Source organism: Taudactylus pleione, unplaced genomic scaffold (assembly GCF_031769625.1).
Source record: "Taudactylus pleione unplaced genomic scaffold, aTauple2 ptg000513l, whole genome shotgun sequence".
In the NCBI taxonomy this organism is placed as follows: domain Eukaryota; kingdom Metazoa; phylum Chordata; class Amphibia; order Anura; family Myobatrachidae; genus Taudactylus; species Taudactylus pleione.
The window spans coordinates 277,062-349,150 of record NW_028284915.1 but is presented as its reverse complement, the minus strand read 5'-3'; positions in this window follow the sequence as shown (position 1 = coordinate 349,150).

Here is a 72,089-nt window from a genome sequence, read left to right as displayed (position 1 = left end):
GTAATAACCTATTGGTATGTTGAGGTGTTTAATGTGGCAGCTTACATACTTCCTAGCGCTTTGTACAATATAATTTACCTTACTTTAAAGAACATGATCAAATAGTGGACTTATGGAAGGTTAAACAATGTAATTGTTTCAGACAATGAATGAGACTCGTTAAAATACAACAAAATTTTAATTTCAAAACAATAATTTTCCACAAAAAAACAAGGAATACAAAAAATTTGCGCCGAAGGGCCGCCGCCATGTGGTCAACGACCACTAACATGGCAATCATGTGGCCACGCAAGGCGGCCAAACCTTCCTGGATACAATGCATCCGCCTCTGAAACAAAGAGAAAAAAAAAAAACCTTACATTAGAAGTTTAAAAAACCAATTCCTCCAAAAAAAATAGTGTAAACAAAGATCCAGTTGTGCTGAAAAAAACAAAGTACTGGCAAATGCAAAGATGGCAGAAATACTAAATTACAAATGAACACACAAAAAGGCAACCACAAACAATAAGAAGTACCCTTGTAGGGGAAAAAAATAACTACCCAAGTATGAGTGTTTGGACATGTGTGATATGTATCATTGGTAAAAAACCAATACATTGTCTATCAAAATAAAAAGGTCAACACGACAAATTTTCAAATTTATAACAGGGAAACCTACCGGTCATCGGGAATTGGGGGTTTGTAGGCCCTACATCCTCCTCTTCCTTGGAGGTGGGACAGTGATGTAGGCGGATTCTGCGTTCAGCCCCTAAATGAGTAGAGAAAAATGTTTTTAATATTTTTTGGGGTGGGGGGGTTGGGCCACAAATTAACAACTACACAAATGTTAGAACATTTTAAAATTTGAAAACATGCACACGCAGGCCTGTCCAAAAAATAACAACAGGGCTAGACTGAAAACATGCACACGCAGGCCTGTCCAAAAAATAACAACAGGGCTAGACTGAAAACATGCACACACAGGCCTGTCCAAAAAATAACAACAGGGCTAGACTGAAAACATGCACACGCAGATAGGGCCGCAAAAAAAGAATGAAAAACAAACAAACAAATACTTACTTTCAGCTATCCGCTGTCTAAAACAGGCCAGCAAGCGTGGCGTGCGGCGGCGCAGATCCGACCACCTGCACTCGAGCTGCCCGATCTGTCGGCGTGAGCCAAAGGAGCGCAGGCGGCGGCGAACCTCCGCATAGGCGGATCGCTTCTGGTGGTTGCTGATGGGGGGAGGCTGGCTGGTGATCCGACGGTCCATCACCTCCGTTAGGACCAGATGCTCCTGCCTGGTAAACGCGGAGGCTCTCATGATGGCAATGTTTTTTTTTTAAAAAAAAAACAGTTTTAATAAAGGGCAGAGAAAAAATTTGATTGGCTAATGTAGTTGGTAAATTAACAGGAACCATTCTATTGGTTATTGTATGAGTCATGTGTCCTCCAGGCTAAAAAATATAATGTGAGTTATGATAGGCTTGATGCAGTGACATTCGTAAGATAATTTAAATAAAGAAATGAAAAAACTAAAATATGCCTATCACAAACACAGGAAAACAATAGGATCATTGGTTCAAACATGTATTTTTTATAAAGTTAAACATTGTTGAAACCATACGTATTCTGCGTGAAAAATTACACACGGACAAGATTAAAGTTTATTGAAAATGAAAAAAAAAACGGATTGCAAACATGTGAAGAGCAATTAAGCTAATTAATAGATTGATTGGCATGAAACGATTAAAGTATGTATGCAGAATGAACGAGCAGGTAATCGAAATCTGACAGGCCCACTTCCGGTTTGGACTTGTGCGAGCATTCTCTGCAACCAAATTGGGAGATGGACGGTCGCAATTTTGCTCACTCGTTAGCTAGAGGAGGGGTTGGGAGACTTTGGGGCGGAAGATTAGCTACGAGCGAACTTTCGAGCGAGCGCTGGAATTTACATTTTCTCGCTCGTTCGTCGAACGAGCGTACTGCCGCTTACGAGCGGCTCTGAATCAGGCCCTTGGTCTTTTTCTTCAAGTTAAATTTTGTGATGCTTTTTGCATTGCAGATTTCCAAATGCCAGCATGCCATGGCAACAGACCCGGATTTAGACCTCATGGGGTCCTAGGCAAGATACTAGTTTGGGGACCCCTCCCTCAAACAATGCATAGCATTATATGTGAGTTCCTGATTCATGCCCTTACATAATTTTTTTGTTTTCCCTCCTTATATTCAACTTTTTAAAGCTTTAAACATTACGGACATTAAAGCCTGTATTCAATTAGAAACGAAAAGTCTGTTGCCGGACTCCTCGCTGTCATTGCTGGTTTTAGGTGTGAAAAAGTATTGCGCCCGTCCCCACGTATCCCCGTATTCAATTCCAAATCGGCGAAAACGGGACCCAGCGAAACTGAAATAGGTGAAAAGTCCTATTGTTTTTGGGGAAATCAGCCTGACCCCCCCCCAAAAGATGCTCTGACATGGGGGTTCACTATGGGTATCCCCGATTAGCCCTGCTGAAGGTATTTGGGGTCTTTGAATGGTCTCAATAGGCGCGATTTAGCGTCTTTGGGACAGGGTGAAGAATAGCATTTAAGAAATTTTTTTTGGTAAAATAAGTAGTTCCATCAAATCTGGGATACATGAAAATGGGTGCAAGCATATTTTTAAGTTGCTAAAGTCCAGCATTAAAAAGCACCAAAAAAACGCACCTTCAGCAAACACCTGGAATCAAAAATACACCTCCCCCATACTTGCAGACCCCCCCAAAGGCTAGTTTGCTAGTTTTTGAATTTGTACCTCACTTTGATTTTTTACGCCCATTTTTTCAAAGTGCTTTTTTGGGGTGTCCTTTGTGGGATTTTTTGATGGAGTAAGCATCGGGGGGGTCCAAAGGGTGCAGGGTTGGTCCCGCAACATTGCACCCCAAAACCCCAATTCTGCACTTTTTTCCACCGGGTATGCATAGGCTAAACTTTTCGCCCATTGCATTGCCTTATCACGCTGGCAGAAAGACGCTACAATTGAATACGGGGATGAGTTGAAACCGGCGAAAATGACGTCATTGGCGAAAAAGTATCGCCGAAACTGACTTTTCGCTTCTAATTTAATGCGGCCCTATAATGGAAAATGAAATCACAGTGCAAAAATAATATATATATATATATATATATATATATATCTCAATGGGAATGATCCATTCCCTATATAAATATTGACATTGTAAGAACTGTGCATATATCCAGTAGGTGTCACTAGGTCAAGTGTTGACCTGGTGATCCCTATTGGATATATAGTTATTACAATGTCACTAGAAGAGAAAATAAATAAATATATATATAAATATATATATATATAACTATTCCCATTGACATAGATGCATATATATATATATATATATATATATATACACACACACACACACATATATATATATATATATATATATTAAGGGTGTGCACCGGCCACTTTTCGAGTTTTGGTTTTGGATCTGGATCTTTCTTCGTGTTTTGGATCTGGATTGGTTTTACCAAAACCACCCTTCCGTGTTTTGGGTTCTGGGTTTTGTGTTTTGGATCTGTAATTTTTTTTTTTTAAAAAGCATAAAAACAGCTAAAATCACAGAATTTGTGGATTTTTCTGCTCCCATGCTATTATTAACCTCAATAACCTTAATTTCCACTAATTTCCAGTCTATTCTGAACACCTCACAATAGTGTTTTTATGTCCAAAAGGTTGCACCGAGGTAGCTGGATGACTATGCTAAGCGACACGAGTGGGCGGCACAAACACTTGGCCCATCTAGGAGTGACACTGCAGTGGCAGACAGGATGGCAGTTTGAAAAACTAGGCCCCAAACAGTACATAATGCAAATTAAAAAAGAGGTGCAAGATGGAATTGTCCTTGGGCCATCTCACCCTCCCTTATGTTGTATAAACAGGACATGCACAATTTAACAAACCAATTATTTCAGCGCAAGGGTCTGCCACACGACTGTGGCTGAAATTATTGATTCGTTTGGCCCCCACAAAACAAGCTGGAAATTAATCTGTCCCTGCACAAACTGGCTCTATGGAGGCAAGATGTCATCCTCATCCACCGATTCCTCACCCTCTTCAGTGTTGTTTACATCCTCATCCTCACAGAGTATTAATTCGTCCCCGCTGGAATCCACCACCACAGGTCCCTCTGTACGTTCTGGAGGCTCCCTGGAAGAGTTGATAATTAATTTTTATGAACATCATCTTCTCCACATTTTGTGGAAGCAACCTCCTACGCCTTTCGCCAACAAGGTTCCACTAAACACTCTTTCGGAGTACACACTGGAGGGGGGGCAACTCAGGTAAAATAGAGCCAGTTTGTACAGGGGCCTCCAAATTGCCTCTTTTTCCTGCCAGTACAGGTACGGACTGTCTGACATGCCTACTTGGATGCTGTCACCGATGTAATCCTCCACCATTCTGTCAATGGTGACAGTATCATATGCAGTGACAGTAGACATGTCAGAAATTGTTGCCAGGTCCTTCAGTCCGGACCAGATGTTCAAACTTGGTCTTGCCTGCCCTGCATCACCACCAGCGGGTTGCTTAGGATACCTAAGTTGTTTCCTGGCAGCCCCAGTTGCGGGAGAAAATGAAGAAGGAGCTGTTGACGTGTCACATTCCGCTTCATCTGACAGTGTTTTCACCAGCAGGTCTTTGCACCTCTGCAGGCTTGTGTCAGCCGGAAAGAGAGACACCACATAGGCTTTAAACCTAGGATCGAGCACAGTGGCCAAAATGTAGTGGTCTGATTTCTACAGATTGACCACCCTGGAATCCTGGCAAACCGAATGAAGGGCTTCATCCACAAGTCCCACATGCCGAGCGGAATCGCTCCGTCTTAGCTCCTCCTTCACTTTCTTCAGCTGCTTCTGCAAAAGCCTGATGAGGGGAATGACCTGACTCAAGCTGGCAGTGCCTGAACTGACTTCACGTGTGGCAAGTTCGAAGGGCTGGAGAACCTTGCACAACACGGAAATCATTGTCCACTGTGCTTTAGTCAGGTGCAACTGCATACCCCCTCCTTTGCCTATGTCATAGGTGGATGTATAGGCTTGAATGGCCTTTTGCTGCTCCTCCATCCTCTGAAGCATATAGAGGGTTGAGTTCCACTGCGTCACAACCTCTTGCTTCAGGTGATGGTGGGGCAGGTTCAAGAGAGTTTACTGATGCTCCAGTCTTCGGCACGCAGTTGCTGAATGGCGAAAGTGGTTGAAATTTTTCAGGCCACTCAAAGCGTCTCCTGCACGCCCCTGTCGCTTTTCAGAAAATTCTGTACCACCAAATTTATTGTGTGAGCAAAACATGGGATGTGCTGGAATTTGCCCAGATGTAATGCCCGCACAATATTGGTGGCGTTGTCAGATATCACAAATCCCCAGGAGAGTCTAGGTGAGGTAAGCCACTGGGCGATGATTTCCCTCAGTTTCTCTAAGAGGTTGTCGGCGGTGTGCCTCTTACTGAAACCGGTGATACACAGTGTAGCCTGCCTTGGAACGAGCTGGCGTTTCTGAGATGGTGCTACTGGTGACGGTGCTGTTGTTGCTGCGTAAGGTGATAAATCTAACCAGTGGGCTGTCACAGTCATAAAGTCCTTAGTCTGCCCTGTTCCACTTGTCCACATGTCCGTGGTTAAGTGGACATTGGGTACGACCGCATTTTTCAGGACAATGAGGACACTCTTTCTGACGTTTCTGAACAGTCTCGGTATCGCCTGCCTAGTGAAGTGAAATCTAGACGGGATTTGGTACCAGGGACACACTACCTCCATCAATTGTCTAAATCCCACTGCACTAATGGCGGATACCGGACGCACGTCTAACACCACCATAGCAGTCAAGGCCTAGTTATCCATTTTGCTTCAGGATGACTGCTGTCGTACTTCATCCTCCTCGCTAAGGACTGTTGGAGGGTCAATTGTTTAGTAAGAGTAGTGGTTGTGCTACTTCCTCTCTGGGATAATGAATGACTCCCAGCAGCAGCAACAGCAGCAGCGGCAGCAGTAGGCGTAGCAATGCAGGATCCTCCGGAGGAATCCCGGATAGGAGAGTCAGTCATGCCAGTGACATGGGCTGCAGGATTACTTCCGATCCTGACTAAGGAGGAAATTGACGAGGAGGTAGTTGACTGTGTGGTTTGCAGGAGCTTGGATACAACAGGAAAAAGGGATTTAGGTGTCCCTGGACTGCTTACGGTCTTAGCAAAAGTTTCTGATCTTGACAGTAACTTTTTATGAACGCGCTGCAGGTGACGTATAATGGAGGATGTTCCTAGGTGGTTAATGTCCCTACCCCTATTTATTTCACCTTTAAATATGGTACATATGGCAAGACAGTTTTTGTCCGGATTTGGATAGAAATATTGCCAGACCAAAGAGGTGGAATGTTTTGTCTTCTGCCCAGGCATGACCGTGATGGGCTTTTTCATCCCACGGACAACAACTGTCTCCCCCGAAGCCTGATTTAAACAAACCACATCACCATCAGAATCCTCCTCGCTAACTTCCTCCTCAGCGCCAGCTACACCAGTATCCTCATCCTGTTGTACTTCAATAGTGACATCTTCAATTTGCATATTAGCAAGTGGACTGTGGGTGCTCCTTCCAGCACTTGCAGAGGGCGTGCAAATGGTGGAAAGAGCCACCTCTCCCCGTCCAGTGCTGGGAAGGTCAGGCATCGCAACCGCCACCACACTTGGACTCTCCTTGGGGATTTGTGATATCTTCTTAGAATGCACAGTTCTTCGCTGTGCTTTTGCCAGCTTAACTCATTTGATTTTTGTAGCGGGAGGAGGGCTTCCATCGTCATGTGAAGCTGAACCACTAGTCATGAACATAGGGAAAGACCTTAGCCGTTCCTTGCCACTCCGTGTCGTAAATGGCATATTGACAAGTTTACGTTTTTCCTCAGATGATTTAAATGTTTTTTTTTTAAGGTCATTTTCCTGAACTTTGTCATTTGGGATTGTATATGCCCTCTACTATGACATTGGGCATCGGCCTTGGCAGACGATGTTGATGGCATGTTATCGTCTATGTCATGACTAGTGGCAGCAGCTTCAGCACTAGTAGGAAGTGGTTCTTGATCTTTCCATATTTTATTTTTATCGGAGAAAGTTTGGTCCTCCATTTATATTATATTGATATATACGTGCGGCTAAGGCGCACACAAACACAGAAAATAATTTTTTATTTTTGTTGGAGACTAGTGCACTTTGGGGGTTACACCACCCTTTAAGAGATGAGCCAGCCGGCTCTTTACTTATGGGACACAGGCGCATGCTTGGCGCTGCTCCTTTGTTGATGCACGTGCAGCTACAGTGCACACAATTCACAAAGACAGAAAAACTGAAGAATTTTTTATTTTTTATGGAGTGCACTTTGGGGGTTACATCACCCTTTAACAGACAGATGCACGCTTGACGCTGCTGCTTTGAGGATGCACGTACAGTGCACACAATTCACAAACACAGAAAAAAAATGTTTTATTTTCGTTGGAGTGCACTTTGGGGATTACACCACCCTTTAGCAGACAGACGCACGCTTGGCGCTGCTGCTTTGAGGATGCATATACAGTGCACACAATTCACAACCATAGAAGAAAATGTTTTATTTTTGTTGGAGTGCACTTTGGGGGTTACACCACCCTTTAACAGACAGATGCACGCTTGGCGCTGCTGCTTTGAGGATGCACATACAGTGCACACAATTCACAAACACAGAAGAAAATGTTTTATTTTTGTTGGAGTGCACTTTGGGGGTTACACCACCCTTCAAAAAAAACAGATGCACGCTTGGCATTGCTGCTTTGAGGATGCACGTACAGTGCACACAATTAACAAACACAGAAAAAAATGTTTTATTTTTGTTGGAGTGCACTTTGGGGGTTACACCACCCTTTAATGGACAGACGCACGCTTGGCGCTGCTGCTTTGAGGATGCACGTACAGTGCACACAATTCACAAACACAGAAGAAAATGTTTTATTTTTGTTGGAGTGCACTTTGGGGGTTACTCCACCCTTTATCGGACAGACGCACGCTTGGCGCTGCTGCTTTGAGGATGCACGTAGAGTGCACACAATTCACAAACACAGGAAAAAAAATATTTTTTGGAGTGCACTTTGGGGGTTACAGCACCCTTTAACGGATGAGCCAGCAGGCCCTCTACTTATGACACAGGCGCACGCTTGGTGCTACTTTGATGATGCACGTGCGTCTACTGCACACACAATTCACAAACAGAAAAATATATTATTTTTTTTGCACTTGGGGGGAGCACTCCTAATGGACAGAGCACCCCCTGGACAACACTACAGCACCCCTTTAGGACTGGGACACTGCACAACACAGCCCAGCCAGTCCCTATAGACTTTGGAGTGGAAACAGCCCCTATGGACAACTGTCTGCACAACACAGCCCAGCCAGCCCCTATGGACAACAAACTGCACAACACATCCCAGCCAGCCCCTATGGACTTTGGAGGAGTGGACACAGCCCTTATGGACAACAGCAGCACAGCACAACACAGCCAGACCCTATGGACTTTGGAGGAGTGGACACAGCCCCTATGGACAACAGCAGCGCAGCACGGCACAGCACTACACTACACTACACATCCCAGCCAGCCCTAACTCCCACCCTCCCTCTTCACTGTCCCCAGCCAGAGTGAGAAATGGCGCCAACACGGGGACCTTTTATAGAATCCAAAACCCGCGAGATCCGGAAGGCGGGATGATGACGTTTTGCCTCGATTTCAGATCCGAGTCAGGCGGGAGAAGTCGAGCCTGACTCGGATATGACTCGGATCGGGGGGGCTCGGGGGGGCTCGGATTTCAGAAATCTGAACCCGCTCACCCCTAATATATATATATATATATATATATATATTGTGACACAGTCAGGTTAGGGGGTCCCTCTCCTGGGTAGAGGACTCCTTCCTTACACACACAGCAGCTGGGAAACAGTACGCCAGACTGGATTCGAGTACAAGCTGGTCGGCGCCAGTCTTTATTGTGCAATGTCAGAAATAACATAAAGGAAACAAAACATAACTCCTAGCCCTGTCGGGGCACTAACTTCACAGGTGGTTCCCTCACTACCAGAACCTGGCAGGGCCTAATGCCCTCACCAGCAACTAAGGCACAGCACAACACTCACAGATAGGTTTTTCCAGTGTCTCTGAGCAAACTCCCTGTCTGCTCTCCCAGGTGAGACAATCAGCCCTAAACACACTAGGCTTATATTGGCCACTCTCAGGTGGAAACCCTAACAAGCCTGTTACCAGACTGCGAGAACCAAAACCTGGAGTGGCTGTGGGTGGAGCCCTCCCTCTCCTCTCACCCACAACCCCCAGGTCCCAAACCGGCTTTTCAAAAAGCCGAAACTCAAGCCTGCTACACTGCAGACTTTCTCCTGGGGGTTTAAAACACATAAGACAGGAATCTGGGACAAATGTACCTGCCACAGACCACTTTACCAGTGATCCTATCACATATCCCCCCCCTTTGTTTCGACCTGTGGGGCGGAACAACTGAAGCCCCCAAACAATGAACGCGTGACAATGCGTCAGCATTGGCCAGCTGGCTTCCTGGCCTGTGTTCCACTGAAAATTTAAAAGTTTGTAACGCCAAGAACCATCTCGTAATTCTCGCATTACTGGCCTTATTTTCGGACATCCACTTCAAAGGGGCATGGTCAGTGATCAATTTGAACTTTCTTCCAACCAAGTAGTACCTGAGAGCCTCTAATGCCCACTTTATGGCCAACGCCTCCTTCTCCACTGTGGCATAGTTTCTCCCATGTACATTCAACTTTCTACTTAGATAGACAATAGGGTGTTCCTCACCCTCCTTGTTCTGGGACAGGACCGCTCCTATACCTACTTCTGATGCATCGGTTTGTACTATGAATTCCCTTTCAAAATTAGGAGTCATCAGGACTGGTTGGGAACACAACGCTACTTTCAACTCCTGAAAAGCTTTCTCTGCCTCAGGACTCCATTCTACCATGACTTTTTGTTTGCCTTTGTTCAGGTCAGTCAGTGGGACTGCCATGGTGGCAAAGTTGGGTATAAACCTCCTGTAGTACCCCGTAATTCCCAAGAAGGCTCTCACCTGCTTCTTATTTAGAGGCCGTGGCCAGTTTTGTATGGCATCAACCTTATTGAGCTGAGGCTTTATCAGGCCTCTGCCAATGGTGTATCCCAGATATTTTACTTCCTCCATGCCTAGACAACTTTTTTGGGTTCGCTGTCAAACCTGCCTTATAGATGGAGTCCAACACTGCTTGTACCCTGGGTAAGTGAGACTGCCAATCAGGACTATGAATGACCACGTCATCCAGATAAGAGGCCGCATACCGTCTATGGGGCCTTAGAATCCTGTCCATCATTCTTTGGAAGGTAGCAGGTGCCCCATGTAGCCCGAAGGGCAACATCTTGTACTGAAACAAGCCCTCTGGCGCTGAAAAAGCTGTCTTTTGTTTGGCGCTCTCGGTTAACGGTACTTGCCAATACCCTTTGGTTAGGTCAAGAGTGGTTAAATACCTTGCCGTCCCTAGTCTCTCAATCAGTTCATCCACTCTTGGCATCGGGTAGGCATCGAATTTTGAAACACTGTTCAACTTTCGGAAGTCATTGCAGAAACGCAGACTCCCGTCGGGCTTTGGAATCAACACAATGGGACTTGACCATTCACTATCTTCAATAACCCCTAACTCTAGCATATTTTTAATTTCTTTCGACACCGATTCTCTTTGTGCTTCTGGTAACCTATAGGGCTTTAGATTAACTTTAACCCCTGGGTCAGCGGTTATGTCATGTTTAATGACCGAGGTTTTCCCAGGTACGTCAGAGAACAGCACCCTATTTCTGATCAGAAACTCCTTGACCTCTTGTTGTTGAATTGCCGACAGGGTTTTTGTCACTGTCACTTCGGGAACTAAGGGCCCTGGATTTACTGGAGGGGCTCGGACGGCCGACAGTACCGTTCTATCTTTCCAGGGCTTTAACAGATTTATATGGTATATCTGTCCCGGCTTTCTTTTCCCCGGCTGGTAAACTTTGTAATTGACCTGTCCCACTCTTTCTAAGATTTCAAAGGGCCCTTGCCATTTAGCCAAAAGTTTATTTTCCACAGTGGGAACCAACACTAACACTCTGTCCCCAGGAGCAAAGCTGCGTAACCGAGCATTGCGGTTGTATACCCTCTGCTGTGCCTGTTGAGCCTGTTCCACAACATCTTCCCCCTTCTTAGTCACCTGATATAACAAATCCTGACACATTGCCATGTGGGGATAGGACAAAGGACTATCAGGGTCTACGGGTTTACCATCAACTACTTTTACATTCTCCCTGGCTTTTACTAAAGTAAGGTCATTCAACTGCTCCACGGCAAAGACCTCACTTCTGACCTCTAAATCAGGCAGACGATCACCTGGCTCAACAACACTTCCCACCTCAATGGGAGGCACATCAGTTGGCGGGCCACCGTCACACTCCGCATTCTCTAGTTCGTCAATCATAGTAGAAAAAGGGAATAACTCTGACTCAGAAGAAACTCCCTCCTCCACTACATCGACAACCTTCTCAAATGGATCGGGGTTGTTCACTTCTGGAACAAAACGGCTTTCCCACAACTTCCAGAAGTGAGCAAAGTCTTTCCCCAATATTGCATCGTACATCAGACCAGGCACCAAACCCACAGAAAGTATAGCAGAACCACATGGTGTCTCGATGTTCACCTCGGCAGTAACATAATATCGAGTATCCCCATGTATGCAGGTCACACCAACAGTTTTCCCCTTACGCCTCAAGGGGTTCACCAGCTCAGCTTTCATAAGTGTCACCAAGCTACCAGAGTCTAACAGTGCCTCTACTCGGTTGCCATCTACAGTGAGTACACACTTGTGCTTGTCAGTCTCAGCCTGCCGGTCAGCCGTACAGGCTGTCTGTGCAAAGAAAGATGCCCTGCGGTAGACATGAGCAGTATCACATTGCATAGGTTCAGTTGTAAGTGAACAATTAGCGGCAATATGGCCTAAGTCACCACATCGGAAACACTGAGTCATATTAATGTCTATTCGTTTACGGGGCAAGAACCTTCCTGGCCTGGCAGGCCTGTCTCCAGGTTCTACACCCTCAGTCTTAGGTACATTCCACCACCCAGCACCCTTCTCCCCTGAAACAGTCTTACCAGTGTCTGTGGGAGTTCGCCGGTGCGCCATCGGGGCTCGGTGGGGCATACTCATCAGCTCCTCAGCCGCCACGTACCTCTCCACCAGCTCGACCAACTGGTCCGCGGACTTAGGGTCTGCATGGCTCACCCACCTGCACAGAGTCACAGGTAATGATCGCAGGTACCGGTCCATCACGACCCTTTCCACGATCTGTGGTCCCATCAGCGTCTCGGGCTGTAGCCTTTTTGAGGACAGATGGACGAGGTCATGCATCTGTGAACGTGGAGGCTTGTCCATATGGAACTCCCAGCGGTGGACCCGTTGGGCACGAACAAAGGAGGTGACTCCCAAGCGAGTTAGGATCTCCTGTTTTAGTTTTTTATAGTCTTTGGCATCAGCCAGGCATAAGTCGAAATATGCTTTTTGTGGCTCCGCAGACAAAAAAGGTGCCACCAGACTTGCCCACTGCTCCTTGGGCCAACTCTCCCTTTCGGCCGTTCTTTCAAATGCGGCGAGATAGGCCTCCACATCATGGCTCGTACGGAGTGAGTGGTGGTGGGAGGACCAGTATTAACATCTCTGGGCCGGGCGACCAGGTGCTGTACCACCTCCTTTATGGCCTGGCTGTTTTCCGCTAAGGCCTGGCGGTTTTCCGCTAAGGCCTGGCGGGTTTCCTCGATAGCGACCTTTTGTTGCCTGGCGGATTCCTGCTGAAGTTTGTTAGTCTCCTGCTGAGCCCTGGTAGCTTCCTGCTGAGCTGCTGTAGCTTGGAGCAAGGCCTTAATAATTTCCTCCATTTTGTCCTGGGGTGTAGATTGGAAGCTGAACCTTGCCTCTCTGAGCATTGGCTGATGCCTCCTCTATGGGACTCCAAGGACACAGTGTTATTTCCACACTCACAAATTGGGTGTCTGTCCCTTTAATTTTTAAATGGAAAGTTTTCCTCTCGCTGTAACTTCAGTGTGTGTGGATGCCCACATTCTCCACCATATTGTGACACAGTCAGGTTAGGGGGTCCCTCTCCTGGGTAGAGGACTCCTTCCTTACACACACAGCAGCTGGGAAACAGTACGCCAGACTGGATTCGAGTACAAGCTGGTCGGCGCCAGTCTTTATTGTGCAATGTCAGAAATAACATAAAGGAAACAAAACATAACTCCTAGCCCTGTCGGGGCACTAACTTCACAGGTGGTTCCCTCACTACCAGAACCTGGCAGGGCCTAATGCCCTCACCAGCAACAAAGGCACAGCACAACACTCACAGATAGGTTTTTCCAGTGTCTCTGAGCAAACTCCCTGTCTGCTCTCCCAGGTGAGACACTCAGCCCTAAACACACTAGGCTTATATTGGCCACTCTCAGGTGGAAACCCTAACAAGCCTGTTACCAAACTGCGAGAACCAAAACCTGGAGTGGCCGTGGGTGCAGCCCTCCCTCTCCTCTCACCCACAACCCCCAGGTCCCAAACCGGCTTTTCAAAAAGCCGAAACTCAAGCCTGCTACACTGCAGACTTTCTCCTGGGGGTTTAAAACACATAAGACAGGAATCTGGGACAAATGTACCTGCCACAGACCACTTTACCATTGATCCTATCACAATATATATATATATATATATATATACATACACACACACACACATATATATAGTGTGTATATGGCAGCTCATAAGAGTAATTAATGCAGGTCTCTACCTGGCCTTAGGTGCAGCACTGCTGCTGTTTGCTGCTGGTGGATGGCTGAGGGCCTGGAAAGCTGGCAGAGTGGCTGCTGGGGCGAGCTGGATGAAGATGATGGATCAGCTAGGAGGGACAGGCCAGTGACAGTGGCGGAACAGGAGAGTGGTGGGCCCAGGTGCAAAAATATGCTTTGGGCCCCCCACCCCAACCCCACCAAGCAAAAGAAAAATTACAATTGTAATTTATCCATATTTTTATCAGCACTGTATTATTTTCTACCATTTTAGTTCCTTCCATTTCACACTGACCCCCTTGTGGCACAATCTTACTCCCTCTCTGCTCACTGCCCCCCTCCCCCCGCAGCTCTCACTGCCCTCCCGCAGCTCTTACTGCCCAATTGCAGAACTCACTGCCCCCCTTCACAACACTCCACCCCTCACAGCTTACTAACCTTTGCAGCACTTACTGCCCCTCACAGCTTACTAACCCTTTGCAGCACTCACTGTCCTCAGTTCACTGTCCCCCCTTGCAGCACTCACTGCCTCCCACAGCTTATGACCCCACCCATAGCACACACTGACCCCATCATAGTTCACTTACCCCTCATAGCCCCCTGTCCCCCTTGCAGTTTATAACCCCCCTAATAGCACATAATGACCCCCTCATAGCACACACTAACCCCTTCATAGCCCGCTGTCCCTCCTTGCAGTTTATAGTCCCCCCATAGCACACACTAATCCCATCATATTTTACTTAGCTATCATAGCCCGCTGTCCCTCCGTGCAGTTTATAACCCCCTTAATATCATACACTGACCCCATCATAGCTCACTTACCCCTCATAGCTTGCAGTCCCCGTCACAGCTGATAGCCCCCTAATAGCACACATTGATCTTTCACAGCTTACCCTCATAGCTCACTAACCCCCCTTGCAACACTCATTGTCCCAATCACAGTACTCACAGGCACCTCCCTCCAGGCAGTGCCAGCACACTCACCTGCTTCCCTGGACTGCAGGGTGGGAAGGCGATCACCGTAGCAATGCCAGTAGTTCAATCTTTGGGAAGGGAGATGCTGTCCGGCTTCGGCCAGACCACCCACTACCCTCCTCTCTTCTCTGGCCAGACCGCAGCGGTGTCCTCCTTCTTTGTTAGGGCCCCCTGCCGGCCATGCATCCCGCAACGTGCTGTAATGAGTCCTGACTCATCACAGTACATACTGCTGATAACACTGCCAGCTGCGGATGGCAGGCCCCTTCACTGCCGTGGGCCCCGGTGCACTGCACCGTCGGTAATTCCGCCCCTGGCCGGTGAGTTACAGTATGCAGTGTGCCGCGCACAGGTGACCGGCTGCACACTCTCAGTCTTTCCCCCTTCTAGAGAGCACCGACAGCCACGCGGTGGAGGCGGGACCGGGTGACGTCATGACGTCACGCGGTACTCACGCAGTGCTCCTCTGGAAGCACTGCGATCGGGTCATTTCTTTAGGGAAAGGGGCCCGTCCACGGGCCCCATGGATCCCGCCTGGCTCTAGGCAAGCGCCTAGGATGTCTAGCGGGAAATCCGGGCCTGCATGGCAACAAGGGCGTATTTATAATGGGTGCAAGGTGTGCAGTGCACACGGGCCAGGGGAGCCCACACCACACACCCTGCACCCATAGTTAGTTATATTTACCTTTCCAAAGATTTTGGTGTCCTGCTCTGCCAAAATCAACATGTGGAATAGTCTTCAGTGTAATGACACTTTTCCTGAAGAACAGAACAGAACATTCCCAACACTCTTCTACCTAGGTGTAAAGGCATGACAAAGACAATTTGAACAAAATCTACTGCACTGACAGAGAGGAGGGGGCCCAAACGGAGGCTGCACATGGGCCCCCTCCTCTTTTTTTTCAAATTTTTCTTTATTAAAACACCATCAAATCACATCATACAAAATTGTCAGATGTCATATAATGATTGAACATTAGATGAAATAAACATTTACGTCATTTTACTTATTTCATCTGTGTCTGATTATATAACTGATTATTTTAAATGTAAATTCAAATATTACAATAAAACAGATCAATCTCTATTATATCCAAAATCATCTGAATATACAACTATAATATTTATTGCACTTATATTACATTTTTCCCCCTTGAGTACCCCCTCCTCTCTTAAAATGCCCCTGCATGGCAAACATTTAAATTGGGAATGACCGGGCTAGATGGAATCTGTAGTGCATCTGTTATGTTATTTCTATTATTAAAAAATATTTATTAATCCCTACCCAGTGAAAATAGCATCAGTGCTGGTTCTCCCTGGGAAATTGGGGGGGGGGGGGGGTGCAGATTCCCTTAGGGATCCCAGTCCCATGCTATAGCTGTTTGGCACTATGGTGAGGTGAACTCACTCCACACGCTCCCCATGCAATAGTGCTGGTTAGTGGAAAATCTGGGAGGATCAGGGGGGAACCACACTCCTTGTCTCCACAATTTCAACTACAAGTCTATGTTTAATTGTACAGTGTCACTCATCAGTTTGTTAGGGAAGGGGTGCACAGTTTATGTTTTTTTCCTTTCTTTTTTTTAACAAAATGATACAGTATATATAGAAGACTACAGGTTTCCTAGGGATCAGTGCTTTACACAAGGTAAGTCATTTTATTGGTGGTATTTGTCATTTTTGGTTTGCACACTTCTAATGGAGAAATACTGGGAAATTGATTTCTATTCTAAGGGGTTATTCATTTAGGCTGCGAAAACCCGTTATAGGCTATAATTTATCGACGACGACGTCATTTTCGCCTGTTTCACTTATCCCCATATTCAATTACAAAACTTTTCACAGGTGCAAAGTCTTTGTTAAAAAACGGGGATAAGTTTTCACCATGTAATACATGGCGAAAAAAAGTGCAGAATTGGCGTTTAGGGGTGCAGCCTTAAAAAAAATCTCCTGCAGCCCTGGGAGTGTCCTCGAAAAGTAATCTGTGGTAAAAAAAAAATAAAAAAATACTCAGGACACCCCAAAAAATTGACTTTCATTTTGGGGGCAAAATAAGAATTGGGGGAACAAAGTTTTAAACTAGCGAAATTGATTCAGGGGGGGATCCCAAGTTTGTGGCAGGTGTTTTCTAGAATGCGGGTGGTAGCGGCATTTTAAAAAATGACTTTAGGAAAAATGCTTGCACCCATTTTCGTGTACCCCAAATTTGATGGGCATAGTTATTTTACCCAAATAAAAAAAACTAAGTGTTATGCTTCACCACTTTAGCAAAGCCACATTTAGGCATCTGTAGCAGCTGTTTAAAAACCCCAACTACCTTCAGCAGGCCAAATTGGGGGTATCCATAGTGATCTCCCATGTCAAACCATCTTTAGGGGGGGGCCAGGATGATTTCCTGAAAATTCCCGTGACTTTTCGGTACTTACCTTTCCACCGGGTCCCGTTTTCGCTGGATCCTAATTGAATACTGGGATAAGCGGGCGTACGCCCGATACTTTATCCCACTAAAAAAATGGCGATGAGAGCGAAAAGTCCAACCTCTGACTTTTCGCCCCTTATTGAATATGGCCCTATGTGTGGTTTTGTTTTGCAGTCTTGAGTTTAGTAAATCGGTGAGCTGCAATTCCACCAGGATTTCAAACCCGCCACTTACTAAATTTCCCTATTAGATGGCCCTATTTAATTTAAATGTGATTTTAGCTATGAACCAACCAACTGAATACTCATTTTGTCTCTACTATTTTCATTTAAATTCTTATTTTTACTAGTAACATACTTCTCACTTTCGCCTACTTAATGAGTCAGCACAACTACAGTTTAATTAGTCCTAGTAATACTTAGCTTCCATATTATTGAGAGATTGATCTTTATGTGCTATTTTAGTGTTAAAAGTGTTGTTTGTTGACCGGTCAATGAAAAACATATTTTAATGTACATATGATAATAAATGTGTTTATATAGTTTTGAAACTTATGACATTTTCTATACTAGTTCTTACTTTTCTTAATTAGCGTAAGGGTATCTTTTCTGTTTAATTAGTCCTAGACAAGTTGGAAATATAGCCAGACATTTGTCTTCTCTATGTGTCACCAGTCTTGCTGCAGCAAACACTATATCCTGTTGCATGTATCGCAGATTTGAGAACAGATTGTTGCTGTTCACTCACATGTAAAATCCAGGGGATTTACATTCCAAAGATAAATTCCTTATTACCTTATGTTTTTCTAAACATTATTTTGTTCTGCCATTTGCAAGTTGCAATATAAATCAACCACGTGAATATTTACAATATGTAGTTGCTGCAATCTGATATTTATTTTAAATAGAATCTACAGAAATTTTAATATTATTTTATCAAAGTTAGATATATAGAATGTGCTGTATGTATAACATGTTGCAACACTACAGGTTGAGTCTCCCATATCCAAAATGCTTGGGACCGGGGGTATTTTGGATATCGGAATATTCCGTATTTTGGAATATTTGCATACCATAATGAGATAGCTTGGTAATGGGACCCAAATCATCTAAACACAGAATGCATTTATGTGTTATACACACCTTATACACACAGCCTGCAGATACTTTTATACATTAATTTCAATAATATCTGTGGCACAAAAAGAGTTTGTGTACATACATGAAATTCATTTATGTTTCATATACACCTTATACACAAAGCCTGAAGGTAATGTTACACTTTATTTTTAATAATTCAATGTAAACAAAGTTTGTGTACATTGAACCATAAAAAAGCAAAGATTTCACTCTCTAAGTCATGCTAAAAAAATTCCGTATTTTGGAATATTCTGTATTTCGGAATTTTTAGATATGGGAGACTCAACCTGTATCAGTATTACAGTTTCCTAATTAGTCACATATCTGCATTTCAAGTCAGCCACAAGGATCACTCTTGAGAAGTACCACAATTGGGTATTTTTCCAGAATTCTCAAAGGAAATTCAGATTAGGAAATAAGTTTGATAAATCATAAAAAAATGCCAGTAACGGACCTTAGCATTCATCAGCCTTTCTAAGACCCCAACACATTTCACCGTCTATGGCTCTTTAATTAATTTCCCTAAATGTTGTGGCTGAATGAGGTAATTTGCTTAATCATAGCTCACCCCTAATCACCTTGGGAGAGAATTGCCTGCTCTTCCAGTAGTCTGGGAGTATGGTAAACATTCTGGTGAAATGAGGGCATTACATTATATAAGTATGTTAGCTATAGCTTCTAATAAATTTGTCAAATCTTTACATTAAGCTGTTCTTAAAAACCATCAGGATGTTATACATTGTACCAATAAACAAGAGCCTACAGTTTCCTTAGAGGGAAGATGGAGGTCTGCTTACCACTTCTTATCCACTGTAATCAAACTGCAAGCAAAGGTTTTTCATACACTTTATGGGTTCCTAAATGTTTCTATAGTGAGACACTTTTATTAAAAATGCTAATACAATTAATAAATGCTATTATCCCATGAGTGACGAGTAGGGCTATTCTCCCCGCTTCTACCTTGTTTTATTATCTTGGATAGCTACTCTTCTTTGTCTTTATAATGATATCTCCTGTATATTCTCAAGATAACCTGCTCTTTCACGTAGTCCTGTTCCCTTTCCTTATACTTCCACCCCCCACAGATTCTGCTTATATACTTTGATTTCTATTGTTTTTTGTTTGTATATATATATATATATATATATATATTAGGGGTGAGCGGGTTCGGATTTCTGAAATCCGAACCCCCCCCGAGCCCCCCCAATCTGAGCCCGATCCGAGTCAGGCTCGACTTTTCCCGCATGGCTCGGATCTGAAATCGAGGCAAAACGTCTTCATCCCGCCTTCCAGGTCTCACGGGTTTTGGATCCTATATAAGGTACCCGCATCGGCGCCATTTTCTCACTCGGCTCTGGACAGTGAAGAGGGAGGGTGGGAGTTAGGGCTGGCTGGGCTGTGTAGTGTTGTGCTGTGCTGCACTGTGCTGCTGTTGTCCATAGGGGCTGGATCCACTCCAAAGTCCTGTGCAGTGTCCCAGTCCTAAAGGGGTGCTGTAGTGTTGTCCAGGGGGTGCTCTGTCCATCAGGGGTGCTCCCCCCAAGTGCAAAAAAAAATAAAATATTTTCTGTGTTTGTGAATTGTGTGCGCAGTAGCCGCACGTGCATCAACAAAGTAGTGCCAAGCATGCGCCTGTGTCATAAGTAAAGGGCCGGCTGGCTTGTCCGTTAAAGGGTGCTGTAACCCCCAAAGTACACTCCAAACAAAATAAAAAAATATTTTCTGTGTTTGTGAATTGTGTGCAGTGGCTGCACGTGCATCAACAAAGGAGCAGCGCCAATCATGCGCCTGTGTCCCATTAGTAAAGGGCCAGCTGGCTTGTCCGTTAAAGGGTGCTGTAACCCCCAAAGTACACTCCAAACAAAAAAAAAAATATTTTCTGTGTTTGTGAATTGTGGGCACAGTGGCTGCACGTGCATCAACAAAGGAGCAGCGCCAAGCGTGTGCCTGTGTCTCATTAGTAAAGGGCCGGCTGGCTTGTCCGTTAAAGGGTGCTGTAACCCCCAAAGTACACTCCAAACAAAAAAAAAATATTTTCTGTGTTTGTGAATTGGGTGCACTGTAGCCGCACGTGCATCAACAAAGTAGTGCCAAGCGTGCGCCTGTGTCATAAGTAAAGGGACGTCTGTCTTGACCGTTAAAGGGTGCTGTAACCCCCAAAGTGCACTCCAAACAAAATAAAACATATTTTCTGTGTTTGTGAATTGTGTGCACTGTGGCTGCACGTGCATCAACAAGGAGCAGCGCCAAGCGTGCGCCTGCGTCCCATTAGTAAAGAGCCGGCTGGCTTGACCATTAAAGGGTGCTGTGACCCCCAAAGTGCACTCCAAACAAAATAAAAAATTATTTTCTGTGTTTGTGAATTGTGTGCTCTGTGGCTGCACGTGCATCAACAAAGGAGCAGTGCCAAGCGTACGCCTGTGTCCCATTAATAAAGGGCCAGCTGGCTTGTCCGTTAAAGGGTGCTGTAACCCCCAAAGTACACTCCAAACAAAAAAAATATATTTTCTATGTTTGTGAATTGTGTGCACTGTAGCCGCATGTGCATCAACAAAGTAGTGCCAAACGTGCGCCTGCGTCATAAGTAAAGGGCCGGCTGGCTTGTCCGTTAAAGGGTGCTGTAACCCCCAAAGTACACTCCAAACAAAAAAAATATATTTTCTATGTTTGTGAATTGTGTGCACTGTAGCCGCATGTGCATCAACAAAGTAGTGCCAAACGTGCGCCTGCGTCATAAGTAAAGGGCCGGCTGGCTTGACCGTTAAAGGGTGCTGTAACCCCCAAAGTGCACTCCAAACAAAAAAAATATATATTTTCTGTGTTTGTGAATTGTGTGCACTGTGGCTGCACGTGCGTCAACAAAGGAGCAGCGCCAAGCGTGCGCCTGTGTCATAAGTAAAGGGCCGGCTGGCTTGTCCATTAAAGGGTGTTGTAACCCCCAAAGTACACTCCAAACAAAATAAAAAAATATTTTCTGTTTGTGAATTGTGTGCACTAAAGGCTGCACGTGCATCAACAAAGAAGCAGCGCCAAGCATGCGCCTGTGTCCCATTAGTAAGGGGCCGGCTGGCTTGTCCGTTAAAGGGTGCTGTAACCCCCAAAGTACACTCCAAACAAAAAAAATATATATTTTCTGTGTTTGTGAATTGTGTGCACTGTAGCTGCACGTGCATCAACAAAGTAGTGCCAAGCGTGCGCCTGTGTCATAAGTAAAGGGCCGGCTGGCTTGACCGTTAAAGGGTGCTGTAACTCCCAAAGTGCACTGTAAACAAAATAAAAAAATATTTTCTGTGTTTGTGAATTGTGTGCACTGTGGCTGCACGTGCATAAACAAAGGAGCAGCGCCAAGCGTGCGCCTATGTCATAAGTAAAGAGCCGGCTAGCTTGACCATTAAAGGGTGCTGTAACCTCCAAAGTACACTCCAAACAAAAAAAATATATATTTTCTGTGTTTGTGAATTGTGTGCACTGTAGCTGCACGTGCATCAACAAAGTAGTGCCAAGCGTGCGCCTGTGTCATAAGTAAAGGGCCGGCTGGTTTGTCCATTAAAGGGTGCTGTAACCCCCAAAGTACACTCCAAACAAAATAAAAAAATATTTTCTGTGTTTGTGAATTGTGTGCACTGTGGCTGCACGTGCATCAACAATGGAGCAGCGCCAAGCGTGCTCTGTGTACCATAAGTAAAGAGCCGGCTGGCTCATTTCTTAAAGGGTGGTGTAACCCACAAAGTGCACTACTCTCCAGCAAAAATACAAAAATATTTTCTGTGTTTGTGTGCGCCTTAGCCGCACGTATATATCAATATAATATAAATGGAGGACCAAACTTTCTCCGATAAAAATAAAATAGGGAAAGATCAAGAACCACTTCCTCCTAGTGCTGAAGCTGCTACCACTAGTCATGACATAGACGATAACATGCCATCAACGTCGTCTGCCAAGGCCGATGCCCAATGTCATAGAAGAGGGCACATTCAATCCCAAATGACAAAATTCAGGAAAATGACCTTAAAAAAAACATTTAAATCATCTGAAGAGAAACGTAAACTTGCCAATATGCCATTTATGACACGGAGTGGCAAGGAACGGCTAAGGTCTTTCTCTATGTTCATGACTAGTGGTTCAGCTTCACATGACGATGTAAGCCCTCCTCCCGCTAAAAAAATCAAACGAGTTAAGCTGGCAAAAGTACAGCGAAGAACTGTGCGTTCTAAGAAGATATCACAAATCCCCAAGAAAAGTCCAAGTGTGGTGGCGGTTGCGATGCCTGACCTTCCCAGCACTGGACGGGCTCTTTCCACCATTTGCACGCCCCCTGCAAGTGCTGAAAGGAGCACCCACAGTCCACTTGCTGATATGCAAATTGAAGATGTCACTGTTGAAGTACAACAGGATGAGGATACTGGTGTAGCTGGCGCTGAGGAGGAAGTTGGCGAGGAGGATTCTGATGGTGATGTGGTTTGTTTAAATCAGGCTCCGGGGGAGACAGTTGTTGTCTGTGGGATGAAAAAGCCCACCACGGTCATGCCTGGGCAGAAGACCAAACATTCCACCTCTTTGGTCTGGCAATATTTGTATCCAAATCCGGACAACAACTGTCTTGCCATATGTACCATATGTAACGGTGAAATAAGTAGGGGTAGGGACGTTAACCACCTAGGAACATCCTCCCTTATACGGCACCTGCAGCGCGTTCATAAAAAGTTACTGTCAAGATCAGAAACTTTGGCTAAGACCGTAAGCAGTCCAGGGACACCTAAATCCCGTTGTCCTGTTGTATCCAAGCACCTGCAAACCACACCGTCAACTCCCTCCTCGTCAATTTCCTCCTTAGTCAGGATCGGAAGTAGTCCTGCAGGCCATGTCTCTGGCATGACTGACTCTCCTATCCGGGATTCCTCCGGAGGATCCTCCATTGCTACGCATACTGCTGCCGCAGCTGCTGTTGCTGCTGCTGGGAGTCGTTCATCATCCCAGAGAGGAAGTAGGAACACCACTACTTTTACTAAACAACTGACCCTCCAACAGTCCTTAGCGAGGAGGATGCAGTACGACAGCAGTCATCCTGAAGCAAAACGTACAACTGAGGCCTTGACTGCTAAGTTGGTGTTAGACGTGCGTCCGGTATCCGCCATTAGTGCAGTGGGATTTAGACAATTGATGGAGGTAGTGTGTTCCCGGTTCCAAATCCCGTCTAGATTCCACTTCACTAGGCAGGCAATACCGAGACTGTATAGAAACGTCAGAAAAAGTGTCCTCAGTGTCCTGAAAAATGCGGTTGTACCCAATGTCCACTTAACCACGGACATGTGGACAAGTGGAACAGGGCAGACTAAGGACTATATGACTGTGACAGCCCACTGGGTAGATGTATCACCTTACGCAGCAACAACAGCAGCATCACCAGTAGCAGCATCTCAGAAATGCCAGCTCGTTCCAAGGCAGGCTACACTGTGTATCACCGGTTTCAGTAAGAGGCACACCGCCGACAACCTCTTCGAAAAAATGAGGGAAATCATCGCCCAGTGGCTTACCCCACTTAGACTCTCCTGGGGATTTGTGATATCTGACAATGCCACCAATATTGTGCGGGCATTACATCTGGGCAAATTCCAGCATGTTCCATGTTTTGCTCACACAATAAACTTGGTGGTGCAGAATTTTCTGAAAAGCGACAGGGGCATGCAGGAGACGCTTTGGGTGGCCCGAAAAATTTGTGGCCACTTTCGCCATTCAGCGACTGCGTGCTGAAGACTGGAGCGCCAGCAAACACTCTTGAACCTGCCCCGCCATCACCTGAAGCAAGAGGTTGTGACACGGTGGAACTCAACCCTCTATATGCTTCAGAGGATGGAGGAGCAGCAAAAGGCCATTCAAGCCTATACATCCACCTATGACATAGGCAAAGGAGGGGGTATGCACCTGACTCAAGCAGAGTGGAGAATGATTTCCGTGTTGTGCAAGGTTCTCCAACCCTTCGAACTTGCCACACGTGAAGTCAGTTCAGACACTGCCAGCTTGAGTCAGGTCATTCCCCTCATCAGGCTTTTGCAGAAGCAGCTGGAGAAAGTGAAGGAGGAGCTAAGATGGAGCGATTCCACTTGGCATGTGGGACTTGTGGATGAAGCCCTTCATTCGCTTTGCCAAGATTCCAGGGTGGTCAATCTGTTGAAATCAGACCACTACATTTTGGCCACCGTGCTCGACCCTAGGTTTAAAGCCCATGTGGTGTTTCTCTTTCTGGCCGACACAAGCCTGCAGAGGTACAAAGACCTGCTGGTGAAAACACTGTCAGCTGAAGTGGAACGAGACACGTCAACAGCTCCTTCTTCATTTTCTCCTGCAACTGGGGCTGCCAGGGAAAAACTTAGGTATCCTAAGCAACCCGCTGGCGGTGATGCAGGGCAGGCAGGACCAAGTTTGGACATCTGGTCTGGACTGATGGACCTGGCAACAATTTCTGACATGTCTACTGTCACTGCATATGAAATTGTCACCATTGACAGAATGGTGGAGGATTACATCGGTGACAGCATCCAAGTAGGCATGTCAGACAGTCCATACCTGTACTGGCAGGAAAAAGAGGCAACTTGGAGGCCCCTGTACAAACTGGCTCTATTTTACCTGAGTTGCCCCCCCTCCAGTGTGTACTCCGAAAGAGTGTTTAGTGCAGCCGGGAACCTTGTCAGCAAAAGGCGTAGGAGGCTGCTTCCACAAAATGTGGAGAAGATGATGTTCAGAAAAATGAATTACCAACTCTTCCAGGGAGACCAGCCTCCAGAACGTACAGAGGGACCTGTGGTGGTGGATTCCAGTGGGGACGAGTTAATAGTCTGTGAGGATGAGGATGTAAACAACACTGAAGAGGGTGAGGATTCGGTGGATGAGGAGGATGAGGACGACATCTTGCCTCCGTAGAGCCAGTTTGTGCAGGGACAGATTAATTGCCAGCTTGTTTTGTGGGGGCCCAAACGAACCAATCATTTCAGCCACAGTCGTGTGGCAGACCCTGGCGCTGAAATGATTGGTTTGTTAAAGTGTGCATGTTTATACAACATAAGGGTGGGTGGGAGGGCCCAAGGACAATTCCATCTTGCACCTCTTTTTTTTCTTTGCATTATGTACTGTTTGGGGCCTAGTTTTTCAAACTGGCATCCTGTCTGCCACTGCAGTGCCACTCCTAGATGGGCCACGTGTTTGTGCCGCCCACTCGTGTTGCTTAGCATAGCCTTTTGGACATAAAAACAATATTGTGAGGTGTTCAGAATAGACTGGAAATGAGTGGAAATTAAGGTTATTGAGGTTAATAATAGCATAGAAGCAGAAAAACCAACACATTCTGTGATTTTAGCTGTTTTTATTCTTTTATTAAAAAAAATACACATCCAAAACACAAAACCCAGAACCCAAAACACGGAAGGGTGGTTTTGGCAAAACCAATCCAGATCCAAAACACGAAGAAAGATCCAGATCCAAAACCAAAATACAAAACACGAAAAGTGGCCGGTGCACACCCCTAATATGTGTGTGTGTGTGTGTGTGTGTGTGTGTGTGTGTGTGTGTGTGTGTGTGTGTGTGTGTGTGTGTGTGTGTGTGTGTGTGTGTGTGTGTGTGTGAAGCTGCCTCCTCCTGCCTTATGAACTTTGAACTATAAGATAAGCATTTTTTTTTTCAATAATTCTTATTACTTTTAAATATGTCATTTCTTTTCCTCTGTGTATTTTTATGGCTGACCTATAGTTCTGTGTAAGCTTTTTATGGTATTTATCAAGTAGATTATCTGAAAGCTGTATGAAACAACAAAAGGATTGTTTATATATTTTGCACAGCACATAGCACTTTTTAGCACTGTTTGCACAATTGTAGATTAACTAGCTGCTGCTATAATTAATCTGTGCGGATTTATTGATTTTGTTGATATATGTTTGGCCCTTCTTTTTTATACATGTGAATAAATTGTTTTAAAGCTATTTCTGGAAGCTAAAACTAATTATTTTATGTACTTTATTTCATTATATATGTATTGATTAATATAGCACGTATATATATTGCACTTTTTTGCACTTTATTTCACTAAACAAGTTGATTTAGATTACCGATGGTTTGTTTATTCAACACGCCATTTGCTTTGATTGACTATATGTACAATTTAACCTGTGGGCAATTAACGCAATGTCCTACTTCAGTTAGTCTAGCTGACACCTGATATTTAAAGGGAGTGCGGTTGCCACACACATTTATAACAGTCTTGTTGTACAGAGTGGACATCTATTGGGTTGGCGCCTTTACCATATATTTATTTTATATACTATATATATATATATATATATATATATATATATATATATGCAGCAATGGGCGGCACTCCCGGCGACTTCACAAAACACACAAATGCTCGTGATATTAAATCAACGTTTCAGAAATCTGTTGAAGGGTCGTTCCTCAGGATACAATAAATATATATATATATATATATATATACTGCATGTGTGTGTGTGTATACAGTATGTTTGAAAATGTGGCTCATTGTTGAGGCTATTACACTTATGTGTATGTTCATATGCTCAGTCTGTCTACTCTCATGAGATCTTTAAATAAAGAATTTTAAAAAAATCCTCAAAAAACAAAATGCTAATACAAATTGTCTATTTATGTTGATTGTTTCTATTTAGAGTTTTCACATGTACATTTAACAAACTAGTCTTTGGGCCTGATTCTGAATCACATGTAATGCGGTCTCAATTCCGGCCGCTTACAGCGATTGGAAATAACGTGAACATTAGCCTGTAGTTTGATTCGAACACATCTATGCACATGCGCCATTACTAGTCCTCGCTTGCAAGAGCAGCTTTCATCACTGTTATCTGCATTTGCACCAGCCCAGTCATAGGTGCAGGAGAAACTGCAATTGGATGGTTCTCTGCATACACTCAACTTCAGAATGGTCTGTAACTCTGCCTACACGCCTACAACAGGTCCATGGGGCACTTGTCTGTGCAAACGCTCTGTTGACACTGAGTAATGCCCATTCAGCCGTATGTGAGAATTGGCCGACATGTATCGGCTCAGAATTGCCATAATCACTCTACATTGCCTATGCAGGCCGCCAAGCACACTCAGTTTGCTAAAAGTCACGAGATTGGTCTGCATTCGTAATTGCATGCAACTCAGAATCAATCCCTTTATCTCTGAATAGAATTAATTACTTGTAAATTTTCTAAAAAAAAATGATACCCCACTTTAAGTAAAGTATGTGTGGGGTAAAATTCCTGTACCATGTTCAACATGTTGTCCAAACAAAGATTAGGAGAGATCTGTCAAGTGATACTGTGACAACAATAGACAAAAATTCATGGAATTGGACAGGAACATGAAAAGGTTCTACAATATTATGTGTATTTTATTTTCCAAGAATCCGGTTTTTGAATACTTTTCCAAAAACAGTGCTATTATTAAGGCATGCTCACATACCACATCTACAATTTTGCGTTCCTCAAAGCATAAACAGTTTTCACTTAAATATCAGTTCCTGACAGTTTGTAAAGATTTTCTATTTTGTCTTTTTTGTAGTAAGTTACCAATTGACCAGCAAAAAATGTGCAGATTCAAAACAGAAGAAGAAAGAATGGTACAGCTTACAACAATGTGGGAGACACTACGGGCTACATGTAAAAGCCAGCGAGTTGTGGCAAGTGCTGAGATTTTTTCTATCTAGCGGCAAGATTTAAACCGGCAAATTTTTTTAAGGCAAAACCAACCATGCTTTGTCTTAATACAATTGTCACCATTAAATCTCCCAGCTAAATCGAGAAAATCTTGGCACTTGCCGCAACTCTCAGACTATTACATTTGTCCCTAAGTGGGCTCTTTCCGAATGCTCAAAGCGATGTTTCTACATATTGCCTGCCAGGAAGAAGTATATCAGTATTGTGTGCTTACTTAAAACATATGTACTTGAAGTATATCATCAACATCATTTATTATTATGGTTTCACAGATTCTGTAGCGTACAGATGTGACACATGAAAATGGAAATGCCCAGACCTGCATCAGTTGTAATCTGACATCTCATGAGTCAGTTTGAACTTTGGCTAGGCTGCTCATCAAGGCAACGTAAACTATCGGAGTTCAAATGATGCATGATAGTGGGTGCCTGAAGGATGGGACATAGCATTTCCAAAGTTGTGAGGACATAAAACATTCCTCAATCTACGGTATCCGGTGTGTAGTGGGAATACCTCATGTAAGGCATTACCACCAACCGAGGACAGCGCAGTGGTCGACCATGGGTGCTTAATGATCATGACCAGTGGTGTCTGGCCAGAATTGTCTGGAACAGAGAAGCGACACTGGCTCAAATCACATCAACATTTATTGCAGGAGGTACCAGACGCATTACCAGCAGGTCACTGCAGTGTTCTTTAGCTTCCATGAAATATGGAAGCAGTAGACTCACCAGAGTGCCCATTATAACACTGATTCCAGACACAGCACCTCACCTGGGTCCATGACATTGCTAATTGGACCCTGGAGGACTGTCAACATGTGGCGAGATCAGATGAGTCACGGTTCCAGTTTCGGGTTGATGGTAGGGTTCGGGTGTGGGGCAGACTCCATGAGGACATGGACCCCAGATGTCAGCAAGGCATCATGCAGGCTAGTGGTAGTTCCATAATGGCATGGGGTGTGTTCACTTAGCATGGGTTGGGTCTGCTGGTCCACCTGAACACGTCATTGGCCAGTAGCCGATATGTTGCACTGCTTGGTGACCATTTGCAGCCCTTCATATACTTCATGTACCTCCACAATGGAGGAAAATTCCAGCAGGAAAATGCACCATTTCATCAGTCCCAAGTTGTCCAGAATTGGTTAGAGGAGCATTCTGGAGAGTTCAGGGGAATGGTAGGTAGGGCCATCACATTCACCCGACATGAAACGAACCGAGTATTTATGGGACATGGTGGAAAGGTCCACTGGCACCCAAGAAAAATGAGAGAGCTGTGGGAAGCTATCCAGATGGCATGGATAAACATCTCTCCAGAGGTCTTCTGTCCACCTGTGGAATTGTTACCATGTCGAGTTGCTGAACTTCTTTGGGCTAGAGGAGGTCCTACACGATACTATGCATCTATCCTATGACTTTTAGCACTTCAGTGTAAAAAAACAAGTACATAAAATACTCATATTGAGGCACTTCAGATTAAAAAATAGCCTTTATTAGATAATTAAAAAAATATATATAATTATAAAATACCAAAATACACAAAATTTTACGTAACAGACTTACATAGATGTAATAATAAAAAGCTTAGGATAAAGTTCTAAGGTAGGGTTTGGAGTTTGGTAAAACACCGAATTGAAAATGAATGTGATAGTTAAGTGATAGCATAATTATCACTTAACTATCGCGGGGAAAGGCTACTCAATTAAATAGCCTTTTTCCCGCCTGAAAAATCAGGACTCACACGCGGAAACACACTGATTCCGTGTACACTACAGAATCAATTTTTTTTTCCCTGAGCGCAAGCCCGATTTGGTGTTTTTGCCGTGACCTTTACGTCGCAGCTCCATGAGCTGTGAGGTTCAGTCCGACTGCAGGGAATCACGCGTGGGGTAATCCTCGCTAATTGAATAGCTCCAGCACGGCAATTAGCTGTAATAAACCCTGCAGCTAATTGAATAGTGTGTTTGTTCATCATGGGACTGACTCAGAGCGACATGCAATGCCAATGTTCACGGAGTTGAGTGAATCTGTGGTACTGTGCATGCGTGAAAATCCCTTAAAACTCATACGGCACATGCGTTACACAATGTGCACACACAAAGATGCAGTCGTGATTGATACGTCTGGTATCAGAAATGTTTTGGAAAAGTTCTGGGCTTTCCTAGGAGGTGTCTATTAATGTGTGCAGAAATGGTCCATCTCATGGGCGTGTTATGGGAGTATCACGGGTGTGTCAGTGAGAGCGGCTGTATACACAGATGCACAGTCACTAACAAAGGAGGCCATACTCAGACTGAAAAACTGGTGCAAGTTTCCATGGTGCGACCGATGGTGATGTCTAAAGATGCAGCGATGGTCATACAGTGTATATGGACGCTCGGAGTGGGCATCTCAGTTCTTGCATATTCCTGCGCAGATGTACACAAGGGAAGGGCTTTGTATCGGCATTTCCATAAAGCAAAAAAAGCTGCTACGGCTGCAGCTGTGTCCGACTCTGCTTAGAATTGTAAATATTTTAATCAATTACAATGAATCAATTACAATGATTTGAATAAATGTAACACTTTTTAAATTACAACTCAGGTGAATAGGGTCAAAAGTGAAAATGAAACATTTTGAATCCTGCAGAAATGTGTGATTGGGAAGAACTCTGGGGAGCCTATAGTAAGGGGGTGGCCTTATTTGAGCCTTAAGCTAGCCCTTGTAAATGTGCTTGCTTTTATTGCCTTTTTATTTTACAACCAAAGCAATAAATAAAGAAACAAATCACCTTGTCCCATATCTGTTTACTAGATCTGGTTCTCAAGTCTTTCTTGACTGCACACGGTAAGCTGTTATTTCTGTAATTGCTGTTTTATAGAAATAAATCTATATTGCATGTCTGGAAGCCTCTGACCTAACATACACTATCAGGATGAAGTGGGGCTGTTATATTAAATAAAATAACTTCAAAACTTTGAGAACATTTGCACTTGGTGGGTGAACTGCCCCCGCACTTTGTATTCCTCTTATCCATTCATTCAGGATTTGTAAGGACTTACAACACCAATTAAACGTTTGTATTGCAGTATTCAGTTGTGTTTTTAGAATATATAGATGTGTGAGTGTGTGGGTAGGTATTGGATATTGGAGGGGGATTTTCACCCCTTCTTGTTTTTTGCTTCTTCTGTTATCTGTAAAATGTAATCAATAAACCTGCTGTAAAATAAAACTTATTAGTAACCGGCATATCAACCTCCATGGGGCTGCTTTGTGGTCGGAAATGGAGGGATATCTGCTACGGATATCATAAATCTTGTGGATCCATTATAATTGCAGGTATGTTTGGGGGGGGGATGTAGTCAGGAAGCCGTTGGTCTAAATGCCGCCTGTCGGCTTCCCGACTGTCTAATCCCGGCAAAGTACTAATGACAGGCGTCGAAATCCCGACGCCAGTTATTATACCTATGTCAGGAGACCTACGCCCGGCATACCGAACAAAGGTTTTAGTGATCCCGGGGGGACTTAGGGTGAGGCCTTCCCCCCTGGGAGGGTTAGGTTTAGGCTAGGGGAAGGGGGGGGTTAAGGTTAGGCACCTCCGGGGGGAGGAAAGGGTTAGGCACCCCACCGGGAGACTTAGGTTTAGGCTGCGGGGAAGGGGGAGTTAGGTTTAGGCACTTAGAGGGGGGATTAGGGTAAGGCACATGGGGGGGAGGTTAGGGTTAGGCACCCCTAAAGGAGGGTTACGGGGAGGAATTAGGTTAGCGATACTCACCTAATTAGCATTCGAGATCTTCACTGGTGTCGGGCTTACGTTATCGGGATTTGAACCGCCGTCCATGCGGCTGGCGGTAATACCTACTAAACCCATTGGGAGGATACCCCGCTAACAGTGTCCAGCTTACCTTAGTTTGGGAAGCCCTGTGTCTAGATTCTGGTGTCGGGATCTAGATGGACGTCGGGATATAGATGCCTGTATTTAGTCCCGCGTCGGGATTTAGACGCCAGGATTTAGTCAGACGGCTTCCCGGCCGTCAGCATTTTGACCGCATCCCTTAATAATACTGTAATGGATTTTGCTGAAGAACATTTCGCTAAACTTCCCTTGAAAAGTTACAGTAGCATACTCGTAATTATGTGTTTAATAATCTAGCCTCAGTAGACTGAGAATGTGTTACATACTGACTGAGGCTGACTTACCGTAGTAGTCGACAAACAAGTGCAATACACAATCATATTTCCTTCACAGCAGGTCATATTTATTTTTTGCATATATCTAGAACACATAATTGTTTTTTAAAAGCTTAAACCTTACTTCACTTCAGAAAATAGAAAAGTAGTGTACATACTAGCACATACATACATACATAATGATAAAACTGTATTGTATATAAGACAAAGCAGTATTAAAAAAATACAATTGCAAACTGACATATTGATGATGCCCTTTGTCAGGTCCCCTGTAGCACAATTAACCCAGAAAACAACTGCTTGGCAAAAGCCTGTGATGCAGGGATTGCAACTAGTTACAAGTAAATGTAGGGCCAGACAAGAGAGGCTAGATAAAACTGTATAATACAGTATTAAAGAAAATACAATAAATTACAAAAATACAAACTGGCTGATTGACTACAGCACTACTGCTACAGGTAAGTAATGAGCCTTAAGAGGGATAATATTTAGCTAATAAGTGGGATTTTCCTGATTTACAGTTGATGTTTACTTATCTCTGTTTATTTTTAGGAATTCATATGCCACATTGTGCATGCCCCCCATTTCACATTATAAGCCAGATTGTGCATGCCCCCCATTTCACATTATATGCCACATTGTGCATGCCCCCCCATTTCACATTACATGCCACATTGTGCATGTCCCCCATTTCACATTATACGCCACATTGTGCATGTTCCCCATTTCACATTATATGCCACATTGTCCATGCCCCCCATTTCACATTATATGCCACATTGTGCATGCCCCCCATTTCACATTATATGCCACACTGTGCATGCCCCCATTTCACATTATATGCCACACTGTGCATGCCCCATTTCACATTATAGGCCAGATTGTGCATGCCCCCCATTTCACATTATAGGCCACATTGTGCATGCCCCCCATTTCACATTATACACCACATTGTGCATGCCTCCCATTTCACATTATAGGCCACATTGTGCATGCCCCCCATTTCACATTATATGCCACATTGTGCATGCCCCCCATTTCACATTATAGGCCACATTGTGCATGCCCCCCATTTCACATTATAGGCCACATTGTGCATGCCCCCCATTTCACATTATAGGCCACATTGTGCATGCCCCCCCATTTCACATTATAGGTCTTATTGTGCATGCCCACCCCATTTCACATTATATGCCACATTGTGCATGCCCCCCATTTCACATTATATGCCACATTGTGCATGCCCCCCATTTAACATTTTAGGCCACATTGTGCATGCCCCCCATTTCACATTATAGGCCACATTGTGCATGCCCCCCATTTCACATTATAGGCCACATTGTGCATGCCCCCCATTTCACATTATAGGCCACATTGTGCATGCCCCCATTTCACATTTTAGGCCACATTGTGCATGCCCCCCATTTCACATTTTAGGCCACATTGTGCATGCCCCCCCATTTCACATTATAGGCCACATTGTGCATGCCCCCCATTTCACATTTTAGGCCACATTGTGCATGCCCCCCATTTCACATTTTAGGCAACATTGTGCATGCCCCCCATTTCACATTTTAGGCCACATTGTGCATGCCCCCCCATTTCACATTATGTCACATTGTGCATGCCCCCCCATTTCACATTATATGCCACATTGTGCATGCCCCCCATTTCACATTATATGCCACATTGTGCATGCCCCCCATTTCACATTATATGCCAGATTGTGCAAGCCCCCCATTTCACATTATATGCCACATTGTGCATGCCCCCCCATTTCACATTACATGCCACATTGTGCATGTCCCCCATTTCACATTATATGCCACATTGTGCATGCCCCCCATTTCACATTACATGCCACATTGTGCATGTCCCCCATTTCACATTATATGCCACATTGTGCATGCCCCCCATTTCACATTATATGCCACATTGTGCATGCCCCCCCATTTCACATTATATGCCACATTGTGTATGCCCCCCATTTCACATTATATGCCACATTGTGCATGCCCCCATTTCACATTATATGCCACATTGTGCATGCCCCCCATTTCACATTAAATCCCGACGCGGGACTAAATACAGGCATCTATATCCCGACGTCCATCTAGATCCCGACACCAGAATCTAGACACAGGGCTTTCCAAACTAAGGTAAGCTGGACACTGTTAGCAGGGTATCCTCCCAAAGGGTTTAGTAGGTAATACCGCCAGCCGCATGGACGGCGGTTAAAATCCCGACAACGTAAGCCCGACACCAGTGAAGATCTCGACTGCTAATTAGGTGAGTATCGCTAACCTAATTCCTCCCCGTAACCCTCCTTTAGGGGTGCCTGACCCTAACCTCCCCCCCATGTGCCTTACCCTAATCCCCCCTCTAAGTGCCTAAACCTAACTCCCCCTTCCCCGCAGCCTAAACCCTATCCTCCCCCCGGAGGTGCCTAACCTTAACCCCCCCCTTCCCCTAGCCTAATCCTAACCCTCCCAGGGGGGAAGGCCTCACCCTAAGTCCCCCCGGGATCCCTAAAACCTTTGTTCGGTATGCCGGGCGTAGGTTTCCTGACATAGGTATAATAACTGGCGTCGGGATTTCGATGCCTGTCATTAGTACTTTGCCGGGATTAGACAGTCGGGAAGCCGACAGGCGGCATTTAGACCAACGGCTTCCTGACTACATCCCCCCCCAAAACATTTCACATTATATGCCACATTGTGCATGCCCCCCATTTCACATTATATGCCACATTGTGCATGCCCCCATTTCACATTATATGCCACATTGTGCATGCCCCCCATTTCACATTATATGCCACATTGTGCATGCCCCCCATTTCACATTATATGTCACATTGTGCATGCCCCCCATTTCACATTATATGCCACATTGTGCATGCCCCCATTTCACATTATATGCCACACTGTGCATGCCCCCATTTCACATTATATGCCACACTGTGCATGCCCCATTTCACATTATAGGCCAGATTGTGCATGCCCCCCATTTCACATTATAGGCCACATTGTGCATGCCCCCCATTTCACATTATACACCACATTGTGCATGCCTCCCATTTCACATTATAGGCCACATTGTGCATGCCCCCCATTTCACATTATATGCCACATTGTGCATGCCCCCCATTTCACATTATAGGCCACATTGTGCATGCCCCCCATTTCACATTATAGGCCACATTGTGCATGCCCCCCATTTCACATTATAGGCCACATTGTGCATGCCCCCCCATTTCACATTATAGGTCTTATTGTGCATGCCCCCCCCATTTCACATTATATGCCACATTGTGCATGCCCCCCATTTCACATTATATGCCACATTGTGCATGCCCCCCATTTAACATTTTAGGCCACATTGTGCATGCCCCCCATTTCACATTATAGGCCACATTGTGCATGCCCCCCATTTCACATTATAGGCCACATTGTGCATGCCCCCCATTTCACATTATAGGCCACATTGTGCATGCCCCCATTTCACATTTTAGGCCACATTGTGCATGCCCCCCATTTCACATTTTAGGCCACATTGTGCATGCCCCCCCATTTCACATTATAGGCCACATTGTGCATGCCCCCCATTTCACATTTTAGGCCACATTGTGCATGCCCCCCATTTCACATTTTAGGCAACATTGTGCATGCCCCCCATTTCACATTTTAGGCCACATTGTGCATGCCCCCCCATTTCACATTATGTCACATTGTGCATGCCCCCCCATTTCACATTATATGCCACATTGTGCATGCCCCCCATTTCACATTATATGCCACATTGTGCATGCCCCCCATTTCACATTATATGCCAGATTGTGCAAGCCCCCCATTTCACATTATATGCCACATTGTGCATGCCCCCCCATTTCACATTACATGCCACATTGTGCATGTCCCCCATTTCACATTATATGCCACATTGTGCATGCCCCCCATTTCACATTACATGCCACATTGTGCATGTCCCCCATTTCACATTATATGCCACATTGTGCATGCCCCCCATTTCACATTATATGCCACATTGTGCATGCCCCCCCATTTCACATTATATGCCACATTGTGTATGCCCCCCATTTCACATTATATGCCACATTGTGCATGCCCCCATTTCACATTATATGCCACATTGTGCATGCCCCCCATTTCACATTAAATCCCGACGCGGGACTAAATACAGGCATCTATATCCCGACGTCCATCTAGATCCCGACACCAGAATCTAGACACAGGGCTTTCCAAACTAAGGTAAGCTGGACACTGTTAGCAGGGTATCCTCCCAAAGGGTTTAGTAGGTAATACCGCCAGCCGCATGGACGGCGGTTAAAATCCCGACAACGTAAGCCCGACACCAGTGAAGATCTCGACTGCTAATTAGGTGAGTATCGCTAACCTAATTCCTCCCCGTAACCCTCCTTTAGGGGTGCCTAACCCTAACCTCCCCCCCATGTGCCTTACCCTAATCCCCCCTCTAAGTGCCTAAACCTAACTCCCCCTTCCCCGCAGCCTAAACCCTATCCTCCCCCCGGAGGTGCCTAACCTTAACCCCCCCCTTCCCCTAGCCTAAACCTAACCCTCCCAGGGGGGAAGGCCTCACCCTAAGTCCCCCCGGGATCCCTAAAACCTTTGTTCGGTATGCCGGGCGTAGGTTTCCTGACATAGGTATAATAACTGGCGTCGGGATTTCGATGCCTGTCATTAGTACTTTGCCGGGATTAGACAGTCGGGAAGCCGACAGGCGGCATTTAGACCAACGGCTTCCTGACTACATCCCCCCCCCAAACATTTCACATTATATGCCACATTGTGCATGCCCCCCATTTCACATTATATGCCACATTGTGCATGCCCCCATTTCACATTATATGCCACATTGTGCATGCCCCCCATTTCACATTATATGCCACATTGTGCATGCCCCCCATTTCACATTATATGTCACATTGTGCATGCCCCCCATTTCACATTATATGCCACATTGTGCATGCCCCCATTTCACATTTTATGCCACATTGTGCATACCCCCCATTTCACATTATATGCCACATTGTGCATGCTCCCCCATTTCACATTATATGCCACATTGTGCATGCTCCCCATTTCACATTATATGCCACATTGTGCATGCCCCCCCATTTCACATTATATGCCACATTGTGCATACCCCCCATTTCACATTATGTGCCCCCCCATTTCACATTATATGCCACATTGTGCATGTCCCCCATTTCACATTATATGCCACATTGTGCATGCTCCCCATTTCACATTATATGCCACATTGTGCATGCCCCCCCATTTCACATTATATGCCACATTGTGCATACCCCCCATTTCACATTATGTGCCCCCCCATTTCACATTATATGCCACATTGTGCATGTCCCCCATTTCACATTATAGGCCACATTGTGCATGCCCCCCCATTTCACATTATATGCCACATTGTGCATGTCCCCCATTTCACATTATATGCCACATTGTGCATGCCCCCCATTTCACATTATATGTCACATTGTGCATGCCCCCCCATTTCACATTATAGGCCACATTGTGCATGTCCCCATTTCACATTTTATGTCACATTGTGCATGCCCCCCCCCATTTCACATTATAGGCCACATTGTGCATGCCCTCCAATTCTAATGATATGTCACATTGTGCATGCCCCCCATTTCACATTATATGCCACATTGTGCATGCCCCCCATTTCACATTATATGCCACATTGTGCATGCCCCCCATTTCACATTACATGCCACATTGTGCATGCCCCCATTTCACATTATAGGCCACATTGTGCATTCCCCTCATTTCACATTATAGGCCACATTGTGCATGCCCCCCCATTTCACATTATAGGCCACACTGTGCATGCCCCCATTTCACATTATAGGCCACATTGTGCATGCCCCCCACTTCACATTTTAGGCCACATTGTGCATGCCCCCCATTTCACATTTTAGGCCACATTGTGCATGCCCCCCATTTCACATTTTATGCCACATTGTGCATGCCCCCCATTTCACATTTTAGGCCACATTGTGCATGCCCCCCCATTTCACATTATGTGACATTGTGCATGCCCCCCCATTTCACATTATATGCCACATTGTGCATGCCGCCCATTTCACATTATATGTCACATTGTGCATGCCCCCCCATTTCACATTATATGCCACATTGTGCATGTCCCCATTTCACATTATATGTCACATTGTGCATGCCCCCCCATTTCACATTATATGCCACATTGTGTATGCCCTCCAATTCTAATGATATGTCACATTGTGCATGCCCCCCATTTCACATTATAGGCCACATTGTGCATGCCCCCCATTTCACATTATATGTCACATTGTGCATGCCCCCCCATTTCACATTATATGCCACATTGTGTATGCCCTCCAATTCTAATGATATGTCACATTGTGCATGCCCCCCCATTTCACATTATAGGCCACATTGTGCATGCCCCCCATTTCACATTATATGTCACATTGTGCATGCCCCCCCATTTCACATTATATGCCACATTGTGCATGCCCCCCATTTCACATTATATGTCACATTGTGCATGCCCCCCATTTCACATTATATGCCACATTGTGCATGCCCTCCAATTCTAATGATATGCCACATTGTGCATGCCCCCAATATTATTTATATTTATGCACCAAGTGACAGTAATAATGGTGATAATGTCATCTCCTCCTTACCCTTGGTATGATAATGGTGGTATAGTATTCAGAGTGTCTCATTCACTGCCTCCAACTGGTGCCCTCCCTCCAGCCCAGAGATCTCTGGCAGTGTCAGCGCCGAGCAATGTTTTACTCTCCTCAGTCCAGTCTCCACAGACACCTCCACGACCTGTATCCCGTGTCACAACTTACAAGGCATGGGTGATGCCCCGGGTCCCTAGATACTACAATTATCGTGGTCTCACGAGATCCCGCGCGCACTCAGCTCATTGGGCGGGGGGTGGCTGAGGGACACTTGGGAAGGAAGGAAAAAAGAGCTGATGCATCCGAACACAACAGATCCAGCTATTTCGCCTTGTCATTATTTGTCAGGGCATCATGAACACAGATTTTGCAGTAAAGTGTAAAACTGCAGTCGATAAATACTTTTAGTCAAATTTTTGTTAACAAAATTAACACTGCTAAGGTGGATAAAAAAGTATAGCTATTTCTTCCTGTAATTGTGAATGGCCTCCTAAGTAAACACATCAGCCAAAACGGCTGAAACAGTTATACTGCTTATGAGATGGACAAATTCCCGACCTAGTGTCATATACAAATACTGTACGGCAAAACTAAAATGATTTAACTATAAAATGATCAATATGCAGCCTATTAATGTATAATCACTACTGCTAGACTGAACACAGTAGAGCTGCATAATCTATTAAATCCCAGACACACTAGTAGTGAATACAAAACATGCAATTGCAACATTAATGCCATGGTTTGCCCTTTACAAATTACTTTTATTATCAACAAAAGATCTCAAACCTTCAATCCTCTTGGCTGCTCTACAACTACAATTTAGCCAACATAAAATTGCACCATGAAGAATTTATACCACCAATTTTCTGTTTAAAGGGCCATAAATGCAATTTCAAGCCTATTAAGTAGTCTAAGGCTTCAGTACAAGCTTGAAGCATGCATAACTCAGCAGGTAAGTATTTCCTGTTACAGTATTTACAGACACTTTGCACAACAATTTCTGAAAATCATATTTCTGCCTAGTAATTGAAACATACAGTATAATAGAAGGGAAAAAAGAAGATGACACCTGGTTTATCAGACATATGAGAGACCTTAAGTTAATAGGGCAGGTGAGTTCAAAAGAGCACATCTGTATGGAGCTAATTAGAATAAAGCAGCTGTAGCAGTACTTTAACACTTCCACAAAACCTTTAGAGACCAAATAAACTTAACATACTGTATTATAACAATTAGATACATTCTGGGTCATTAAAAAATAAATAAATATTTAGCAAAATCCCCAGAAACTTCAATACATATGTGACCTGAGTTGACTTTGATTTTATGTTATAAGCAATATAAGCCAAATATTATTACTCTCTGCGACCAGCCTTTAACCCCTTTGCTGTGGATGATATATCCCACTCATCATCCACAGCAAAGTAGACAAAGAAAAAATACCTTCTTGGTGTGCATGTCTCCCTATCTCACCAACCCTGGCACAGAAAGAGACGGGGGCACCCATATTTGAGAGGGGAGCCCACTTTTTCAAATTACGTGGCCCAGTAGTAGCTATTGTCTGGTGAAAAAACAAGATACAATGTGTGTGGGTACCACATTAAAAAACAGTAATATTTATGTTAAAAGGTGACGAGCGTTAATATGGCATCAGCACAAGGGGGAGAAAACTCCTCAGCAGCAAAGGGGTTAAAAGAAGGTAAAATAGACAATCGGTATGGTCCTAATGAAAAAGTATGGGTGTTACAGAGCTGCGTACCAACCCCAGTGTCCTCTGACCTTACCGATATGACCCCAATAGAAACAAGCTGGAAACTGTAGGTCAGATAATAAAGGTGTACTTCTATACAATATTGGTTTCTAGTAACTGGGCAAAAGAAGGACAGTAGGGATTTATGGATTAGCCAGGCAATAGTACTGTATAATATTTATACAGTACAGTATAAGTTTCACATTATTAGATTTGAGCTAAGTTTACAGACCAGAACCTATTTTGTTTTTCCTACCTATTTGTAGGCTGTATTTCACACAATAGAAGGTGCGTGTCCACTTCCTGGTCCTTGGAACTACCCCTTGGAGACATGAATACCTTTACAGGGACACTGGAAATGGTCACGGTGTATAATACTAACCTCCAAGATCAACCTAACCCTCTAGGACCAGAGCCATTGTAAATTGAAATTTGTACCTTTTTCTCTACAACAATGCTCATATAAGCTTCATTTATGTCCTAAATTAATTATTGGGATAGTTTTTGCATCATGTGTCACTATCATACATCTGTTTTTATTTGCCTGGTTGAAGTGCATGTAAAAAATTCCAGGAAGGTGCAATGGAAACATATTGAAAGTATAGGGAAGGCCTGATCTCTATCACCTTTCAGGATGAGGAAGAATTAGGTTCATTTGTGGAAAGAAACATGCAAAATGCACGCTCTCCGCCCCTTGAAACTGAATTAAATATTCCCGTATACAGGGGCGTATCTACCCCTTGGACAGGATGGCACTCGCCAGGGGCGCCGGATGAGGGAGGGGGGGCACCGCCCGGCGTGAGAACTATGACCGCACTCCTGGAGAGAAGTTGCCGCTCGATGCCTCGCCCTGGGATGGGTGCTCACCTCTCTGGCACCAGTAACAGCCCTGGAAAGGGGCAAGGTTACCAAATATAAATGACAGCAGCAACAAGCAAACACCGCAGTCATGCGTGGACACCTCAGGCAATAAGGACCTGCTGGAAGGGTGGGTCAGTCGGGTTGAATCTAAAGGAAATGGGTGTACTAGTAATCGAACACTAGGAGTGCGCAGGTGGACGGATGGGGTTGCCAGTCAGGTATTCTGCTCAGACACATCGGGGCCAGCCCCAACATGGAAGGAGTGGCCCCAGGAGAACAGTGACACAGGCAGCAGATCGTACACCACAACACCAAAGTCTCAGTGATGGATCCGAGCGGGGGGGGGGGGGCACACGCAGTCACAAGTGAAGTAGGAGGAGGGGCTGGTTCTGGTGACATCCCCATCACGGCTCCTCCCAGCACTCTTTGATGCAGACCCTACTGTCTCCTTCTCTTCTAACTGGTTCACCGAGTCTGCTCTGCATGCATCGGGTGCATTTGCGGTCATTCGTTGTAAAACAAGGGGTGGCTATTCAAATGAACCGTTCGCTAATTGCGGTCTGTTCACGCCTCTAAGTCTGAACGAGCGAGCAAAACTTGCGGTTGCAATTTTGAAAAATACGCCCCCTGGCCGCTCGCATCCTACATTATGTCCGCTATTTATTAGATTAATCGAGCACATCGAACAGCGTATGAACTGCTCGCTATTCTTGTGGCTGGTTTTTTCAACCGCTATTTTGCGATCAGTTCGGGGTAAAAAAAACCAAGTGACGTGGTCAATGACGCTGCTGTATTAATTATGCACTCCCTTAAAACACCCGTTTTGACCTTTAAGCACGCCTGCGATCTAATTCCACACCCCCGTTTTCAAGCACCTTCCCCTGTTACCACCCACATACGCCTCCTTCTGTCACTCAAAATAGCAGGCATTCGCTATATAGCGAACAAACGATTTTCGGCCACACTGACTGGTTCGCGCATGCGTATTACAATCCGTACGCATGCGCAGATGTGCGAACATCGGTCAGAACGAATGAGCGGCCGCTTACGAGCGGCTCTGAATCAGGCCCTCAGTCTTTCAGCATAGGTGAGCTTCAATGAAAGTGCTCCACAGGCAACTCCATTAAACTTGGAAGAACCATGTGCATTTCTCAGAATCAGCACAAAAATATGTGTAAGCAGCATTATCACTGCAGGACTCGCACTTTGCACTTGGGGGGTGATTCATCTGCAGATGCATTTGCTATAGCAGCTGCTAACATGGTAGCAGCTGTGATAGCACTAATATGGTAAAGCAACAGGTGGCATCATGCTTCCTGCATGCATTACAGATGTGGGCTGCGTCCTTGGACACAGCATCAGATCAACTGCACTTCCATTGGCTGGCTTAGTCACATTGAGGTCACGCAAGCCGGCCTCCGCAGATCAGTAAAAGAGACCAGGAAATCTCATCAGCTGACAGAGATCCTGGCCTCTCCACTTCCCCTCAATGGTGGCGTCTTGGGAAACAGAGGTCATCGCCATTATCTCCCCACTCAGAAAAGGCAACAGACTGGCAATCACTGACAGTCTACTGCCAGACTGTGTGTGGGATCGCAGACTCGTACTGCACATGCGTGTAAGCCTGTCACTGTGTCTGCAGCTGAATCATCCCCTTAGCTCCTAATGACTTCTTAAGGTTGGCACACTGGGCATAATTGCTAACCCTCCCCCAATGCCAAATACCTCTATGGTTGCTGTCATTCAAAATATATATTGCATGCGTTTATAATAGAAATAGATGCATCAGGAGTAAACCAAAAGGATAGATAAGATAATATCCTCAGTTTAGTCTTATTAATTCGGTTACTATAAGGACAAGACCTAATACTCCTTGTATTGCAGAAGGGTAGGATTTAAGGGGTTCAATCAAACCCAACTGCTATGGGTGTGGAACTAAAAATTTAAGTGGAATGTGGTGCATAAAAGTTCTTACAGCTAGTGCTATTTTTCAGCAGGAAACCTCTCGTTAACAATGATGTAATGTCCTGGGACAAAATTAATTTTCCTTAAGAAAAGTTTATAGTCCCTTTTGCCATCTTTTCTAAATACTGTATACAGGGGCGGATTGGGCCCCCGGGAAAGCTGGGCATGTCCCATGCACCCCTCTGCCAGGCCGGACGGCTGCTGCTGCGATCGGAGCTCAACTCAGCTGCTCAACAGGAGCTCAACAGGCAGCTGTCAGAGCGAGGCCGGCAGCTGTAGTTAAAGTTAATGGTCATGGGACAGGAGGGCTGCTGCACATGCTGACTCAGACACTGCAGCTCCTCCCATGGCCCTAGAGCTAGTAGGTTACGGCCCCACCTCCAGCTGTGATAAGCCAGCAACACAGGAGCTGGTAAATTGTCAGGGACACGCAGGATTGGGGCGAGCTAGTAAGGGGCACACATAGTTGGGGTGGGCTGCACAGGAGGACACTGGGACACTTACTCGGCTGGTCCTATTTTAAATGCTTTGTGCCAGCGAGTCTTTCCCCTCTGTCATTGGGGAGGATGATGTTTTTTTATTATTATTATTTTACAGTAGTAGTTGGTTGTGAGGCATTTGCTCTGCTGCACGGCCCCTACCTTTCAGCTTCCCCCATACAGTGTGAGACTGTGAGTGGAGACCTGACTCATCATCTGTCTCCTTCCTCTGCACAGCGGGGCTCCTCCCATTCCTCCTTGCAGACAGTGTTAAGGTGCGTACACACTGGGCGATAAAGTGGACGACTGAACGATAACGATATCGTTATCGTTCAGTCGTCCACTTTATCATCCATTTTTAACCCCAAAACGAAGAACGATAACGACGACGCCCGTTCCCGCGGGTCGTTCGTCATCATCGTTCATCGGGCTGACATGCAGGCCAACCTGACGATCTCGTCAGGTTGCTGCATGTTGGGGAATGGGGGAGAGAGCCCGGCGCTGAACGATATCGTTAAAGATATCGTTCAGTGGCTGTGCTCAGTGTCATGAAAGACATTGAGCACAGCCTGCCGGGGACACACTACACGATATCGCTCAGGGAGCATATCGTGTAGTCTGTACGCACCTTTACAGTACCTCCCCTCATTTCTCTGCAGAGCGGGATGTTGTTGTTCTTCCAAGTTCTAACAGCTCCCTTGTATCAGAGGTGTGCCAGTGCTGGCTGAATGATACACATAGAAAGGTAATGACCTGTGGGGAGTGAGCTGATATGTAGTATAACTGAGGGAAGTTACTGATGCATACCTCCCAAATGTCCCACTTCCAGCGAGACAGTCCCGTTTTTCTGGGACTGTCCCGCTGTCCCGCCCATGGGCCGCAGTGTCCCGCGGTAGGGGGGAGTTTGGGTACAGCACAAACCGCTGCTCTGCATAGCAGAGCAGTGGGTGTGCAGGAGGAGAACAGATCGTGTAGGGAGAGCCTAGGGGCTGCCCAGCGTCTCGGAGAGTGCTGGGCACACCCCCAAAGTGACGAAAACGGGGGAAGCTGCGAGGCTCCACCCCATTTTCAGCTGACTCCGCCCCTTATCCCAGAAGCTACGCCCCCTGTTCCTCTGCTGATGAGGGAGTCAGGTATGATCATATGGGAGAGGGGTTTAATAATCTTAGCAGTTATGTTCATGCATGCCTTGCCCTGGATGCATTATATCCAACCCCTGCAATACCTTTATTATTGTACTGTATGCACCAGATGGGGGCACTGCAGGGGGACCTGTACCCATCTCAACTGGCAGTGCCACTGCATGTAGAACTTCATGGTCTTGCCCCATTTCCAGCACTGCCTGAGTGATATGGCTGGGAATGGCTCTCTCTTCCCTCTCTCTGTAGCTTTCCTATGACTGACTGTACCTTTCTTCTGTCTGTCTCCCCTTCTTCCTTAAGTCTCTTCCCTCTGTCTTCTCTCTTTCTGTCTCTTCCCTCAGTGTCTCTCTTCTTACTTTCCTCTCACATCCTCTGTCTGTCTGTCTCTTTCTCCTATCTGTGTCTCTGCCAGTATTGTGTTTCTGTTGGATATATGTATTGGAGTTTTTAGGGTACTCTATCTGTGGGGTAACATGCATTTATTGACAGTATTGTGTTTCTGTTGGATATATATATTGGAGTTTTTAGGGTACTCTGTGGGGGTACATACATTTATTGACAGTGTTGTATTTCTGTTGCATATATGTATGTATTGGAGATTTTAGGGTACTCTCTGGGGGTACATGCATTTATAGAGGAGACTTTATTTAGTGCATAGAGCAGCTTACATTGGACGACCCATACATATTTTCAGAATAGGTAAACTGTCATCTGTCAGTGTCATACCCATTTAATGTCAGTCGCTGAGGTGTGAGGATGTATTGCTGATGAGTATAGATGACAGTACAGATGGGTCATCTTACTCCTTGCGCGTTAAACAGCCCTTCTAGTAGCACAATGCCATGGCGTGACTCTGTATCGCTGAGCATCTTTTCTGCAACTGTTTACCTTCAAATGCGTTTTATTTATACAGTGATGCAACTAGATACTACAAGCAGCTTCTGCTGATTAAAATGATATGCAGCATGCCTATGTTCTCTGAGCAAGTGCGGGTGTATCTGCATTCCAAAAAGCTGCGTTACAGTGTCAGTGGCTGTAACACTGTAACGTAGTGTTTTGCATGCAGATACAGCCGCAGTAGCACACAGAACATAGGCATGCTGCACATCATTTTAATCAGCAGAAGCTGCTTGTAGTATCTAATCTATCTAATCGCATCACTGTGTAAATAAGAAGCATTTGAAGGTAAATAGTCGCACAAAAGACGCTCTGCGCTACCAAGTCACATGGAGCTCCTGCGTTATGTGTGGTGCGACTTGTAGCGCACGGAGGATAGATGTATGTGGACACATCTGTAACTGTTACTTATTTGTGGATTTTTTTATGTACTTTAATAAAGTGAGAGGAAAAAAAGCTGCCTGTTATCTGTCTTTATCTCCTTGTAATGAGGATGATAGTGGTGGTCTCCAGAGCATGGTGCTCAGGGTTAAAGTATGGTGCAGCACAGCCCATTCCCTTGAGCTGAAGCGTATAACACAGACCATGCATAGAGCATCGTTATTACAGAAACTCCTATATCGTCAGTGAGTGGTGAGAATGCACAGCAATGGCCAATGTGGGGCCAATGTATTGTTTTTTTTCTGTAAGGGCCACTGTACTTTATTTTTTTCCTGTGAGGGACAATGTGTGTGTTTTTTTCATGTGGGGACCAACGTCTTTTATTTTTTTCATGTGCAATGTTTTTTGTCTGCGATGGTGTCTGAGTTGCACTTTGCATACATCCTGATGGTGTTCGTACATGGGCCTGATTCAGAGCCGAACGCTCTGACCAGAGCGCTCGCTCTGAATCAGGGCCCTCCTCCATGAAAATGGAGCGTCCTTCTGGACGCTCGCATAGCTGTGGGTGACCACCCACAGCTTATGCGAGCGTCCATGATGATGGTCGCGATGGAAAAGACCATCGCGACCATCGGGCTTGCGACGGAGACCCTGTGGTAGGGTGTCGCTGCCGCAAGCCCTGGAGTGATTTTGGCTCTATCAGAGCCAAAATCACTCCCACTGACATCACTAGTGATGTCAGTGGGGCCAGCTTCAGACGGTACATCGACAGCACGCCCCCTTGGGTGCGAGACCCGGAGCGACGGAGAGCCCGTCGCTATCCCGTTCTCGCGCATGCGCACGACGGAGCTCCCTCCGTCGTGCGCATGCGCAGTGGGGCAACATCGTCCTGCGCTCGCGAGCGGGTCTGAATAACCCCCAGAGTTGCAGCACAGATTCAGATGCATGCACAAGGTAGTGTATTCCCGTATGGTTACATGGGGTTAGCTGATCAGCCATAGATGAAACACTGTATGGGCGTGTTATTGGAGTGACAAGGGCATGTTGCTGATTGCGATTGTGTACAGAGATGCTGAATTGCTCACATTGGAGGCCATGCCCGCATGATCCGCACCTAGCATAGGGATATGCAAGATTCAATGGTGCATCTAAAGATGCACAAAGCATGGTTGCAGCATCTGTTGACACTGGAAAATGGGCATCTCAGTCCTGGCATTTTCGGATGCACAGATGTACACCAGGGAAGGGCTTTGTAGCGGCACTAAAATAAAGTCACTACACAACTGCAGCAAAAGATGCAAAGAAGGTCGCAACTGCGTCCAACTCAGAATCGAGCCCTATAAGGGTTTTTTTCACCCCCTTCAACAGACCCCGCCCCCTTGTCAGATCCCGCCTCAGTTGGGGCTGCATCCAGAAATTTCCCGGGCTGGTTTTCCATCCCAATCCGCCCCTGACTATATATATAGAGAAAGAGAGAGTTCTATAGATTCACCCCCAGTAGCTCCACCCACAGTTTTTTGCAGAAAATAGCCCTGCTTACAGCATTTACATTTACAGAATGTAAGATCTGCACAGCAGTGGAGACATCAGCCTATGAACAGGGAACTTTACAACAGGTTTATCAAGTTGAATTAACTGTACCTGAACCTTTAACCCTTGCAGAACATGCTGCTACTATATTAATCCATATTATTATAATTATAATAATAATAATAATCTTTTCCAATATGTTATTTATGATTAAAGCTTATGGAATAAGGAATGCTAAGCCTACATTTCAGGTGGAGAAGTATCATTTATACTTTTGCAATCCCGGGAATTCTGGAAAAGTGCATAGAATAAATGAAGCTGCAATGCTACCTTAGATTACAAGGGATACAAGTATTTATCAGGTAAATACTAACTGCATGTAGTTCCATCCACATTGACCAGCATTTTCCACGGTATTTCAATGTGGAGATATTTCACTGTGAGAGGAGAGCTAATTATGAACAAAAATAAAAAAATGTATAAGTAAATTCATACAATTCCCTCTTTAATTTTTAAATACTTCCTTACTATACTCTTTTTGTACTAGTTCCACATGTGCAAAACCCACATTTCAACAACTGGTAGCCACTTTGTTCACAGTTTGTAATTGCACAGAATATATCTTGTTACCTTTAAGCTCACCAGCAACCCTGAAATGACGTTTTAGGATAATATTTTTTTCCAACTATGCTCATTTCTGTAGACATCTCACAGCTGTTCAAATAATCTCTAGTAACAGCTGAAGTGGCAATATGAGTATCTAATATTGGTCAGTGTGTGCCTCACAGCCCATAAAACATGGCACCTTTTTGAAGTCCAAGTGGATTCCAGACAATGTGTTCATGAATGTGTTTCCTCAACATAATGGCAGATTTTGTCTTAAACCGCAATAGTAAAAAAAGAAAAGGAAATGTTAGCATGCTGCTTCATGCAATAGCCATTGTATTGCCCGCACAGCTCAGAGGAAGGTCAGATGAGATGATAAGTGTACTGCTGGAAATAAAGCACTAAGGATGGGTTCCCCTTCCTCAGCTAGAAGGAATGTTTGGCAAGTAGCAGCATGGCACTCATTCCCTGAGGTGGCCTGTTTTCTCCTCACTCCTGAGCTGCTGACAGAGAACAGAGAATCATTCTTCTGTGGTGTGCAGCATCAGGAGATGTTGTGTTTCCTTCAACCTCTTCAACAAAAAGATACAGATGGCAGCTGAAGCTGATAGACAGCAGAAGGATGACAGTGTATCAGGGAGTCTGTACAGGTTATGAACTATAAATAATTATACAGATACACAAAGGCCTGCCATCCATTATGTATCCCGACCCCATACTATCTAGCAATACGGAAAATGTGTTGATTCTGCTGGCACATTTATTTTGAATGAAGAGAAAGGAAGATACAACAAATCCTAAATATATATAATATATAAAGGAAACCTGGAGTGAACACAGTCCAACTAAAATACAGAGTAGTGTTATGGATGCTGGCAGGAGTGTGTGTTAAGTCGACATTCAGAATGTTGACATGGACAGAATATTGACCTATGAAATGTCAACATTCACAATGTCGAGACTGACATAATGTTGACAGTCGGCATCTTGATTGTCATTCAAACCCTAAACCTAACCCTCACCGCAGCCGAACCCTAAACCTAAAATAGGCTGTCAACATTGAGTGTCGACATTCTGTAAATGTTGACAGCATGTCAGTGTCGACATTATGACATGTCAGCTGACGTTCTGTCCATATTGACATTCTGAATGCCAACAAACAATGTTGACATTCTGGTGTCGACATTCTGAATGTGGACCTTATGACTACATATCTGCAGGTAGCACAGTTTGTAGGTCAACATACATTTTTTGGGGTATTTTTCACTATTAGGAATGAATAGTTTCTGTGCTCATCTCCCAACATTTTATAGCCAGATCAGGACAAAATAAGCCCTACCCATGATCCACTGGAACCACACCATGGTGCACCAAAACCATGCCCAGGTTTGCCCATTCAGACCCCTTACCCAAACCCCATTGCTTTTCATGCCTTCTTTATCTTTTAGCATGATTATAGTGTTGCTGGACAACTCTGAACTAAGACAAAAGGTGAAATTAGAAACTGCATGAACAGTTTTTCCATTCACATTCCATTATTTTATTAATCTACTAGTATGCCCGTGGCCAAGATTTCGCCAACTTGAACCCAGAACATACGTACGGAAAATGCTTTGCTAGATAATAGCTAGATCATATGTTAATCCGACGGAATCGGGTAATAAAAGATGTGGGTGACCCATAACCGGCTAAGCCACGCCTGGTTTTGTAACTTTTCGCCAATTTGTAAGTATGATGATATGGACTCTGAAGCAAAATGGGCCTTTTCCAGGGGGTATTGCAAGCTAATCTCCTATAGATGCAAATGATAAAGCATTGTTACTCCGCCTCACCCCATCTCCCAGCCTCCCGCCACTAAGCGGCTGCCGGCCACAAACTACAAATTAAAATAAGAGGTCGGTAAGCCATAGAGGAGGATGAATGCCTCCCCCTCACACACACACACTTTGGGTGCACCGCTGTGCACATAGCATTCATAATACTTGTTTTCCTGAGTGGGCACAGCATGGCAACACTACCTCTAGCATCCGGACCAGCAACATGTCTCAGCAGGCCCTACTAGTGGCATCACCAGGGCTGGCGCTAGGCTGTGCTGTGCCCAGCGCCATATTGAGTTGCCGCCCCTTCCCTCCTCCGGTCCCTCCCCCTGAGCTTACATATTTCCTCTACCGCCGAGAGGGTGGGTGGGCGTTTCCTGCGCCCTCCAGATACAGTGGCGATCCAGGCGACGGACCGACTTGCCCGTGCCTGGAGCCGCTACTTGGCATCACAGCATTAAAGCTGAATCAAATGTTCAAGTATTTCTCAGTTCATTTGGCCCCATATCCAATTTTACTCTTCCCATGATCGCTCCCCTTCTGTTCTTTCCCATGTCACCTCCTGTTGGCCTGGATCCCATCCTGGATATCACAACGCTTTCTGAAAGTCAATTTCAAAACTGAAGTCTTTATCTTTCCCCCAGCCTAGGTCCTCCCTCCTTCTCTGTAGACAACATCTCCCTCCCCTCTTTTCCTCTCCCCCAACATACAACCTCTGTATTCTAAGTATCAGACCCTTTTTCACCCAGGAAGATTCTTACCCTATAGACATGTCATAACATAGATTGCTATCATCAAGATCCCCATTACATAACAACTAAATAATACTTAAATTAAACCAGACACAGGACTCACCTTTAGTTGGAATACCTTCTAAAGAGGACAGGTGGAGAAGATTCCCATAGTAACCAATCAGTTTCTAGCTATCATTTTATAAAATGTACTAGATCAGTAGTTTTTAACAGCAGTCCTCAAGTACCAGCAACAGGTTATATATTCTAGATTATTTTTAATCATGCACAGGTGAGCTGATCTCTTTTGCTGGGTAAGTAATTATCCCACCTGTTTCCACATACAGAAATCCATAAACCATGGCCTGTTGTGAGTACTTGAGTTGAGAACCACGGCACTAGATAAATGTTAGAAAGAAGCTTATTGGTTGCTATGGACAACTTCTCCACTTGTCCTCTTTAGACAGTTTGAAGCAGTGTCACTACACCATTTTATTTTATGCCCCATCCTCCCCAAATTCTTCGCACCTATTGTCTACCAATCCTTAAAACCCAGATTATTACAAGTATTATTGCTGTAGACTTTTGGCTAACCTCAGTACCAGATTTGATGTATTCATAATTTTTTACAACTATTTCACATAATATTGTAAATCTTCGAATCTTGCTCAGATGTAGCCTGTATATTCTTATCTGTTGGAGTTTCTATCCAATAAATATTAGCTAAAATGGTATGGAAAAAACTGTATCATACTTAGGGGCTTATGTAATAAGTTGAGATCTGGTGCCGCTACGGGAACTCCTGCAAGTCTTTCTGTAATTTTAAAGCAGCAATCATTTTAAAGGCAAAACCCACTTGCTTTTGTATTGAAAATGGTTGCCGCTTTAAAAATATGGGAAAACTCACAGGAGTTCCCACAACGGCAACAAATCGGACCCTATTACATAAGCCCATTAGTATTTTTATCTCTTATATAATAGTTTGCCAGATAATAATTAGCTTGCAGCTAATTAAAATATGGCTAATTATATATGTAACATTTCTCTACCAACTCTTGGAAACACAAACATTTTATTTGGTAATTGTCTGTCATTTGTAAAATATTATCAAACTTTTTATACTGTATATCAGCTTAAAAAGACTCCATACAAAATACATGGCACACATCTAGAATTACCAAATAATGCCAAATACAGTAAATGTTTGAAGCTATGTTCTATTATTTTTCATAAAAGTAACCAAACCATTAAAGAGTCTTTAAAAAAGCGCAGTCTTCTAATATCAGTTTTTGCTTCTCCACATGTGGTTGACAGAATGAAAAATGGAATTCTTCAGGAAAGTTCCTCTTCTAAATCAGTATCCAAATAACAGTAATTCCTTGTAAGTCAATATATAAAATAAGGAACAAAAGATGCATTGTACCATACATTGGTGGCTTTCAGACCAGCATTTTTGTGTCTATGTTAAGTTGTAAACTAGAGAGTAGTTTCTTGCCCTGACAAATAAATCTGTATTATTCATGTGAGAAAGAAAAGGAAGTGTTTGCTTATTGCATACATCAATGCAGATAAAATGTTATAGTTTTAAAATGTAATTCTCTTAGGTAAAGAATGTAGACTCTTGGATAACTTATCAATAACATGATTAAAAATAGACAAATTGTACATGTCCCACCCATTGTGGAATCCAATGTAATTTGAAGTGAGGGTTACAGAACATCCAGATCAGAGAAACTATATAACTGTCATTTTTTCTGAATATACAGAGATGGAGAAAAATTGTGGATTTGTGAGTAACAATAATTTAGGATGTATAATTATTTTAATAAGGTTCACTTTCCCTGTTAAAGTCAGCGACAGCCAATGCCAGGCCTGTAGCCTTGACTTAAGGCAGGACCGTAACTAGGGTAGTGCGACCTGTGCACAGGGCACCGCAGGGCAGGGAGCACTGTTTGGTCCTGTCAATTTTACTGTTTATTATAATTCTTACTTGTAGCTTCCTCTTCTTTTAACCCCAGCATCTCCTTGCTGCCCAAGGAGTACCCCTATCTCTTCCCTGGCACTTCCCCATGAAGCCATGGCCCTTTTTCAGGTGCACTATCTTATGTCCCTATTTAAAAAATGGAGGGGGGGCGCCAGTGCTCTCTCTGGCACAGGGCACCAAAAAGTCTAGTTACGGCTCTGACTTGAGGTATTCCAGTTGCAGGGAGACGTACATAGCCATAGAGTCTGACATTTTATTGGAAACCCATATTCCAAATATTTAAAGCTAGTAAGACATTGGAGGGATGGAGAAGGATGAGCAAGCGATAAAGAAATGGACAAACTGATCCATAACCCATAGAATAGAAAGCAGAAAGAAATGAAAGTCAGTGAGGAAAAGGAGGAGGTAATCTGCATATACAGCAACCCTGTACTCTCTACCACCAAAAGAAAGCCTTTTAATAGAAGAATGTTTGTGATTTTTACAAGCCAAAGGCTCTATCACTAAGGCAAAGAGAGAAAGTACCAGATACAAAGCCATTCATACTAACCAGTGTGGTGGGGGCAGAGTATGACAATTTTATCCAACTGAGAAATATACTGGACCTACACCCATGGGAAGCCTGTAAATGGGAAAACAAGTGCCTCAGATTGATCAAGGTGGATTTTTCGGCATGAAACTTGTCTGATCTAGATTGACAAACAAGGTGACTATCTGGTGTAACCAAAGAGCAAGGACTATAGTTAGGATTTTAGTATCAGTGAGTTAAAGGGAGATAGGGAGCAGAGGATATTTCCCAGTTTTTGGGAGACATACTGTATAATGAGCGCCTCAGACATGGAGCTTAGTAAAGCTGCTAGTTCATGTAAATTATAAAATAACTCTAGAAGTCTAGGTATATGGAACCTGGCGTGTTTGGCAAACAACTCGACATGTACTCCTATGGATCCTGGAGCATTGGTCGAATGGCCAAGTTGACAGTTAAAGAAGCATCTAAAAAGGATTGAGCCTCCGCAGACAGGGAGAGCAAGTGTATATGGTTAAAATAAGTTGTCAAAGCCTCCTGGTCATATTGCACCCAAGAGGTATAAAGGGCCTTATAATACAGGAGAACTACCTCAGCAATCTCAGGCACTGAGGTTTGAAGCTTGCCCTATTCATCTCGGACAGCAGGATCAGCAGCATTGGCTCTCTCAGCCCATGCCAGAAAGGCCAAAAAAACTCCCAGGCATATTAGTGGAAAAATATTGTGAGTGGCAATCAAAAAGCATATAGACTTATTCAAAAGCAAAGTTTTTTCCATTCATGATAAAACAGAATATAGTGACCTGGGCGCAAAGCTTGAAAAGTCTACTAGGATTGAAAGGCTATTAATAATCACAGATGTAGCGGGGAGCGTAAGTATTTTCAAATAAATTTCTACTTTATTTCTCCCCAAAATATATAAAATTAAATGCATACAATCCAACTGCATAACGCACTAAGGGAAAAGTGCGAGTGCAAGAAAAAATGTAAAGTGCATAAATCCAATTACATAAAGTGCATATGCATATGATTGCAAAGTTATTCTGGATTTCCATGGGACATCAGTGCCATGGGTAAAACAATTATTTTTTAAAAAAGAGTTTAGTAATTCATACCATGTACCGGTGGTATCTTATTCGGGTCTAAAGAACAGGGGTTCTGGATGACACCCTGATCCAGACACTCACAGGCTTTAGGTAGATGGTGGGTACTGCACACTAGCGATGACGCGTTTCGAGCAATAATGCTCTTCCTCAAGGCTATATGATACAGCCTTGAGGAAGAGCATTATTGCTCGAAACGAGCTAGTGTGCAGTACCCACCATCTACCTAAAGCCCGTGAGTGTCTGGATCAGGGCACCCCAATAGTGACTACAGGTGGCAGACCGCTATTTGCGCTCAGAATCCACCCATCTGTCATTTGTATTTTTTCCATTCATGTTGAGCCGCCAGCGAAGTGGCTCTAGAGGAGCCCAGACCATCCAATAAAAAAGCCTGCTACAACTCTCCACAGGAATTTTCTAGTTCAGTTTACTTCCTCCTCAAAAAGGTCTTCAGCTCTGCTTTCTGGCTAATCAGAGAATGCAGCAGGTATGCTCTAAAACTATCCTAGACTATGATCTGGATGTCCGTGGGAATGTTATCAAGGAAATATCCCCAACTTGCCTCCCACTCTCCTCATTTGAGTTAACCAGAAAGGGTTGGCATAACTACCGTTGGTGCAAGGGGTGTGGCTGCTATGGTGCTCGAGCTGCCTCTGTGGCCTGCTCCCCCTGCACCCAGTCACACACACAAGGTGGGCCGGTCCAGTCAGGGCCGTCGAGGAGGGCCTTGGTGTCATTGATGTTGATTTAGTGCCCACTGGCAGGCAGACATGTAGAAAGTGCTGCCGGATCACGAGGCAATCACAGCAATGGCAGCTTCTGATTGGCCGCCGGTCCGTGAGCTCTGATTGGCTCACTACCGGCACCAGATTCAAATTGTGCCAGTGCTGTCTATGCATGTCTGCCGCTGCCTGCTGGTGTGCCAGCTGTAATTAGCTGGTGGCCAGGCCCCGAATCCACACCTGCTGGCTGCTGATGGCAAACAGAGGGAGGCAAGAGGCTGCTGGAGGGACACGGGTAGGTGAGTTACTTGGGAGGGGCATAATGTGTAAGTGGCACTACTATTGTTGGAATAATGTTTTATATGGGGCACTACTACTATGTGTCATAACTTATAAAGGGCATTACTGTGTGGTATAATGTGTAAAGGGCATTACTGTGTGGTATAATGTGTAAGGGGCATTACTATGTAGTGTAAGTGGCATTACAGTGTGGCATAATGTATAAGGGGCATTGCTATTGTGTGGCATCATGTGTATAAGGGGTACTACTGTGTGGCATAACATGAATGGGGTCTGTGTGGCATAACCTAAATGGGGTCTGTGTGTGGCATAACCTAAATGGGGTCTGTGTGTGGCATAACCTGAATGGGGTCTGTGTGTGGCATAACCTGAATGGGCTCTGTGTGGGGGCAAATGTATGTGTGCTTTTTATCTCGGGGGGACTTTTAATATCTTGCTATGTGGCCTAGGCAAAAATCGAATCCTGGTCAAACTACCCCACCATGCCAAATTTGGTGGAGCTAGGTCCAAAACTCTGACTGTGCATAAAGGACAAACAGATGGACATACAGACAGACAAACACGCTTTCTCGCATTGCACATATACTGATTTCTACTCATCTCTCTGGAGGATCACTCCCTTCCATTCACTTAGTTTCAAAGGCATAATTAGTGAGCACTTGTACCATCTTTATCCATGGTGTCAAATATCTGTTTGAAAGCAGGTGTAATAATGCATATGCACAACTTTGCATAGTACACAATTGTGTTGACATGCAGTTCCTGAAACTAGCCTAGGTGCAAATGCCCCATTATCAAGATGTTTTGCCCCTCAGCCACAAGTGGAGATGAGTTGTATACTCTGCATCGCCCATAATTGCATATGCCCAGTTCTGGAGCATGCACAGTGCAAACATACGCAGGATGATTCTGCAAAGCCGACTTGTGTTTAATTCTGCATCAGACCCATTGTATGTTGTACTGTATGTATAGCAACATTTCTATATATGTTTTGTTCTGGGCAAGCCTACAAATCATTCTGGTCTGCAAAAAGGAGTCACTGTAAGTGCTTGTATAGTGCTAAATAGGGTAGTACAACACCCTCATTTTACATCTTGCATAGTAAAGGGCTGATCTGCACACAAAGTGGCTGTAGTTGAAAACAGACGCAGAAGCCTGTTTTACTACCTTATGCCAATACATGCATCTGTTCAACTAATAAGGAGGTTCGTGCATGTGCTAGCAGGAACTCGTGCCCGCCAATGATTTTACATCAACCCCATACTATGTGCAAGAGATCCGTCCAAAGCAGGCTTCTCACATACGCATTGAACTTGCGATACACGCCAATAACACTCCAATTAAACTCCCACAAGTCAGGGTGGCTTCATTACCACCGTGCCCAGTTCCCACTCTGATACGGAAATACAGGGCCTGATTCAGCAAGGAACGCAAAGGAGAGACTGCACGCACCCGTCCGCTGAGAGAATATGCTAATCAATGCATACGCACGGAGACCGCAGCACAAGAAGCAGACGTCCAGACCCATATTAAGCAGCCCATCTCCCCTTACTCAAAGACTGATCAGTACGCAAGATAGCATAAACATTGGTAACATCGAGAACCATCGGACTATTAGCATATTAGTGGTTGACCTGACCTGCAGCAGGATTTTGGCCACTTCCTGTGTAGAGCTGAGGCAATGGCTTTGTATGCCGCCGCACTGCATTAATTATGCACGCCCCTATAACAGCGTCCCAACGCACATTCACGCCTGCGTTTGCCTTACTAACCCCCGTCACCACCCACAAAATGCACTTCTTGTGAATCAATATCGGAAGGGTCTGCGTATGCACTGCGTGTAGTCTGCATACCCTAACCTGATCGCACTGGCTAGTTCGCGCAGCGCAGTGCGATGCATGCGCAGTGCGAAAACATCCGCCAAGTGCGTTCATTCTCTCCTTTGCGTTCCTTGCTGAATCAGGCCCACAGATCTGTTCAATTCAGCATATGTCGGAATAACACATAAATGTGTGAATTTGTGTCTGCACATGCACTGTATGCAAACACTCACACTTTGCTTCCATGAAAAGTGAGCCATGTGACTAGATCACAATTGGAAACATGAAATGGAGATAATTAATAGTAGTGCAACACAAATATCACTGTTTTAAAAATTATTTTCATTGCAAACTAAAATAGTAATTGCAATTCCACTTAAATCCACCCGCATTGAATAGTAAATCTTATATCTAAAATTCATTGGTCTGTTTGTTTGTTTGTTTGTTTTTCTGTCCAGTTATGCAATTGGACACCCCTGTACCAATTGGGATGAAACCAACGTAAGGTGGTCCAGTTGGATCCTGGCCAGGTTTTAGGGGTGTTAGGGTCCTGGTCACCTTTCCATTGGTGTACACTGGGCAGAACTTTGAACCAGGAAGCCTGTTCTGGGCCTTCCACTGGATGGATTTGGACGAAAACTTCAGAGTGGTAACATTGGGTCCCAGAAGACATACTAGTGGGTTGAGGTTCCGGTCAGACCTGCTGTTGGTGTACGCTGGGCAGAACTTTGACCCGGGGAGCCTGTTCTGGGTCTTCCACTAGATAGATTTGGATTAAAACTTCACAGAGGGGTAGAATGCCTAATGGAGTGGTTGGGGTCCTGGTCGGACCTCACAGCAGAGTATGCCAGGCAGAACTTTGACCCAAGAAGCCTGTTCTAGGACTTCCCCTGTATGGATTTGGATGATATCACATAATTTTGATGAAAACTTCACAGAGTGGTAACGTTGGATCCCAGAATACATGCCAGGGGGTTGAGTTTCCGGTCGGACTCCTGTTGGTGTACGCTGGGCAGACCTTCGACCCGGGGGGCCTGTTCTGGGCCTTCCACTGAATAGATTTGGATTAAAACTTCACAGACGGGTGGCAATTGGTCTGGGATGACCAATGGAGTGGTTAGGGTCCCAGTCGGACCTCACAGCAGAGTACGCCGGGCAGAACTTTGACCAGGGAGCCTGTTCTGATGATATCACATAATTTGGATGAAAACTTCACAGAGTGGTAACACTGGATCCCAGAAGACACACTAGGGGGTTGAGGTCCCGGTCGGATCTCTCGTTGGTGTAAGTTGGGCAGAACTTTGGCACGGGGAGCCTGTTCTGGGCCTTCCACTAGATAGATGACATCACATAATAAAACTTAAGAATTTGAGGATTTAAACCCAGGCAACGCCAGGTACTTCAGCTAGTATTAAATATAACTTATCTGTATTGCAATATTTTTAATTTATAAATTCTATATTTGCATCAGGCAATGACTGGGTAACTCTGCATGAGAGAAACATTCTTGCCATGACAGATTGATGTTTTGTAGTTATATCTGTATATCAGCAGTTTGTTGCACGTGATTTACAGAGTCTTTGACCCATGTACCTGCATGTGGGCATGTTGATAACTTGTGTATAAAAGCAGACCCCTCACTTTACAAATGTGTATATACTTGAGCAAAATCACCTTGCCAAGTTATCACTGCTAGAATCCGACAACCCTGTTCTCTGTCAAATAACACTGAAAACAGACACTGTCAGGAACTTGTTGTTTGTTGTAAACTTGGATATGTGTCTAGTGCAGGTCTGTGCGGCCTGTGGCCCACTATCTCTTGCAGATTGGTTGTCACACCGTGTTGGATTCTGAAGTATAACATAATCTGGGAGCCATAATGACAGCCAAAAATAAAATCATCAGAAGTGGAGCATAAACATCCATCAACCATATAACAAGACATCCTCTGTCTATAAATATCACACTTCTTCCCTGGGTACCACATGTAGAAAAGCAGTTACAGGTAGCAGTGGCGTAAATTCATCCCAGACGCCCGGAGGCAAGTTATAATTTGGTGCCCCCGTCACAGCCGCTAACACTGTAATATTGCAAATCACATGCAGAAAGGCTATAGATAGACAAAGGCGGCAGCTGATGGTCTGACATGGAGCTCTCCACTAGTGTATGGTGGCTTCTCAGGTGCCAGGAAGGAGTGCCATGTATTGGGCGGCCGTGACGGTACACTCCGGATACATAGTTACAGCCCTAAGTGGGGTGAATATGATGTGGACAATGGAGGAGGTGACCCTTCAGAGCTGGAGCCCGGCGGCAGGTGCCTCCATTGTCTCCCATAGTTCTGCCCCTGACAGGTAGCTAGTTTCTTATTGTGATAAACTAGATGTATCAGGTGTCTAGATTCTAGAATAAGCTTGATTGTAAACATTTCCCATTGACAAAGTCACAGTCTATCATGGGCAAATTGGGACTGGGAAACTAATAAATTATTCACTTTCTATGATGAATTATCCAGCATAAATCTATTTGCCCTAGAAAATTGTCAAAAGCATAAATTTTTTTTTAAAATATTGTCTTGACTGTAAGGACCGGTTTAATGATCTGAAATGTCAAGTCAATATGCTCATCAGGCACAAGGGATGTACACTACCTTCTATTATTATGTAGGGTAAGATTATCAACTTATACATGGGTGTCTAAACTCAATGTGAATTAACATGTTGGTAGCCTGACAAGTCAGTCCCTATTAGCTAACCATGAGAACCAGATCTTCCTGAGACAGGGATGCCTATATATCAGGAATAATAGATGGACACACACGGATGAATGAAACTACAGTATCACTGTGCTATAAATTACTATAACAGACCAGAGTTGCCACAGTTTCTGTCTAAGCGGTAATAAAAAATAAATATGAGTAAATAATATAGTAATAAATAGGATGGCAATATATATGATAGTTATGTAATCAATCTAAAAGTGCATAGTGCATGTGAAAACCTTTGCTAATTGGCTATTTAAATAAATAGAAAGTGCTGAGTGTGCCTATTTAATAGCTCCAAAAAGTGTATTGTGCATAAAATGAAACAACAGTGTAATCAAGTAATGCCAGAAATGTGCTCAGAAAGTGCTTAATATATTAACCATCTGCAGGCTTAAAAAAAATGCACCATAAATCAATGCCAGTGTATCAATTAAAAATATTATTTAATTAACTATAACAGTAAATAAATACATTTTATAGACTCTACTTGTACTAAAAAATTACAATAAATAAGTAAAAACAGATCAGGCTAAAGTCATTCCATAATAAATAGGACAAATACATATCACAATAAATAGAACATAGGATAAGGATAGAACATAATAAGCTCATCTTAAAAAGGATGGTAAAAAGTACATGGAGGTCAGTGGATGGAACAACCAACGCGTTTCGTCTACTACAGGACTTCTTCAAAAGGAATGCCTTTGTCCCATGTTAGAACAGGAAAAAAAATGTGCAACGATTGCTATCTTGAAAAAGCTTTGAGTTTGTGGTGGATCAGGGTTTACTTGTGAATCTCCTGAATTGGACATGCGTGCACAGATAAATAAGCCACTGAATGATATTAATAGAGCAGAACTAACAATATATATCAATCATTTTATTTTTAAATCTGTCTTTTCTTGCAGCAATAAGTGACCAGTTAGATTAAAATTGATTGTGTAGACCGATCATATCTATGCATAGATCATATACTATCTTTAAATGCCACACCTTATGTCAAGGAGAGTTTATTGATCGCTAAAAGTTTGGACTGGCACGACTCAAAGACCACTTCGTCATGGTATGACATTTCGTTATTTAGGTAACAAAAAGTAGAGTGAAAAAATTGCATTAATCCCTTTCAGTTACTTTCTTTTTGGTGTTTAGCTACCTTATTAAGACCGTATTTTATTTTATTAAAAAAATATAACCAACTCTTACAAATAAGTTGTTTTGTCCTATTTTTGTGGAACTTGAATAGCCTGTCCAGTATATATTGTCAAAACAATTAAATGATGCAGGCTTTACAACATAAAACATTTAAATAACTTGATGATATAATTAATTCAGTACAAATGTAAAAAAACATTTACAATCTAATAGTGTGAACACAACAAATTAAAAATGTAACTAAGTATTTTAGCAATAATACTTATAGGGGCAGATTACACTGACCACTATTTTTTATTTGCTATTTATTTGGGTGCAAGAATTTCAGTCGCGGTAATTTCAATAAGAATTATTGCAATTTATTTTTCACAGCCCCAGAGCAGTGAACGGTCAATGAAATTCCTTATTTTAGATTGAAGATATTTTACTTATAAAATGCAAACATGGGGGACTTTCCAGTTGCCCGGAACCCAGAGACCAGTTTTCAGCATGAAGAAACAGGTATCTAAACATGAAATTGCAGAATTTGTGCTTAGAAAGCTTATTTCTGTCTGCTACTGGTTATAATATGCTATATATATTTATTATGGGATGTTTAACCTTTTATTTACTGGTGCTAGATTCTTCTGTCACTCCCCCAGGCTTTGATGCCCCACAGAGCAGGGGACTTGGACTGTGGAAAGGTGCCCACATCAAGGGGGAAGGGGGGTGGGGGGTCATTCAGTTCAGCCGGGCTGCCTCTACTACAACATCTAAGCACAGTCCTAATTATTACCTCTTCATGGGCTGGCCATACGCACTCTAAAATCAAGCATTTGGAACCAACACTAGAAAACCTGTGTTTGAACTTGCATATATAAGATATATTGTATAATAGCTGATGAAGTAGTTGATGATGAACGAGATATGTATGTAATAGTGTAATGTACTATACTACATGTGATATGAATGCAAGGTATACATGTATAATGACACAAGGCTGCCCATCAGCCTGGAGAGGGTTAAACTCAGCCTGAAATGGATTTCCAGATGACATGGGATTGTTTTTGCTGGTTGTAGGAATTAAGGACAATTTGTGAGTCAATGAGGTCGTGGTAGAAGAGGTTAGGTTTAAATACTTTATAACAGCAACTGACATTCTACAAGAGACGAGCTGCATTTGTTGCTTTGTTATACCTTGTGCAGTTGCTGACCTTTGATTCCTTCTCTCCTACTCCTCTCTGTTTCTATCTGCTAAATTGTTTCTTACACTTTCATGCTACTCTTGCTGTCTGTTCTCTCTTTCTCTGCTTTTGTCTTTCCTTATTTCCTTCTTGTGCCTCTTCTCTTTCTATCTTTTGTTGGCACCTGCTGTGAATGCCATTACTACTACATTGTCACTTAAGTCCTGCTTACTTGCTGTTTCCTTTTAACACATGCATTCCTTCTCTATGGTGGTCAATCTGGTGTCCCTTGATAGGACTCTTGCCCCATTTCTGTCTGGGCAACTGGCTGCTATTGCATTTGGCCTTTATCATCATAATAAGTGATTTTGGGATATTTTGGTCAGTAAACTCTGCTTGGTGGTTGAGTTGCCCGTTGTTTTGAGGTTCAACTGGTCCATTATGAGGGGTCTTTTGGTTGCTATTATTTGCCAACTGTATCTTTATCCTGTGAGCTATTTTCCTGAAAAGGTTCTGCCTGATTCAACCCTTATCTAACCTTATTCGGGGGTCCGGAATAATCAAATCTCAGTAGAGCCTTGTTGTGTGGGCTTTCAGTCCTTTCATAATGCGCTTGATATTGTCAAGTATTTGGGCTGGGTGCTTTGACGGGTAAGATTGACATTTAATCTGCCCTTCACATTCTCCCCCTCCATCCTGATTATTTCAGGTTCAATTGTTTCTGCATAGAGGACAAATTCTACATAGAGAAATGCTTGCCTATGAGTTGCTTGATCTAATGCATCTACACGAGAAGTTCAGCACATTCTTCCATCGATCCATAATCGTGTGGTCCAGGGAGCATGGGGGAGCTGACTAGCTGAATTACTTTTTGTGCTACTGTAGTGTTCGTGCCTTAACACTTCATCTGTTTATCTGCTGAGCTAAAACGGCATTTGCCAATTTGGGACACCTGTTTGATGGACTTCAACAGGATCATCTTCTGGATGTCTCCTGTAGTTCCTTAGCATTCAACTTCACCTGTACACTGACGCTGCTGGCTCAACAGGTTTTGGGGCCTTTCAGGCTGGGGCTTGGTGGGCCCCATTGTGACCAGTTGAGTAGGTTTGGGAGGGCTTTACCAGGAACTAAGGGTATAGTATTTTGGGCCCTTATGTATTAGCCTGCGAGTTGCAGGAACTGCAATTCCAGCAATTTAAACTGTAGATTTAAAGCAGCAATAATTTAAAAGGCAAAACCAAATTGGGGGAGGGGGTGTCAACAGAGTGTTGAAGGGTAGGACAGCTAAGTAAATTTTAGTCAGTAGCATAGGATCCTGGTCTTTTTAGTCCAGGGAGCACACTGCCTGTATTATTATAGAAGCAACATTCTGCCATTTACACTTGGTGTACAGTCCCCTCCAGTATCGGCATAGTCAGGTAAGAAACCCACGGGAAGTGGTGGGTAGATATTAGCTGTTGGATGCCTTGCAGGGAAGTAGAGGGTTTTCTCTTGGAGACTTTGCTGGGAGGCAGGTGCTGGGAAACCTTGCATTTGGGCACCACAGATATATGTCTCAAACGGAGAAACTGCACCTGCCACAGAGCTGGTGCAAGTTTAGATGGTGGTGTATAAGGAGTGGGCAAATTATGAGCTTGTAAGTAGCAAGATGCAGAAGGGATAAGAGATGGATGCACAGAGCTCTTCTTATAGACTCTGACGCCTGTCTGTCCCTCCATCACACTGGACACGTCACATGGGACCTTTACCTTATTACAGGTGATATTGTTTTTGTTATATCAACATCTATGCTAAATAAGCATACAGTATGATCTTTCCCTGAATCCATAAAATATATCCCACTGGCTCCTAGGGGTAAATTTACTAAAGTGAGAACTTTTAGAAGTGAGTTTTAGAAAAGATGTTGCCCATAGCAACCAATCAGATTGTAGCTATTATCTTCTAGATGGTGCTAGTTAAATGTTAAGTAGAATCTGATTGGTTGCTATGGGCTACATCTCTTCTGAAACTCACTTCTAAAAACTTGCACTTTAGTAAATTTACCCCCTTGACTCCACTGACCTAATTTGTACATTATGCCAACTTTTGCAGTAATGGGTTGTACACATGAATGTATTTTTATGGAACTCTCTCCCTTAACTAGGGAAAAATAGTGGTTGAATTGGCAGGTGACTACTGTATAATGGTGCAAGCAAATATCCTTTTTCATATTTGAACTATCAGCATCGAGTTACATTTAGTAGGCTTTAAAACCACATGTTAAATGCGTAAAACTGAAGCCCTTGTGCATGACAACATGTAATGCACTAAACTAACACAATATTACAATATGGACAGTGGCGTATCTATAATGGGTGCAGTGTGTGCGGGGCACATGGGCCCCCGGGTCCAGGGGGGCCCCGCACCGCACACACTGCACCCATATTTTTTTAAACTTACCTGTCCGTGGTCCCGCGTCGGGTGTCAGCGCTACTCAGAACTCCGGAAAAATGGCCGCCGTGGCCATTTTTCTGGTGCTCTGCGCATTCGCAGTAGACTCCGGGCACTAGAGTGTGCCCGGAGTCTACTGTGTATACACAGAACGCCAGAAAATGGGCACCATGGCCATTTTTCCCGCATTCTGCGCATGCGCAGTAGACTCCGGGCACACTCTAGTGCCCGGAGTCGACTAATGCTCCGGTGGCTGGCCAAATTTCTTCAAAATCTCCAAGTGCTGCAATTCAGCAGTCTGCATATATATATATATATATATATATATATATATATATATTAGGGGTGTGCACCGGCCACTTTTCGTGTTTTGTGTTTTGGATCTGGATCTTTCTTCGTGTTTTGGATCTGGATTGGTTTTGCCAAAACCACCCTTCCGTGTTTTGGGTTCTGGGTTTTGTGTTTTGGATCTGTATTTTTTTGAAAAAAAGCATAAAAACAGCTAAAATCACAGAATTTGTAGGTTTTTCTGCTCCTATGCTATTATTAACCTCAATAACCTTAATTTCCACTCATTTCCAGTCTATTCTGAACACCTCACACCTCACAATAGTGTTTTTATGTCCAAAAGGTTGCACCGAGATAGCTGGATGACTATGCTAAGCGACACGAGTGGGCGGCACAAACAAGTGACCCATCTAGGCGTGAAACTGCAGTGGCAGACAGGATGGCAGTTTGAAAAACTAGGGCCCTCATTCAGAGCCGCTCGTTAGCGGCAGTACGCTCGTTCCGAGCGATGTTTGCACATCTGCGCATGCGTACGGTTTTTAGTACGCATGCGCGAACCAGTCAGTGCGGCCGAAAATCGTTTGTACGCTATATAGCGAGTGCCTGCTATTTTGAGTGACAGAATGAGGCGTATGTGGGTGGTAACAGGGGAAGGTGCTTGAAAATGGGGAGTGGAGATCCGAACGCAGGCGTGCTTAAAGGTCAAAACGGGCGTATTATGGGTGTGCATAATTAATACAGCAGCGTCATTGACCACGTCACTGGGTTATTTTATAGCCAGAACTGCTCGCAAATTTGTGGTAGCAAACACCAACCACAAGAATAGCGAGCAGTTCATACGCTGGTCGATGTACTCGATTAATCTAATAAATAGCGGACATGACGTATGGTGCGAGCGGCCAGGGGGCGTTTTTAACAAATAAACGAGCGTATGTTTTGCTCGCTCGTTCAGACTTAGAGGTGTGAACAGACTGCAATTTGCGAACGGATCATTTGAATAGCCACCCCTTGTTTTTGAACGAACGACCGCAAATAGCGAACGGCTCTGAATGAGGGCCTAGGCCCCAAACTGTACATAATGCAAAGAAAAAAAAGAGGTGCAAGATGGAATTGTCCTTGGGCCCTCCCACCCACCCTTATGTTGTATAAACAGGACATGCACACTTTAACAAACCAATCATTTCAGCGCCAGGGTCTGCCACACAACTGTGGCTGAAATGATTGGTTCGTTTGGGCCCCCACAAAACAAGCTGACAATTAATCTGTCCCTGCACAAACTGGCTCTACGGAGGCAAGATGTCATCCTCATCCTCCTCATCCACCGATTGCTCACCCTCTTCAGTGTGTACATCCTCATCCTCACAAAGTATTAACTCGTCCCCACTTGAATCCACCACCACAGGTTCCTCTGTACGTTCTGGAGGCTGGTCTCCCTGGAAGAGCTGATAATTCATTTTGATGAACATCATCTTCTCTAAGTTTTTTCCTGGCAGCCCCAGTTGTGGGAGAAAATGAAGAAGGAGCTGTTGACGTGTCACGTTCCGCTTCAGCTGACAGTGTGTTCACCAGCAGGTCTTTGCACCTCTGCAGGCTTGTGTCGGCCGGAAAGAGAGACACCACATAGGCTTTAAACCTAGGATCGAGCACTGTGGCCAAAATGTAGTGGTCTGATTTCAACAGATTGACCACCCTGGAATCCTGGCAAAGCGAATGAAGGGCTTCATCCACAAGACCCACATGCCGAGCGGAATCGCTCCGTCTTAGCTCCTCCTTCACTTTCTCCAGCTGCTTCTGCAAAAGCCTGATGAGGGGAATGACCTGACTCAAGCTGGCAGTGTCTGAACTGACTTCACGTGTGGCAAGTTCGAAGGGCTGGAGAACCTTGCACAACACGGAAATCATTCTCCACTGCGCTTGAGTCAGGTGCATACCCCCTCCTTTGCCTATGTCATAGGTGGATGTATAGGCTTGAATGGCCTTTTGCTGCTCCTCCATCCTCTGAAGCATATAAAGGGTTGAGTTCCACCGCGTCACAACCTCTTGCTTCAGGTGATGGCGGGGCAGGTTCAAGAGTGTTTGCTGGCGCTCCAGTCTTCGGTACGCAGTCGCTGAATGGCGAAAGTGGCCACAAATTTTTCAGGCCACCCAAAGCGTCTCCTGCACGCCCCTGTCGCTTTTCAGAAAATTCTGCACCACCAAGTTTATTGTGTGAGCAAAACATGGGACGTGCTGGAATTTGCCCAGATGTAATGCCCGCACAATATTGGTGGCGTTGTCAGATATCACAAATCCCCAGGAGAGTCTAAGTGGGGTAAGCCACTGGGCGATGATTTCCCTCAGTTTCTCTAAGAGGTTGTCGGCGGTGTGCCTCTTACTGAAACCGGTGATACACAGCGTAGCCTGCCTTGGAACGAGCTGGCGTTTCTGAGATGCTGCTACTGGTGACGCTGCTGCTGTTGCTGCGTAAGGTGATACATCTACCCAGTGGGCTGTCACAGTCATATAGTCCTTAGTCTGCCCTGTTCCACTTGTCCACATGTCCGTGGTTAAGTGGACATTGTGTACAACGGCATTTTTCAGGACACTGAGGACACTTTTTCTGACGTTTCTGTACAGTCTTGGTATCACCTGCCTAGTGAAGTGGAATCTAGACGAGATTTGGAACCGGGGACACACTACCTCCATCAATTGTCTAAATCCCACTGCACTAATGGCGGATACCGGACGCACATCTAACACCAACATAGCAGTCAAGGCCTCAGTTATACGTTTTGCTTCAGGATGACTGCTGTCGTACTTCATCCTCCTCGCTAAGGACTGTTGGAGGGTCAATTGTTTAGTAAAAGTAGTGGTGTTCCTACTTCCTCTCTGGGATGATGAACGACTCCCAGCAGCAGCAACAGCAGCAGCGGCAGCAGTAGGCGTAGCAATGCAGGATCCTCCGGAGGAATCCCGGATAGGAGAGTCAGTCATGCCAGTGACATGGCCTGCAGGACTACTTCCGATCCTGACTAAGGAGGAAATTGACGAGGAGGGAGTTGACGGTGTGGTTTGCAGGCGCTTGGATACAACAGGACAACGGGATTTAGGTGTCCCTGGACTGCTTGCGGTCTTAGCCAAAGTTTCTGAACTTGACAGTAACTTTTTATGAACGCGCTGCAGGTGCCGTATAAGGGAGGATGTTCCTAGGAGGTTGACGTCCCTACCCCTACTTATTTCACCTTTACATATGGTACATATGGCAAGACAGTTGTTGTCCGGATTTGGATAGAAATATTGCCAGACCAAAGAGGTGGAATGTTTGGTCTTCTGCCCAGGCATGACCGTTATGGGCTTTTTCATCCCACGGACAACAACTGTCTCCCCCGGAGCCTGATTTAAACAAACCACATCACCATCAGAATCCTCCTCACCAACTTCCTCCTCAGCGCCAGCTATACCAGTATCCTCATCCTGTTGTACTTCAACAGTGACATCTTCAATTGGCATATCAGCAAGTGGACTGTGGGTGCTCCTTTCAGCACTTGCAGGGGGCATGCAAATGGTGGAAAGAGCCACCTCTTCCCGTCCAGTGCTGGGAAGGTCAGGCATCGCAACCACCACCACACTTGGACTCTCCTTGGGGATTTGTGATATCTTCTTAGAAAGCACAGTTCTTCGCTGTGCTTTTGCCAGCTTAACTCTTTTGATTTTTTTAGTGGAAGGAGGGCTTCCATCGTCATGTGAAGCTGAACCACTAGTCATGAACATACTAGGGATCGACCTTAGCCGTTCCTTGCCACTCCGTGTCGTAAATGGCATATTGGCAAGTTTACGTTTCTCTTCAGCTGATTTAAATATTTTTTTCAAGGTCATTTTCCTGAACTTTGTCATTTAGGATTGTATGTGCCCTCTATTATGACATTGGGCATCGGCCTTGGCAGACGACGTTGATGGCATGTTATCATCTATGTCATGACAAGTGGCAGCAGCTTCAGCACTAGGAGGAAGTGGTTCTTGATCTTTCTCTATTTTATTTTTATCGGAGAAAGTTTGGTCCTCCATTTATGTTATATCGATTTGATATATACGTGCGGCTAAACACAGAAAATATTTTTTTATTTTTGCTGGAGAGTAGTGCACTTTGTGGGTTACACCAGCCTTTAAGAAATGAGCCAGCCGGCTCTTTACTTATGGGACACAGGCGCACGCTTGGCGCTGCTCCTTTGTTGATGCACGTGCGGCTACTGCGCACACAATTCACAAACACAGAAATTAATATTTTTTTTGGTTTGGACTGGAGTGTACTTTGGGGGTTACAGCACCCTTTAACGGTCAAGCCAGCCGGCCCTTTACTTATGACACAGGCGCACGCTTGGCACTACTTTGTTGATGCACGTGCGGCTACTGCGCACACAATTCACAAACACAGAAAATAATTTTTTTTTTGGTTTGGACTGGAGTGTACTTTGGGGGTTACAGCACCCTTTAACGGTCAAGCCAGCCGGCCCTTTACTTATGACACAGGCGCACGCTTGGCACTACTTTGTTGATGCACGTGCGGCTACTGCGCACACAATTCACAAACACAGAAAATAATTTTTTTTTTGGTTTGGACTGGAGTGTACTTTGGGGGTTACAGCACCCTTTAACGGTCAAGCCAGCCGGCCCTTTACTTATGACACAGGCGCACGCTTGGCACTACTTTGTTGATGCACGTGCGGCTACTGCGCACACAATTCACAAACACAGAAAATAATTTTTTTTTGGTTTGGACTGGAGTGTACTTTGGGGGTTACAGCACCCTTTAACGGTCAAGCCAGCCGGCCCTTTACTTATGACACAGGCGCACGCTTGGCACTACTTTGTTGATGCACGTGCGGCTACTGCGCACACAATTCACAAACACAGAAAATAATTTTTTTTACTTATGACACAGGCGCACGCTTGGCACTACTTTGTTGATGCACGTGCGGCTACTGCGCACACAATTCACAAACACAGAAAATAATTTTTTTTTTGGTTTGGACTGGAGTGTACTTTGGGGGTTACAGCACCCTTTAACGGTCAAGCCAGCCGGCCCTTTACTTATGACACAGGCGCACGCTTGGCACTACTTTGTTGATGCACGTGCGGCTACTGCGCACACAATTCACAAACACAGAAAATAATTTTTTTTTGGTTTGGACTGGAGTGTACTTTGGGGGTTACAGCACCCTTTAACGGTCAAGCCAGCCGGCCCTTTACTTATGACACAGGCGCACGCTTGGCACTACTTTGTTGATGCACGTGCGGCTACTGCGCACACAATTCACAAACACAGAAAATAATTTTTTTTACTTATGACACAGGCGCACGCTTGGCACTACTTTGTTGATGCACGTGCGGCTACTGCGCACACAATTCACAAACACAGAAAATAATTTTTTTTTTGGTTTGGACTGGAGTGTACTTTGGGGGTTACAGCACCCTTTAACGGTCAAGCCAGCCGGCCCTTTACTTATGACACAGGCGCACGCTTGGCACTACTTTGTTGATGCACGTGCGGCTACTGCGCACACAATTCACAAACACAGAAAAACATTTTTTTTTTTGGTTTGGACTGGAGTGTACTTTGGGGGTTACAGCACCCTTTAACAGTCAAGCCAGCCGGCCCTTTACTTATGACACAGGCGCACGCTTGGCACTACTTTGTTGATGCACGTGCGGCTACTGCGCACACAATTCACAAACACAGAAAATAATTTTTTTTTTGGTTTGGACTGGAGTGTACTTTGGGGGTTACAGCACCCTTTAACGGTCAAGCCAGCCGGCCCTTTACTTATGACACAGGCGCACGCTTGGCACTACTTTGTTGATGCACGTGCGGCTACTGCGCACACAATTCACAAACACAGAAAATAATTTTTTTTTGGTTTGGACTGGAGTGTACTTTGGGGGTTACAGCACCCTTTAACGGTCAAGCCAGCCAGCCCTTTACTTATGACACAGGCGCACGCTTGGCACTACTTTGTTGATGCACGTGCGGCTACTGCGCACACAATTCACAAACACAGAAAATAATTTTTTTTTTGGTTTGGACTGGAGTGTACTTTGGGGGTTACAGCACCCTTTAACGGTCAAGCCAGCCGGCCCTTTACTTATGACACAGGCGCACGCTTGGCACTACTTTGTTGATGCACGTGCGGCTACTGCGCACACAATTCACAAACACAAAAAAAATATTATTTTTTTAGCACTTGGGGGGAGCACCCCTGATGGACAGAGCACCCCCTGGACAACACTACAGCACCCCTTTAGGACTGGGACACTGCACAGGACTTTGGAGTGGACACAGCCCCTATGGACAACTGACTGCACAACACAGTCCAGCCAGCCCCTATGGACTTTGAAGTAGTGGACACAGCCCCTATTAACAACAGCAGCACAGCACAACACAGCCAGCCCCTATGGACTTTGAAGTAGTGGACAACAGCAGCACAGCGCAACACTACTCTGCACTACACTACACTACACAGCCCAGCCAGCCCTAACTCCCACCCTCCCTCTTCACTGTCCACAGCCGAGTGAGAAAATGGCGCCGACGCGGGTACCTTATATAGGATCCAAAACCCGCGAGACTCGGAAGGCGGGAAGATGACGTTT